Source organism: Periplaneta americana, chromosome 11 (genome assembly GCF_040183065.1).
Source record: "Periplaneta americana isolate PAMFEO1 chromosome 11, P.americana_PAMFEO1_priV1, whole genome shotgun sequence".
NCBI classification, from domain to species: Eukaryota; Metazoa; Arthropoda; class Insecta; order Blattodea; family Blattidae; genus Periplaneta; species Periplaneta americana.
In genome coordinates, this window is record NC_091127.1 from 146,445,919 (window position 1) to 146,505,626 (window position 59,708).

At 36.4% G+C, this 59,708-nt stretch overlaps 1 protein-coding gene and 1 long non-coding RNA gene across 3 annotated transcripts; one reads left to right on the forward strand and one right to left on the reverse strand.

The window, feature by feature from the left end:
* Positions 1–2,476: 2,476 nt before the first annotated feature.
* LOC138709430 (uncharacterized) lies at positions 2,477–23,587 on the reverse strand. 2 transcript variants are annotated; one of them, XM_069840189.1, is made up of 6 exons: positions 22,345–23,587; positions 15,963–16,075; positions 12,069–12,126; positions 10,011–10,129; positions 5,563–5,713; positions 2,477–3,171 (listed from the first exon to the last, which is right to left on the reverse strand). In XM_069840189.1, the coding sequence occupies exons 2-6, from the start codon at positions 16,059–16,061 to the stop codon at positions 3,047–3,049; spliced, it is 552 nt and encodes a 183-aa protein (XP_069696290.1). In that variant the 5' UTR covers positions 16,062–16,075; positions 22,345–23,587; the 3' UTR covers positions 2,477–3,046. The 2 variants fall into 2 exon arrangements, with proteins under 2 accessions (XP_069696290.1, XP_069696289.1); XM_069840188.1 differs by having other exon boundaries at positions 22,218–22,349.
* A 16,049-nt stretch (positions 23,588–39,636) lies between these two features.
* On the forward strand, positions 39,637–40,968 carry LOC138709431 (uncharacterized). Its single transcript, XR_011334931.1, has 2 exons — positions 39,637–39,925; positions 40,416–40,968. It is a non-coding gene; the product is annotated as an uncharacterized lncRNA (long non-coding RNA).
* Positions 40,969–59,708: the final 18,740 nt, after the last annotated feature.

The window sequence follows — 59,708 nt, forward strand, 5'->3', positions numbered from 1 at the left end:
GGTATACCTGGAAACGAGAAAGTCCATAATATTGCAAAACAGGCAACATATTTGCAACCGAGACCTCTTCAAGTGATATCTCTATCCAACGCTTTTGTTTCAGTAAAGTCTCATTTTACAAACCTATGGATCAACAATTGGCTCTCTTTTGACAAAGGAAACATTTTACAGTCTGTACAAAAGAAACCAAATGACCTGGAAATGTACAAAAACTTACCCAGACATGTTCAAACATTTTTAACAAGAGCCAGAACAGATCACATTGTCACACAATTGTACCTACACCGATTTCACATTTCTGATAATCCTACTTGTCTGTGGTGTAATAATCATGATGAAGATCTGGAACACATTCTTCTATACTGTCCATCCACAAACCACAAAAGAAGTAAATTAAAATCATCAGTACCAGTTGCAGAAGACACAGCCCTGCAGTATATATTGACTACACCCCCCCCCCCCCAAAAAAAAAAAAAAACCTATCACATAACAAGAAAATGGGCATCACTGCCTCTTCTATAAATCAGCTGCATCTGAGCATTAAAAAGTTATCGGGGCGGCTAGAAGGAAATTGCAAAGGGTTAGGGCCAAGGAGAAAGGAACTGGGAGCACTACGCAACCGGGTCCCTCTTCTCAACCTAGCGGTAGTGGAAGCTAAGCTGGGCCAGGGACTTCTAAAAGAACTAGGACTAATATAGACACATCACCTTTGACTAAGGCTAAACCTGTTAAGAGACACAGGGGCACTGAACCTGAAGTCTCCTATAGGGAAGCCTTGGCTTCATACAAGATGGCCATCATTGGAGTATCCCATCCTGATGACAAGCTTGTAGTCGATGACATTAAGCATCTTGCTGTTGATTGAAATATTCCAGAACAACTACATGTTGCATTTAATGCCTATGCACCAGCTCCAGAACACATATTGCCTCAATATGATGATCTATAAGACTGTCAAAAAAATATGATTAACAAAGAATTAGGGCGTAAGCCATCAAACACAACAAAAAAAACTGATGTGCACGTTATATAATAAAACTGAATACATTGTATACTCTTATTGCAGATTGCTTAAAGAAAATATTAAGCTAGTGTGAAATTTACAAGAATACACAGAGATGTAAATTACATTCAGAATGATTGACCTAACCTGCATATTGAAAAGAATATCAAACTTAAAAAGGAAGCAAAATCTGACACTGAAAAAGAATTTTTCATATTGATGTATAATAGTGTGTATGGAAACCGTACAAATGTTGAAGTAACAAATGCTTAAAGCTTATTAATTCTAATCTCCATCAGCACAGGACCATTATCAATGAAAACGTTCTTATTCATAGCAAAAACAAAGACATTTATCTAAACAAACAAATATTTGAAGGATTTTGTATACTGGAAATATCAAAATTACTAATGTACAGATTTTACTATGATGATCTAAAAAATAAATATGGTGACAAAGTTAACTTCTAAAAACAGATATAGATTCATTCATTATATATGTAGAAACTGAGGACTTTTACGAGGATATGATGCAAGATATAAAACACTTTGACACATGTGACCTTTCAGATAATTTTCCAATAGAGGTAGGCCTACCTAAAGTTAATAACAAAAAATCAAATGTTGACTGTTATTGATTGTTGGCGGTGACAAGCCGAATGTTAACCTAATGAATGGGATGAAAAATATTGGGTAAATTACGAAATGATGACAATTAGCAGTGTTGCCAATACAAGTTCAGGGAAGACTGCCAGGGAATAATTAAATTTCCCTGAATTCTTATGCTATTAATGTAACAAAATGTTTCATTCCATTTTAAGAAGTTAAATAATCGCTAAATTCTGCATGTCAACTATTTTTCTCCGTTAAATAATATGTATCTAAAATCCATGTGCAGCTTTAACGGTGTATTCTACGTTGAAAATTCAAGCACATTAGATCGAAAATCACCTATTTCCAATAACTTTCCCCTTTTTTTCATTTTTCGCTATCTGCACTAATAACGGAATTTGTCTATGTCGCCGGACTTTTAAAACACCCTGTGTGGAATTTGAAATCAATTTTGACTCCCCAAAAGTTGTTGCAAAGCAAAATTCATTCTCCACTGCTGTATAGTGAATGAACAGACCCGGATCCTAAATAAACAGTCAGGGTGGGATTAGTGTAATAAATTGGGAGAGTATTTCATATTTCTTGGAAAGAGCTACTCGTATGTTAAGCAATGTCTCCGACTATATTCGCAGTGAATAAAGCAAAGCTTTGATGTTTTCTGGAAACCATTCACTTTGTTACCAATCTGTGAAGCGCAAAAGGAATTTTCTTTTTGTCGTATACATCCTTAACGTACTGACCATAGATCTTTGTATCCTGCAGCATGCGTGTCCAACTTCAGGCTGTAAAAAAAAACTGCAGAAGAAATCTCGACAGATTTAGGAAAGCAAATCTTGACATACAAATAAATTAAACTTGTAAGCAGATTTTGTATATTATTTTATTTATACATATAGTCCTAGTTTATCACAGTAAATAGATATGATCTAAAATTGGTACAAAATTTCGCTAAAATTTCCTTACATCACAAAATAAATCAGATGGTTTGTAAGTAGATTTTACACACAGTATATCTGACTACGAACGTCACTTTTAAATACACGTTACACTTATCACATACCGGTACTGACATAACTAAGTTATAACTTCATGAGCTTGTAGTCAGTACTTTCCACCTAAACCCTTTTCAAGCAACTTAGTTCATGAAGTGCATGTAGCCACTCAGAACAACACGAGCCATTCACGCTTAAGCAATGTTGCCTAGTTGCGTTGTTTAGACTCAGTCGCTGTTAGTGTTGGTAATTCAAATATTACATGAGCCCAGACAAAATATCGTAGCCAAGCAGAAGATGAGACGTAAGTCGCGTGTAAATCCTTGTAGTGACAAACTGTCTTTCACTTTGTAACGTAATTATAGGTCCGTGGATGGCTCAATCACAGATTGCCACTGTCATATTTGGCGCGTATTTATGATGCCCTCCATGTCACCAATTCACGCCTGTGCGTAATAATGCTGTGGTTGGTTCACATGTTTATGGTACTTTATGTCTTTACTTTGAACTTCTTCCAGCTTGCGGTAAAAACTGTACAGCACATTCCAAAAGTAGCCTTGGCTCACTGAAAAATAACACAATAAAACTGTTCATTATTCACTTTTATAACAGAAGTAGGGCATATTTAGAAATAACGCAAGGCCCATTGTATACAAACTATTGTATTTCCTTTTTGACGACCATCAAGTACCCGCCATATAGGTCTAAACGAGTATACAGGGTGATTCAAGAGTTACTGCAACTCACGGAGCTTAGTTCGAAGGCATTATGAGCAAAAAATGTCATATAAACATGGGTCCTATTCTCAATATTTTAGAGTTACACTAATTTGAAGTTGTTTGTAAAATACCTCCTTTTTTTCAGTTTTAAGGCTAAAGGATATTACAAATAGAGAATGAACTACAGTAGAGCATCAATTATCCGAATATCGATCAACCGAAACATTGGTTAACCAAAAGTGTTCCAGTCGAAAAATTCAAATTTGCGCGTGCGCGCCATGTAGAAGTTTCGCTAGTGCTGGTTGCGAGATTTAACGGCAAAAAAAAAAAAAAAAAAAAAGAGTCTCAACTCTGAAGCAAAAAAAAAAAAAAAAAAAAAAAAAAAAAGGACGTCTTTTTCTAAACTGTAGACCTACTTAAATGACCATTTTAACTTGTCACACTAGGCTAGTCAGTTCTCTGTGTTATTTGTAAGACGTGTAATACAAAATATATACAGTACTGTATGTACAGTCTTGTATGTTAATATCAGTATTTCTTTGTTTCATACTGCTCCTATGACACCAGTATAATTTGTTTCTGTAAATGATCTGTTATCCAAAAAATCAGTTATCCGAACACCTCCCATCCCCAATTGTTTCGGATAATCGATGCTCTACTATATTCAGAAGTATCATTTATTTAATTAGTTGGTGTTATGTATCAGTATTTCTTTGTTTCATACTGCTCCTATGACACCGGTATAATTTGTTTTCGTAAATGATCGGTTATCCGAAAAATCAGTTATCCGAACACCCCCAATCCCAATTGTTTTGGATAATTGATGCTCTACTGTATTCAGAACTATCATTTATTTAATTAGTTGGTGTTCTGTATCAGTATTTCTTTGTTTCATACTGCGCCTATGACACCGGTATAATTTGTTTTCGTAAATGATCGGTTATCCGAAAAATCAGTTATCCGAACACCTCCCATCCCCAATTGTTTCGGATAATCGATGCTCTACTGTATTCAGAGGTATCATTTATTTAATTAGTTGGTGTTCTGAAGATGTTGAATGTTCCTTAATTGCTTCGTATAGATTTTTTTTTAACTATAAAATTACATAAAGGTCAAAATGAAATCTAAGCTTTGCTGGAACAATAGAAATTTGAACTGCTTTGGGTGTGTGTAGTCTCGGCCATTCTGAAAATTAGCACCCATCAAAATGACAGGCAATGGTGTCTCTAGTAGTAACTGCTTGTATTATTCTTCAGGAAGCAGGGACGTCGCTAGAGGGGGTGCGAAAGGGTGCGCAAGCACCCCATAAAAATCTGAGCATCCCTTTCCGCACCCCAAAGGGCAATTTATTAACAAAATACTAGGCATAAATTATTTTGAAGAACAAAAACAAACAAACAATTTCTTGGATGTGGAAAAACAACTACGTCCCATAGTATATCGTAATGAATGTGATGAGCAATAATAATAATAATAATAATAATAATAATAATAATAATAATAATAATAATAATAATATTAATAAACAGATGTATAGTATGTGCGCAAGTGCTTGAAAGCACATTTTGGATTTTTTATGTACCACATTTTTACAGCTCGCACCCCATTTTTAAATCTCGCACCCCATCCGCACCCCCCTTGCTCTGATCCTGGCGACGTCACTGTCAGGAAGATCGTAAAAGTCCAATATTTTCAGGAATCATACATTACAAAGATAAAATAAAAGTCGTAAATCGTGGGAATCATAGCATGAAAAGCTTTCGACTAATAATTATTTAAACCCGTGGTACCCAGCAGAATAATGGGTCCGGTTCTCTTAGTGTTACTTACTTACTGGCTTTTAAGGAACTCGGAGGTTCATTGCCGCCCTCACATAAGCCCGGCATCAGTCCCTATCCTGAGCAAGATTAATCCAGTCTTTATCATCATACCCACCTCCCTCAAATCCATTTTTATATTATCCTCCCATCTACGTCTCGGCCTCCCGAAAGGTCTTTTTACCTCCGGTCTCCCAACTAACACTCTATATGCATTTCTGGATTCGCCCATACGTGCTACATGCCCCTGGATTTAATGTTCCTAATTATATCAGGTGAAGAATACAATGTGTGCAGTTCTGTGTTGTGCTGTCTTTGCACATAATATGTGCTTTAGATGTCAAAACACCGACAATCTTCAGCAAGTCTTTTATTAGCATACGACCGGCATCGGTTTGACTGTTTTCTGTCTCCACTCACCAAAAATCAGCAGGCCAACAAGAATGAAGAGAGCTCCTGAGCCGATGTCCTGGGTCATCAACCACACACCATTATTCACAGAGTTGAAAAGTGTAAACACAATGAAGAAAAGGCTAGCTATCAAGTAAGGCAGCATAAGTTTGGCCCTTTCCTGTAACATATCATAATCAGGAAAACTGTACTTAATTTAACTGTAAAGAAGAAAGAGTATATTCCAAAATGTCTGTGTTATAGTGATACACTATCACCTATTTGCCCAAAAATTAGTTGTTATAATGATCATTTAAATGTAACTTATTTGTGAATTTCAGTTTAAGTGACTTATCTTCTGTTAATTAAAGACAAATTTCACAACATAACAGTAATTTAGGAATGCAATAATGATTACTTTCTCGTGTTAACAGAACTAAGTTTAAGAATCATAAGAAGAGAAAGTAATCATTATTGTATTCCTAAGTGATATAGTTCTAAAACTTGTGTAATCAAGATGTACAATAATTTGTTTTTAATATTAAATTAAGTTACAAATGTTTTCAACGAGTAGGCATCTTCAGGCAATGTGTACAATAATATCTAAAAACATCTATACATATCAAATAATATTCTCAAATTGGTACAGTTGGGATTAGAATATGACATGTCGCAAAACTGCTCCGTTGATTAATATATGTAAATTAAATTTCCTATTAATGAAATTAAGCTTCCTGGAAAATGAGTTGAAATACATAGTCCAGGTTATATTTTGTCACGACTTTCTGAAATTCATTTTTTACCAACGATTTCTAGAATATCTATCAAGAAGTAACGAAAGCGTCAAATTCATTTTAATATTCCCTATCCCTGTTTAGAGAAAATCAAGACTTGAGTGAGATTTAATTAACTATTACACAATTTAAAAAAGTATATGAAGATAGAAGAAATGAAGAACTCTAATACAATAAAATATTAATTGACTTAGTAAAATACTCAACTGTCTTGAAAATGTATTATTGTACTATTTCATCATTACAAGTATTCTGCTAGATGGCAGCAGTGTGTTGTGATCAGCTGTTCTCTTGTTACCAGCTGTGTCAACTATACAATCTTCATTGAACTATGGATGATTACTAGTCAAGAAGACTTTGTTAATTCAGTTTCATTTTTATTAAAACAGTTGCATTCCACTTCATTTATCAATACATACTAAACAATCTCTGATACGTGACTATAATCTCATATAGCAGAAGCTATACCATAACCTAAATAATATAAAGAAGAGAAATGGAAAAGTTTTAATTAATGATGATGAAATAAACATGAATCATTTTAAAAGGTACAATTATTGAAAGTACAATGTTGGGAAACAAAGAAACAAATGCTAGGGAGGTGATAAAAAACAAATGCTAGGGAGGTGATCAAAATTGTAGTATAAGCACAATGATGAGTTGAAACATGTCGTTCTATATCGTTTTATTGGTTAAAAGTAGTATGACGTAGTAAAAGTGCAGTAGCCTTTGCAATTCAATGACAAACGAAAAATTTAGTTCTCTCAGTATAATGATCATGGAAATATTAAATAACTTTTGAATGATTAGAACTTCAAACAAAAAGTTAGTGACAATTTCGCAACCATTCCATTCGCATGAAATTACTGTAAAAAAAACCGTGGTAAGAAGACACTTTTCAGCTCATTCAAACTCATTAGCTATATAACTGCTCGATTCAACTGAATGATACCACAGTCTAGTATATACAGTCACGAAGCTCAATACGTAGTAAATATGCATCCATTGATAGTTGCTGGCCACTAGGATCGCTAATATCGCCTCATTACAGACAATGCGAAATAGTACCGGCACAGTCTATTGTTCCTAGCACCCTCACAACTCAAGCTTCGTGACTGTATATACTAGATTGTGACGATACGGTGAACTAACATTTCGAACAAAGCAATCCTGGTTTAAACCAGAGTCAATGTATATTGGAGAGTACCGCATTCTTTTGATCTGACAAATGCCGACGTGGTGGCCATATTTACTCCAGAGGAGACTCAGTATAATGCAAGACTTGAACAGAAACACAGGTTTCTAGTGTGATATTCCATTGTTATCTTGAAGAATGCTGCGTTATTGGGCAGTTAACTGCTCTCGAAGGTCAGGGAGACAGAAATAAACAAAGACGAAAGAAATGAATAAACAACATCAAAAGAAAACATACCTCAATGATTAATTTTCTCAATGACATAATATTTATAATGAAAAATATCAAAGTGGGCAAAAGCGGACATTGGAAACCATTCCAAACTGGTTTATAATACTGGCAATAAAAACAGTTCTTGATATTCAAGAAAGTTGACTAAGTAATAAAGCGCACTTCAGGTATCTTATGCTGGGTAAATACATACAGGATGCGTTAGAAAATTTATTTTCTACTTCTGTTCCAGAAATCCGATCCCTGATGCAAAAGAATTCAAAACTGCATTACCGGTACGATTAATATCAATTTCTCAATTCTTCTCACAAACAAACGTGGAATCCATTTTGAATCTTGCGTACACTACATTTAACACTTGAATATAATTAATTAATTAACTAGTTGTCTTGATAATCCATTTTGAATCTTGCGTACACTATGTAATTTTACACTTGAATATAATTAATTAATTAACTAGATTAACTAATTAATTAACTAACTAATACATAGTGTGTGAAGCACTGAAACAGCTGTAAGCAGCACAAACTTACATAATTAACACGAGTAAGTCCACTAGTTAATTAATGAATTAATTACAAACTTGGAAGTTACGCAGTTTGCGATTCTGAGCAATTAGTTGAGTTTCTAGGTACAGATGTAAATAAAACCCAAACAGAAAGGCCTAGTGAAGATGAATGTGAGCTAAAGGAACTTGATATAAATTGTAATTTAACTGAAAATAGAAATACAGTAGAACCCCTATTATCCGTGGTAATGAGGGGGATAGACTGAGCGGTTAATCGAAAAAATCGGAGAATCCATACCATAAAAGATTTTCGTAAATTTAGTGAATAATGCTTACACTTCCGAGTTTCCTCTTTGGTCTTGTATTGAACACGCTATCTGTGGAAAGATAGGAATAGTGAAGGTCTCATATTGTAGATTTAGATGCTTTATATACGCCATCCTTGATTTTTATTAAATTGCACAAGGTTGTGACTCCAATCTCGTATCCTGAGATGAGCCACAGTTTCTCGTTTCCCGAAACCACTCAGTTATTTGCGCTTTTTATAGCCTACTTTGCACAACACGATTTCTTTTGATACTCGAAGACAATTTATGTAAAAGTTACTACAGTACGACAACTTGAACAGTAGACCATACTGTGTAAGGGTAGTCTCGTAATAGCCCTCTCAAGATAAATAAGTTGCTAATATAATGAACAGTAGCATACTCCATATACTGTATGTCTCTAGGGGAAAAAAAGCTAGAGAAAGACAGTCGGATAATCCACCAATCGGTTAATAGGGTGACGGATAATTGGGATTCTACTGTAATGACTTGAGTGAACAACAAGCTCTTTACTAATTTGTTGAGATCCATTTGTTTTTTTTTTTTTTTTTCAAAATAAAACAAAATAAGTCACATAATATTTGCGAAAACTGTCTTTCATCTCTAATATTTGATAACAGGGATGCATCTATAAATTTTTATTAGCATATTAGTGACTCTCAAGTCGTACAAGGAAATGTCACTTACATACCTTTGTAAATCTGTGTTTGATATAATCCTAACGCAGAAAAATTTTTCAGAAACAAAAGTGAAACATTGGTAGAAAATGAGTTGACACTAATATTAATATAAATTGTAATTGTAACTGTATTCTTAATATTGTAGTTGTAATCCCCTGGTAGACTGGAAGAGAAGGCCTGATGGCCTTATCTCTACCAGATTAAATAAGTATATACCTTATACTACTGCAGACTTTGACATCTTTATTCGTTAACACTTCAACTCATACACTCCCAACTTGTCATAATGTATTTTTGAAAAAGTCTTATCACTGTATTTTAGGACTAGAATGTATTTATTGTTAAGAAAATTCTCTGTTACAGCAAATGCACTACAACAATCTGCTAAATGTGGCAGTCAAAGTGTTGGTATGAGAACTGCAGTAGAAATTGATTTTATTCCTATTGAAATGGACATAACACAAATAATAAAGTGTTATCTCTAATAAGTCATTTCACTATGACAATACTATTTATTAATCCATGTCTTCTGTATTCAATAAACCACAACAACAAGTATGATATCACCTTTAATGACCTTCGTTCTACTTGTAGCATTACTGCATATGCTTCTGTGCTGAGCAAGGAATAAATATGGCCACCGCTGCCGAGAATGCGGTACTCTCCAATATACACTTACTCTGGTTTAAACTACCTATTGACAGAAGGTTTACAATGTAGTTTCGTCCACTCCAGTGCACTTACCCCGTGGATTCCGCACAATAGCGTCACATTCAACACAATCCACAAAATGCTCAAGACAAGTAGTGTCCAGTAGTGTCGTTCATGAAAATTCTCCATCCATTCCGAATCTGGTATCTGTCCTGTAACAAATATACACTAATGAGCAGCATGTTTGTGTGCCTCTGAACTACAAAAGCAAATTTAATTTTACTACTAGGCCTGTAGCAGTGGCGTCACGGTCTAAGACCTAGAACTCGCGTTACGGAATGCGTGCTGGTTCGAGTCCTAATGGGGGAAGAAATTTTCTCATGAAATTTCGGCCAGTGTATGGGGCCAGTGCCCACCCAGCATCATGATCCACTTGGGGAGCTACGATAGGTAGCGAAATCCGGTTCCGAATACCAGCTATAATGGCTGGGGCGATCATCGTGCCAACCACATGATACCTCCATTCTGGTTGGATGATCGTCCACCTCTGCTTCGGCATGTGGGCGTGAGGCCAGCAGCTGCCTGGTCGGTCTAGGCCCTTCAAGGGATGTAGCGCCATGGATTATTATTATTATTATTATTATTATTATTATTATTATTATTATTATTATTATTATTATTATTTTTATTACTAAGCCTGTATCTTCACCAAAGATTAAGTTATATCCTAGATCATATATGTAACAGATAGGTCATCACTATGTTAAAATCGTTTGCACTTTGAAGAGAACAACCGCCAGGATCGCCACCCGTCTGCCGTAAACAAACACGAGATGGCAGTACAGTCGTTAATGCAATTCAAATGGGAATTATGACGTGACTCCTTATGTAACAACTTGATGGCAGCATAGTAAACCTGACTAAAGTTGTTAACGTCAAAGCCAATAAGGCCGATCTATCTGGGGTATATATGATCTAGGGTTATATCAGGTCACGATACTGTATATTAGCCTATATTGTATTGTATTGTATTGTATTATTCGTAAAGTCATCTTTTTGACCCTCGTACCAAAAAAATAACCTTTGCAAACTTCTCATAAATAACTATTATGTTTTTACAAGAAAGAATTATTTATTTATTGAAAGTTTTAACACAACTCTATATAAAAACAGTTTCATTCATGCTGGTCTTCTTATGTATAATAGCCTACCAGATTATCTTAAAGAAATATCTCCACATCAAAAATTTAAGAAAGCTCTTTACAAAATTTTAATCAAAAACTGCTTTTACAGTATGAACGAATTTATTGAAAATTGTCACAACTGAATAGAAAAAGAATGCCTTACTTAAAAAAATATTACTTCCTCTTTTCCAGATCCTGACCTCGAGAAGGATGTTTTCTCATGAAGGACACGTTGGTTGAAATTGACTCCATGCTACTAAATGAAATTTCCTGACTTCAAGACATACTTCAAACAGAACTTATAGCTGAAATTGACCAACCTGTAGTTTTCTTCAATCACGTCCCAAGTTTTGTATATTTGTATTTGTGCTGATTTTTAATTATAGTTATTACTTTTATGTATATTATGTAATTAATTATTAGTTTGTAAATATGACATTTCCCATATCATGTATATGATCAGTGGATGCAATAAATGATTATGATTATGATTATGATTAGTTATGAGAAAGGTGGAAGTGAAGTTGAATGAGAAAATTAGTACCATGAATAGTAAACTGACTGTAACTGAGAATAAGAGACCTGGAGTAGGACAATAAGGGTGATAAATTAAGAGAGATAAGTAAAATTAAAGGGACATACAAGACATAGTTAAGAGCAGGTATTAAGATCACGATAGTCCGTGTTTTAAGCTGTAAATAGTGTAGGTCTATGTAAGAGACTGCTGGCCCGAATACAGAAATGTGAAAGGTCAGCAAACGTTGAAAAATATAATATCATAATTATAATCTTGAAACACTCTGTATAGGTACATACAAAGGGAAAAAAGTTCGGATTGTATTTGACTGACCTAGATACAAATGTACCAGTACATGTAATATACCAGTAATAATAAATATTAACCTAACCTTAAACTAAGTGTACATTATATAACTTAAGGTGACCTCCTTATTCAATTTCATATTACCTGTGTATAAGGCGTAGAGCAAGAATGCGATGCACGAGCAGGCGAATGTGGATGCTATCTGTGGAGTAAAAGACCAACCATATTACAACAAATGAATAATGTTCAATAATATAATACTATTTTATTTCTCATCATACAAAAAGCGTCAGGATATAATTAAGTCCATATCTGGACTACTTCCTCGGTAGAGCAAAAAATGGGAGGGACTGGACAGTTTTATTTAATGGCGAATTTAAGAACTGTTATTCCTGATTTACTTCAGTTATATTTATCAGAAAGTTCCACCTGTTATTTTGATGTGCTTAGGCTATATTTCAAATTGGTTTAGATTAACTGTTTAAAGGCGCAAAATAAATAAAATTATGTTTGTTTATATGATAGATTCCTCTTCATATTTTCATTTTTCATTTCATTTATTATATTCCATAGATCTTACATTAGCAATGCAGCTTTAAGATGTGGAACAAGTCAATATTACAATTACAATTTTTACAAATGTTTATAATTTTTACAATATTTTACAATTTTTACAGTTTTACAATTTTGTAATTTTCTACAATTTTTTACAATATTTTGGCGAGATGTAGTGAGATGTGGTGAGGCCCGAGGATTCGCCAAAAGATTACCCGGCATTTGCCTTATGGTTGGGGAAACCCCGGAAAAAACCCACCCAGGTAATCAGGCCAAAGGGGGTGAAATGAAGTGAGGCCGAGGACTCGCCATAGACCATCAAATTAAACTTTACATCCACTTAACATAGTGTCAATTAACAATAAATTTAAATTTTTAATTTCCCAATTAAAAATAAAATAAAAGATAGTAAATATCACAAAAAATGTTTCAGTTCTCACGTTATACAGAATGAGGCAAACAAGAATTGACCCTGGTAATGTGCTTGCTCGCCACTCGCTGCCAGTCACTCTGTTCTCTGACAAATGACATACTGACACTTCATACCGGTATGAATAAAATTGAATCATTCCGAGTCCTCATAATATAGATTGTTGCGACATAATTCCTGGCCTGTCTTGAAGATCTGACTTCACACTTCTCATCTATCTTGTTTGCGTATCGTCAATATTTTCTGTCAGGGATCTCTTTGAATATTGTCTTTTTTTTACTGTTCAAAACGGAACCGGTTTCACGCCACTCCTTAACAAGTTACGGACGTATTGCTTAGACTTACATAGTCGAGGAGCCTGGGAAAAATTTTCCATCTGCTCAAAAAAATACTTATCCCCCTTTACCAGAACACCATAGATTTATGGATTAAACTTTATAATGACATGATTTCGAAGCATCTATATTAAAAAAAAACTGTTACATTTAAGTTCAAATTAAAAAGAAAATAATTATGTATAATACGCTATTTAAATTACTATCATATTTTTGACTGACATATTTTAATTATCGTATGATTTAATTATATTTGATTTTGATTAATTCTATTCTCAGTTTACTCTTTTATTATCAAGTTAACCTACAAAACTTTCATTCTGACTTCTTACTAATATTAAATGCTTACTAAATATAATACTGGAGTTATTTTCATTTCAAGTAGGCTATAATATTACCTTCCTTTCTTGGAAATAATGTATTAAGCAACTCTATGCTCAATTTTCACCCCGAACACGAGTTCTACTCATACGGGAGTTAGAACATATTGTTATCTAAAAGTTGTTTCTTTAATATTAATCTTATTAAGATAAGTCTTCCCCTCAACCCATTAAGAGCAAATGCTGAATAAATTTGGTACTGTACTCTGGGCTCATTTCGCTGGCATTATCACCTTCATATCATTCAAACGCTAGATAACCATTACAGTTGATAAAACATCGTAAAATAACTCAATTAAAAAAGGACAAGTTTATTTTCGTGACATATATTTCATAATATTTCGCTTCTTTTCTTATACTGGGATTCAGATACATTTACAAATGCTTGTCCTGATATAATAAATTATTATTATTATTATTATTATTATTATTATTATTATTATTATTATTAAGTAGGTTTGTAAATATATTGCTGTAAATAACTGTACATAGACCTAAGAAAAATGTTGTTTTTTATACACTCGAGAAACTATGACACATTATATTCTATCCAACTAATATTTACGTTTGCCCTTAATGCGGAGGTTTATTTTTTTTTCCCTTGCTGGGTCTGTATTCCGTATTACAACAGCTCCATTCGACTGACATACTGTAGTACGGTATGTGCATGAAAGCAGAGGACTACCTTCCCAGTTGCTTTGTAAACATTGTTCTATCCTTGTGCACATAACTTAGGAGATAATGTGCCTCAACTTCGAAGTCTAGTCATTACATCGGATAGACACGACAATGGATACAGGAATTTCGCACTAACGTACATAAAGAGCGCCCGGGCCCACATGCACGCACATACACACTCACGCACATTAGATTACATTCAGACACACAAACATACATACATGCATGCTAAGACTATCATGCCCAGAAATCACTTTTCTGCGGTGAGGGAAGCGAGACGGTATGTGACGGTATGGAATACCGTCACTGGTTTCTATGGTCAGAAAACATACCGTTAGTGAAAAATGACATACAGTCACTGAAAAAATGTGATCGTAAAAATTTGTTTATACATTTCTTCACAACAAAGAATACTATCTGTTTGCTTCGTAAATCTATACCACAGCCTTCTGGAACTGTATTCAGCGTGTATTTAGACATGCTTATTTGATAAGCTCAACCCCTGGAATGCTTACAACGGTAGTATTTCAAGTATAGAAGGCTGTGGTCTGTAGCTTATGGTGGCCATTGTTGCCAATTTAGTGACTGCCATTTTTTGTTACACTTTTTATTAATAATTAAGTAAGGCACTTTGAAGCTTTAACATTATTTTAAATTATAAGTCTCAATGGACATTGTAAAAATATGATCCATTAAATAACCGAAGTAACTTGAAATTATTTTATTAAGAAATGTAATGTGTTGCGTAAGCTTCAAAGATTCGCGTTACTGACGGCAAGAACAATTTATTGTATACATAATATTTTATGTCTATGTTGTAAGGGAGGAGGTATGCCTTTTTTAAATCGAGGTATGCCAGAGGAAAATCTTGGGATAGCATACCGCCTCTGGTTTTTTCCCACTTCCCTCAATGCTTTTCTGTGTGAAGAATGATGGAAGTCGTACAATCACCAGGAACATTACTACGACTACTTATTACTAACATCAAAATAAGCCATTTTTTATCTCATGAAACGTACCTGCGCATCAGGAGAAGAAGAAAGTGAACTGAGATGATTCCCTCCCGCGCTACCTTCTACTCATAGCTAGCGAGCTCACTTACCCCCACCATAAGGTTCTTACTATGTGCTACGGCGCATGCAAGTATTTGGTTTCACGAGATAACGAATGACCTACACAACAATTTTATTATGATCATTAGCACCTATGGTGCAACTACAGTATACAAACACCACCATCAACACTATAGCTATAATCACCATCACCATCACTACAGCTACAACTACAATCATCACCAACAACTCTTTATGCTACTTAGTCCGTTATAATTGTTATAAATCATGATTTAATAGGGATTGTTGAGGGGTTCGAAGTTTAATTATTATCTTAAGCAGCTGACGTGCACAATAATGACCACATTAGTAGTCAAGATGCTTCTGAAAGTCTAACGTTGCTGCGTTGATTCATAGTCTTCACAAGATTGGGCATAGAACGGGCCAAATGGTGAAGATTTTAGTGGAGTTAAGTTGAGAACGTTAAAACTAAACGTGAAGGCGAATATGGGGAGAAGGTGAAGGCATTATAAAGTAATTTCCCTGTATCAAACTGTGTCAGTGTTCAGAGAAGAATTGCGGTTATCATTTCGGAGTGTTACACTTACCATTCCTAGCCATCCTAAGACAATGGATCCCCTCTTCAGAGAGCAGCAGCAACCGCAGGCTCGATCCAGCACTGGGACGCCGGGTATTTGCAGCGGCATTATTCTTGTCTTGTCTGTAACAGCCGATGTAACTCTCACCTCATCTGACAAGGAATGGTCGCTATATGGAACCACAGTCTACTATATACAGTCACGAAGCTAAATATGTAATAAATATGCATCCATAGATAGTTGTTAACCACTAGGATCGCTATCGCCTCATTACACATAATACGAAATAGTACCTGCACAGTCTATTGTTCCTAGCAACCTCAACAACTCAAGCTTCGTGACTGTGATGGAACCTCGTTTCAATTATATCTATGATAAAGACCTAATTTACATGGCCCACTTGATTTACACTTAGATGTTGCAAAAATTAAAACATTGTTGATAATAAGTTTGTATGATTTTATAATAACAGAACACTGTGTTGATATAATTATTATATCCTACTATATTATCATCTTTTTATTTTTTATTTCGTATAAATAATTAAATTCTTTAGTGATTTTTTCCACTGTATATTTTTGAAAGAATGAAATAAAATATTTCATTATTTATTTATGTATTTATGTGCCTACTTAAGGTACGATCACACGTCGCTACTTTTGCAGCGCTGCAGTACAACTCTTGTACTGCGACGTGTGAACAACGGTGCAACCCGAAAAGTAGCGACTGCAGAACTTGCTGCCCACTACTTTTCCATGCTGCGCGCAACTTAAAAGTAGCGACGTGTGAACAGGGTTCTCAGGGTTGCAGCCGCAGCATTTTTGATATCGGTTTTGTTGAAACTTTTGCTGCGGTTGTAACCAGTGTTACCACCCAAATGTGCCAATGATACTTTTATCGTTTGGATATATTTTAATGTTAAATGTGATAAAAATAAATTATTTGTAACAGTTATTAAATACACAACACAGTCTGAGCATAATTCATTTTTTAAATTTTCCGTAGCGTAGTTCCAAATAGGAGGGTTGCCAACATTGATTACGTGAATATACTGCTGATTATCATTTAAGTATATAGGCGTTTTTAAAAGCTTTATAGTAAAAATAATGTCAATTTCTGAATACTAGATACGACAGAAAAGCAAATAATAAATAAGGAAGCTTTCGCATGAGTTTCTTAATAATGCGAACATAACCACAAAATGTATATTGAGAAGTCAACACTGAGATGGGAATCTGCAGCATGACTGCGGCTGCAAAAGTAGCGCCTTGTGTGTGAACAGACTCGCAACCTCCAGTTGCAACTTTTGCAGCACTCGGGTTGCGCAGCACGAAAAGTAGCGTGCAGCGCACTACTTTTGGCTTACGTGTGAACACGACACGCAACTTTTGCAGCTGCAGTATAAAAGTAGCGCTGCAAAAGTAGCGTCGTGTGACCGTACCATTACTTCCCTACTTATTTACGCATTTTCTTATTTATTTATTTCCTTACCTATTTATTTATTTATTCATTTATTTATTTAATACGTATGTAATCTCACGTGCCTTCCTTCGTCAGAGCTGCATTCACAAAAGGATCTTAATAGGTTCATTTTCAAGACTTCAGGCTATTGCTTGAAATGCCAACTAAGTATGTCGTAAGAGATTATGACGTCACTCGGAAGTTGTAAACGTTGGTCAGTGCTAGCCCAGCCCATAAGTCCTATCATTCATAATTATAAGCATTTTCCTTGACGTTCTCTATCAAGGCGGATCTACACGATTCAGCTTTTCTTTCAACTTTACACATTCAAGCAATGCATGCAAGATTGATATATATATATATATATATATATATATATATATATATATATATATATATATATATAGGGGAGATTGTTGTACCTTTAAACACTTTTCACATTTTATTTTTTTTTTTAATTTTGGGAAATGATATTTTTTTAATTAAAAATACTTTAAATAATTATTGAAGATTCCTTTACAACTTCGTGTATATATTTTACTGTTCTACACATCTATTAAGGATGGAAAAAATAAAATGTAATATGTTCAAAGATACAACAGGTTCATGTACCTTAGAACATACCCTCTTGTAAGTTGGAGCACATGTAATATAGGTGGGAATATAGTTCTAAGAACTGACAATCATATTTAAAATGTATTTGCAATCATAAACCAGAGAAGGCTTCTCTGATTGAGATTTTATTTTCTGGAAAAGCAATAACTGCTTCAACAGCTTTCTTCAAGGCATCCGGATCAATTGGAGACCTCCTAATTCCAGATTTAGTTCGTGGCATGATCTTAAAATAAAATAAAAACAAAAACCAATAGTATTATGTACCTTGGAACATGTTCCGTGGTACAAGATGTTCTGTGTTCAAAGGTACAAGAGGGTGCACGTTTAAACAAATGTGGCTACCAAAACTATAGATTCGAATAAATCATGGAATGTAAAATATGTTATTATTCACCAGATAAAACAGAACACGTTGTACTTAATGGATGGTAACAAATGAAATCTGGTTTTATGTTAGATAACATATACCAATGAACGAAATATTTACTTTTGGTACTAAAAATATTCTTTCGTTCACAGAACTCACACTTTGCAATAAATCAAACTGAAACTACGACCAGAGCTACTTAGGGGCTTTCTCTACAATCTACTTCAGTTTGAGTCCTCTAGGTAGCAGCAAAAATTAAAAAAACAAAAAATGTTCAAAGGTACACTATGCTAAAGGTACAACAGTCTCCCCTATATATTATATTATATATATATATATATATATATATACACACACACACACGTAATGAAGATGATGTTCAAAACAGCGCACCATGTAGACACAAAATATTCATGCATCTTAATTGAACGCGCATTTTAAACTTCATTCTTCCAATAGTTTTTCCAGATTGCACGCGTACGTGCGTGGAAAATTGAACCGCGCAGATGTAGCTTTACGTCTGCACATCCGTACTAAATAAGCGCCGGGCATGACAGCGGCTCCGTGCAAACGGCCAGAGCTTCTCTCGCTCTGCAAGGCACTTCAATTCCAAGCCAGAGCAGAACGCTCACGCAGTGGCGAATTCACATTACAGCTACTTTCCCTGCATTAATATAACAAGAGCCACGGTTGTTCTATTCATTCAGTCTGTCAGTGCATATTAGTTTATAAAGGATATTATATCAATCCATTGTACAGTGCAGACTTTTTAACACTCTTATTAATTTAATGAAATAAACTTCGCTCTACACACATATACACACAAATCATTAGGCTATATGCACAATGCTTTAACAATTACATAATAGTATTAATAATATATACATAATATGTTTATATGGCTCTTACGGTAGTGGCTAGAAACACTTTTGTTTTATAAATTTAATTTGTACTCTCTAGCTAGTTAGCTAGTTAAATAAATAAAATAAACATAATAACAAAATTAATAATAAACATTCTCTTACAACTTTTTTTGTATTAAAAAACTATTGTAACAAAATCGTATTTCTATCAATCTGAAATCAATAAATATTTGCTATTGAAACAAAACTTTTTCAAACTCAATAACCAAAATAACTATATGGTTGTTTTCCGAGATTTATGAGATCGTTTCATTTGCAGAAGTCGTTTAATGTTTGGAACAAATGAATTAGCCATGTTCAAAATATAATTTAGGTTTTCGTTTGACATACAGCTTCTCAGGAGGGTGCATCTTCAAAGTTCGCCATCCTACTGCAGAGTGAACCACTGCAATGACAGCGAGTGACGTACAGTATGCAAACGTCACACCGCTCGGGAGAAATACTCTTTAAAGTAAACAGCGCTCATTTCTCAGAATCACGTAATGTGCCCAACCCTGTCCTAAATGAAGAAACCGTTACATAGGTGGAATGTTTTTTTTTTTTAGTTATTTAACGACGCTGTATCAACTACTAGGTTATTTAGAGTCGATGAGATTGGTGATAGCGAGATGAGGCTGAGGATTCGCCATAGATTACCTGGCATTCACCTTACGGTTGGTAAAAACCTCGGGAAAAACCCAACCAGGGCCCCGAAGCGTGGATCGAACACGCGCCCGAACGCAACTTCAGACCGGCAGGCAAGCGCCTTAACCGACTGAGCCACGCCGGTGGCTCGGAATGTTTTAGAAAGTTGAATATTTAGCTGTATTTATATAACCAAAATCAAATGGGTAAGTACATTGAAAGTTGATACAGAATGTGAAGTTGTACATGGTATGCATCATTCAACCATATACATATGCTATGAATCATTATCTGCTACACGAATTTCGAAATAGCGAATTGAACATTTTGGAAATGGATGTCATATAAATACTGTCAATGTCGAATTATGACAGTTTGCATGTCAATACGGTAACGAAATAATAACTTTTGAGAATTGTTTGAGAACATAAAAATGGTAAAATAACGTATTTCCGAGCTTTTATTTTAAAAGTAATGTATCTAAGTACTACTTATACAGAGACATCACTTTATTTTTACCAACATTTTTAACATTAACCTGGCTATACTCGGAAACACTGTTGCCCCCTTCCATTACAGGAGTTTGATGTTACTAGTGCAATATGTAAACAAATCATTTTACAAGGTATAGGAGGAGAGAAAAGTAGTGTATCCATTTATGTTGTAGGGAAATACGATATTACGATTTTCAGTTTGATCATCACTTTTACGGAATTTATCAAAATACAGTAGAGTAGTAACATTTTTTTTCAAAAACTCAACTTTTCAGGCGGCTATGTTCGTTATGTAATGTCTACTTTATCAAGCATATCAATTATTGATGCCAACATACAATATAGAGAGTATATTTAAATTGAGGGGCTCATAAGTAAAGGGCTGTAAGTGCACTTAAGTTACTTTTGAGGAAATGGGGTTTAAATATTTAAGCTTTCGTAAAATCGGTGAAATTTTTATTTAAATTTTAATGTGTGATGCGATTAAAATATCCCTTTGCCACTAAAATTTTAGATACTTTTGCTTACACTGGATGCACTTAACTCATGTTATTACAAATGTCACTAGCATTCCTTTTCTTCTAGCACCTCAATTCAAAAAAAGCTAATCTGAATTTTTAAATAAGTTGCTGAAAATGGTTGCCGTTCATTACAATGCAGGTTTAATTCAGTACGCATATTATTAAAAACATTTTGAAGGATATTCTCTGAAGTTGAATTTATCGTTTCTTGAATATAATTTTTAGTACGATATTATTAATATAGGTTCTTTCTTCTATAGAAAACGCAATCATATTTATGAAACACACTATACACTGCAGTGTTTACTTCACTGCTTGAAGACTTCGAATGCAACAGCGGCCATAAGTTTGTGTGTCTGACGGGAGCAAGGACATTAGTGAAGGGGTAAGAGTGAAGTACATTCAGAAATGCAGGTACAATAAAAATGCAAGTAAAAATAAAATGATGTCCCTGTACTTATATACTTACTGGCTTTTAAGGAACCCGCAGGTTCATTGCCGCCCTCACATAAGCCCGCCATTGGTCCCTATCCTGAGCAAGATTAATCCACTCTCTACCATCATATCCCACCTCCCTCGAATCCATTTTAATATTATCTTCCCACCTACGTCTCGGCCTCCCCAAAGGTCTTTTTCCCTCCGGCCTCCCAACTAACACTCTATATGCATTTCTGGAATCGCCCATACGTGGTACATGCACTGCCCATCTCAAACGTCTGCATTTTATGTTCCTAATTATGTCAGGTGAAGGATACAATGCGTGCAGTTCTGTGTTGTGTAACTTTCTCCATTCTCCTGTAACTTCATCCTTCTTAGCCCCAAATATTCTCCTAAGAACTCTTTGTTTTAGATACCGGTACTTAAAGTATCTAAGTATCTAAAAAAAATTGTGTAACTAAATCTACGACTTTTCAATCTGAAAAGGAATTTTACAATTGTTACATTTGTTCGGATCAAATTTCTGTACATTTAACGGTCAAAAACTAATAAATTGAAGATTTTTTCTACATATGGAATGTAAATGGATGGCATCACATCGGATAGTAATCCAAATACAATACATATGGTAGGTAATTTACACAAGAAGTTCATTAACTTTGTCATTGCCAGATTTTTATTTACAAATTAAAGTTCGCATATTCAAAGTTCTGTATCTTTCCCTCTTCATGCAGTTCTGGCAATATTTAAATCAGTGATATACTGTATTTTCCAATTTCTGTATGAATTCGAAACTACAAACATTGTGTAAGACGATTTACCTCTCTAGACGAGTAGCAACAGCTTCCTAAACGCACACACTACACTGACAATCCTTAGTTACTTAGTAAGTAAGTAGGAAGATAAACTCTTTTTGTACAAACTTGTGACGTCAGAGGACACACTCACCTTCACAGAAGGAAATACAGCGCTATTGCGTTGGAGAAAGACGTTCCTGGAAATGCCCAGCAGCTGGTGGTTCTGCGAACGATTGCGTCACTCCTGTCGTGCATGGTGCTGCCTTCCGGCGGCCCCGCTTCAACTTGATACAGTGAATCCCAGACTGTAACTGCAGGAAGAATGTGCCCTGACCGCCCGTGGATTGCGAAGGCTTGCAGGCGTGCAGCGCTTCAGACTTGAAACTCAAGGACTGAGCTATGAATTAAATGCAGCTATTTGCAAAGGCGGTTTTCCACCAAATGGACAAAACAGAAACTCATGTCGATCGCAATACAACTGCGACTATTTACAAGACAAATTGGAAACTCGAAACTTTTGTGTTTGTTTTCAGAGTCCCGATCGAAGGCGGTAAATGTCGAAGGGTTTTGCATTTGTTTAAAAACTGTCTGTGTAGTGGAAATAGACTGCTGTGAAGAGAGAACGTAGCCTAACCGAAATAACAGAAAAAAGAAAATGTTGAACAACAATTTAATTGAAATATGCTAATTTATGGAATGCAAAATATATCAACTGAGGACCTAACATTCTAAATGTGCTAAGTGCCGAAACAATTTTCTAAGATATTGATGAAAAACACATTGCGAAGTATATGTTGAGATACCTACAACACCATCTTTTGGCGCACGAATGATGTTCATATTTTCGGTGTTGTTAAATATGGTTTTAATTTATTTTAAAATAAAAGGAATAGCTTCATTATAACGTGACTATGTAAGTATTCGAATATGACGCAAGAGGTCACTTTCAAACTTCAACTAGACTTACGTAGACCTACTGTAGGTGTATGTAGTACTGTAAATGTTTCTAATACAAAAATTTCCACAAGTAAAACATTTGCTATGCGTTCCCAGTTTAGGAAATGGCACTGGGTATGGTATATAGGCGTCTTCTTAGCGGATATCATCCTCCTTTGTAATATAATTAAAATAAGTTACGTATTTATGTATTTTCTGGTATAAAATAACAAGTAAATCTAAATACTGTAACTAAGCATTGAATTACATAAAAACGTTTTATATTGTTTATACAAGAATGCCCTTTATCACTTATCCTGTTCAACATCTACATAGAGGATTTTGTGAAGAACTATTTTCAGAACATGGGAGGAATGATAGGAAGAAGAATAAAGTGTATAAGATTTGCTGATGATATGGCGTTGTTAGCAGTAGAGCAGTGGCGACTCGTGATATTTTTTGTTTGTAGGACGTGAGATTGACGACTGATGACCAAGACAGAAACTAATATTAATAATAATATAATATTAGTAATAATAATAATAATAATAATAATAATAATAATAATAAAAGAGCATGCAAAATCAATACAAGTAGGCCTATGTTAGTCTTTGACTCACCATTCTGGAACTGACAATTTATTAGTAGTAAAGTTCGATTCTCCTTCCCTTTTTAGTTGCGAAGATGGCTACTAAGCCATTGTACTGCCCGATATTTACCGATGCTCCGTCGTACGTTTGCGCAATTAAATTCTTGCTACAGTTAAATTCTTCTAAATGATCGAATACAACTTCAGATATTCTTTCGGCTGTCCTGTCATCTGAAAGTCCTGTTAATTCTTGTATTTATTACAGCTTCTTTTATTTATTTTTATGCTATTTTGTTTTTATTCATTTTATTTTGTATATTATATCATTTTAAATTATTTATTATTTCGTTTATTCTGTTCTTTTATGATGACCAGTGAACTGCATTTAAGGAGGCTGCAAGGGTACTTGAAAATTCTTATTGTAGTCTCTGACAGGGTCTCCATCACCAAGAAAGAAGGGTCGTAGTATTAGGATACGCGGTCATATCCTCAAACGCGGCTAAACTCAAGCAATACCCTACCCTCTGCACCCTCTCCTGTCCACTAACTTCACTGCTAGAAATACCGTTTGCTGTAAGATATTTGGATGGTTCCTCGGAAATTATTTCTGAGCTGTGCAGTGGCGACAACTCACGACAGAAAGTGGAAGCTTAAAGGAAATTAATACGTCGGGACGCATTGAAAATCAAAAGTTGTAATTAAAATGTTTTCTATCCTCAGAGGCACGAAATTAAACTGTAGGATCATCCTCATATCTTTCATGGAGGAATCGCCACTGTAGAAGAGGAGACAATGCTAAGGGATATGCTACTGGAGCTAAATGACAGCTTCGAGCAGTATGAGATTAAAATAAATACAAACAAGACGAACACCATGGTTATCGGAAGAAAAGTAAAGAAGGTAAACGTGCGAATTTTAAATGAGGCATTAAAGCAAGTGAACAGTTTTAAACACTTGAGTTGTACTATAAACAGTAACATGACTTGCTGCTAGGAAGTCAAAAGGAGGATAGCAATGGCAAAGGAAGCGCTTAATAAAAAAGAACATATTCTGCGGACCTCTGGAAAAAAAAACTAAGGAAGAGACTAGTACAGTGCTTTGTGTGGAGTATAGCATTATATGGCGCAGAAACATGGACATTATGACAAAGAGAAATGATGAAAGGATTTGAAATGTGGATCTGGAGAAGAATGAAGCGTGTGAAGTGGACAGACAGAATAAGAAATGGAGCTGTGCTAGATAGAGTGGAGGAAGAAAAATGCTCAAACTAATCAGGAATAGAAAAAGGAAATGGCTGGGTCAGAAACTACCTATTGAAGAGTGCACTAGAAGGAATGGTGAACAAGAGAAGTTCGTGGCAGAAGAAGATATCAGATGACAGACAACATTAAGATACATGGATCGTATGCGGAGACTAAGTGGAAGGAGGAAAATAGGAAAGATTTGAGAATGCTGGATTTGATGTGAAAGACCTGCCTTTGAGCAGAAAACTATGAATAAATGAGTGAATATTGCTTATAAATAGAGTTATATATTAGTTTATTATAGCTATAATAACCGAATAAATGAAATGGAATTATTTGTGTTATTTTATATATTAGAAAATACAAAAATGACTTATTTTAGTTACAATACAATCAGGGAGGTTGTCCGCTAAGGCACTTACATACCCAACGCTATAGGACGCGATCAGAATGCACAAGTTAAACTAGGAAGTATATACACGATAATACAGGGACATCATTTTATTTTTACTAACATTTTAAATATTAACTTGCCTATACCTCTGGATCAACGCCGTTTGCTATCCCCTTCCACGACTGGAGTTCTATTATACTGGCATAATATACAAACAAATCACTTTACTACGTATAGGAGGGAAGAAAAGTAGTTCATCCATTTACGTAAACTAGGAAATATTGCGCTTTTGAGTTTGATCATGTTCATTAGGTTTTTGTTTAATCAAAATATAGTACAGTATTAACAATCAGTGTTTTTACTCACGAACTGAGCTGTCCATGTGGACATATTCATTATGCAGTGTATATTATACTGTCTACAGCACATTAGCGTGCAATATAGAGAATGAAGTTAAATTGAAAAAAATAGTCATAATATGGATATTTAAACACATTTTTGAAAATGGTGGCCGTTCATTTCGATACAGGCTTCAGTTCTAATGTGCATATTATCACACTATAGATTATTGTATCTAATCCCAATTACCAGTTTCGTTCTTCGTACTAGTAACTCATGTTGAAATAATTCTGTACCTACTCTATAAAAGAGTACCTTACGTACTGTAAGTTCAATCTTCACTTCTGCCCGATCCGAAAAGATAAAATTACCCAGACATACTATCTACTATCCGTCCAAGTCGTTATGCCATAGGGTCATAGAAAGGGAGGAAATCACGTGACAGTTAATTACTTAACGAGGCCCTTTTATTTAAGTTATTCTAAACAGTTATATAATTTTACGTAGATGTCCAATTCCTAACAGAAATTAATGCTTTCAGAAAAGAGCTAAGAGAGCCCAGCCACTAGCTGGCGAATAAAAGCTGGTGGGGGAAACTGGGATACGACGTAGGCAAATGGATGACAGTACCTGTGCGAAAATGATTCAATATTGAAAGCTCTTTCGTCACTGGAAAACGCGAACATATTTTTGGAACGTACTGTTTACTATAACCGTAAGGCTTATATGACTGTATATGCTGTCTTGGATCTGTGTGGAAGACGGTTGAACTTCATTAGTAGAAGGAGTGGGAGTGAAGTACATTAAAAAAAACTCGGCTACAATAAAAATTGAAGTAAAAATAAAATGATGTCCCTGTAGAAAGCGGAGATTTTTCGTGTAGCCCCCAAAGTGTATTCCTTATATGTGTATATTACACTAGTATATACGATTTTCCTACTGATTCAGAGTTACACTCGGGCATAGGTTCGATTCCCGCTTGGGCTGATTACCTGGTTGGGTTTCTTCCGAGGTTTTCCCCAACCGTAAGGCGAATGTCAAGTAATTTATGGCGAATCCTCGGCTGCATCTCGTCAAATATCATCTCACTATCACTAACTACATTGACTCTAAACTAGCAAGTAGTTGATACAGCGTCGTTAAATAACCAAGTTGAAAACAGTAGGCTATATACAGAATTTAATTTTAATATCTCAAAGACAATATCTGTCTGATGAAATTATGTTTTCTATGGGGTAAAATAGTTGTACAGTACATCTCTGAACATTGCATAACATTGCAGTCCAATAGCGTAACTCGCCCGCCTGACATTCAGCGGACTTTCCTCGTTCTCTCTCGTTGAATGGTTGGTTCATGGTCAGCCGAGCATCAGCAAAAAACATGTAGCGTGAGAATATTAACAACGTTTCTTTCCATCATGAAAAACTGCATGATAACTGTTATTTCAGCCAACGCTGTTGAATCTTTCGCCTAAGTTCGATGTAGGCATAGAGGAAGCTCAAATCCGCAGACTTCTTCAAGCAGTGTTGCCAATTTAACTTTTTTTTTTGTTAAATCCACATTATTTGAAGGGGCATTTACTAGCTAGGAAAATACTAGAAATACTTATGACCTAAAAAAATAGCATATTTCATGACTTCGTCTAGCCAAAGATATTTACACATAACAAAAATTATTTCTACACTTTGGAATTTCTCGTTTGAGATCTTTTTTTCTCCACTATGTCCTAGGGTAGTGATCGACAGATTTTTGTCATCACTCTTTCCCTAGGTGAACAGGCGAACTGAAGCCGAAACAGAGAAAACGCAAAATTAGAATAGAGTTTACACTCTTTAAAATATACAAGTTTGTGTTTATCGTTGAATCTTTGCCAAGGTTTAATCCTTGTCTGCATTTGATATTACTATCTTTGCAGTCTTTGGATTTTCCAATGATGCACAAAATGGGACTATAACTTTTACCCTAGGACAGAGCGGAGAAGGAAAGATCTCTAAAGGCTCATTCACAATGAAAATTAAACATAACGTAAGTGTTAACTTAAGAATGTAAACGTTACGATAAAATCAAGAAGTCATACCATCATTCACGATGGGAACATAAACATAACAGCAAATCTATTTGGTAACCATGGAAACATAACAACGACGCCATTTCCTCATATTCTGTCGTATACTTCAGCGCTCCACGATTGTATTCTGTTTGCAAATCACGCAAGCATAAGCATAAAAGTTTGGAGTTTGCAAACTTTCATGTTAACGTCTTACGGTAATGTCAATGTCAGTGTTTATGTGAATCATTGTGAATGATCCCATTTGGTAATCTGGCCGCAAACTTCTATGTTTATGTTACGGTTATTTTTAATTTTCATTGTGAATGGGCCTTAACGAGAAATTCCAAATTGTAGAATTTGATACACCTTCACAAATGCGGCTTCGTCTTTTGACTTTGCTTTGCAAACAATTACAGTAGGCCTATTTATTTACGATGTAATGCAAGTTATTTTGGATTGAAAACAGGGAATACAGATCTCAACCGACGCATGCTGTAGTTAACATAGCCTTTGAGATCATTTACTTTTGCTACATTTTTTTGTTATTTATTATCTGTTAGTCTGTTGCCCAGTGGTTAGTCTCTCTGCTTTCGAAGAAATAAAGCGGGCACGAGAGTTTTTCTCGGGATTCTTCCCTTTTCCCTCACCATTATCATCATTCCATCGTATATAGTTAGATTCGATATTAACCCTTGAGTACCACAATGTTTTTTTTATGTAACTGGAGCAGCAGGATCCTCAGAACTCACATTCCTAATGCGATCTTATTATTAAGGCCACAAAAACATTACAGCAGGTTAGTGATGACGTGGTTATACGCTACCTGTATCTCGTAAACATGAGGGAGGGGGTTGACTCGCTTTCCGACGCTCACGTAATACGTAGGTACAACCAAGGTCAAGGGTAGCCTAGCTAACCGAGTGAAATGACGTACACAGCGTCATAAAATAAATTGCATATTTAATCGTAAATTATACAAATCAAATATCTTTTCCAGTAATATGAACATTAGGGTTCCCAGACATATTGGAAAAAATTACGGGACATTTATCATGTTATCAGTTATCAGCAGGCTTCGAGACTTTGGACCCGATACAATAAGTTTATTGTGCATGCACTATAGGTTGTTGACTCGCTGCAGGTAGACAGAGATGTGTTGAGGTAACAACGTTGCTATTTAGAGTAGAGTACGGTAGTATGGGGAAACACACATATGTACATTCTGAAAGTAAATATACATTACACAATGATAATGTCAAAAGAATGTGAAAAACATTTATTCTCCTGTCTTTTATAAGCATTTGTGTTTAATTATACACAATGTTAATTGTGGAAATAAGAATGTAGCAATTTTAATTTTTTCATTTATCCTATTGGTCGTCTTTAGGAAGTGCAGTTACAGTACCGAAATGCAATGTACTACAAGATACATTCTCAGTGTCTCAAACGAAAATCTTTTTCGGTCATCTGCCAAAGTTTGTACTGTAGAAAGCTGCGCTCTACGTCGCATGACGTGATAGGAGCAAAACGACAAAAACCTAAAATCATTGCAGTCTCTAAGAGAGAGTCCTTTATTCTCGGGTGACTCTATGTCCACTAATTTGCTGTTATCAGTTACTTTTTACATAAAATTGATTTCTACTTCTGTTTTACACGTTCAGTAACCGGTGTACTTGATGTCTCATTAATTCTCTGCATCATTTTCTAAATTAATTTGAGGGCTTCCGGCATCTCTTGCTCTGACTTTTCTAACCGTGTAATAGTTTCAGACACAGTTTGTATGAAAACCAAATTATTCGTCAGAACCTTCAAATCCAGAGCGTTTTCCTTTGCGTATTTGTTGGCATCCATTCTACAGTACCCCCACCCACTGTACGCTTTACCACTTACTCAGTACGCCGTTATGCGGATTTCCCACTGAACTGCTCTATCGGGTCCGAAGTCTCGAAGCCTGGTTATCACTGAGTAAGTTTAGTATGCGCACCCATCAAATATGCCAATCTTTCAAGTTTACTACACTACTAACTAACTAAGGCTAAGTAAACAAAGAGTAAACAGAATTATTAGGGAGCAAATTTGCATTAAGTTTAAGCTTCTTTATGTAAGTTGGTTTCAAATTATTTTTACTAAGTTATTACGGAAATAGTTATAAAATACACTAAGATACTCGCAGTGACAATATTCTTATTAATCAATCCGCTTCATCTTGCAATATTTCTCTAAAGAATGAATTTCACTTAACAATTGTTTATTTTGAAGAATCATGTGAAAAGCAACACAATCCTCACTGAAGAATGATTTTACAACAAGCATTGATTTTACTATTTTTACAGACAATTTATTTTTCTCATCAGTCCATAGAGCGTTCATGCTAGAAAATAATCTTTCGACACATGCATTTGTTCCAGGGATACACATAATGAACTCCAGCACCCTCTTCAAATTTGAGAGTTCTCCTTCAGTACTTTTAAAAAGATCCACCCAGACTTCATCTAAACGTTTGGTGTTACCATCACTAGCCTTGAGAAATTAATAACTCACAATAATATTGTTTCATAACAGTCCATTTACAGTCACCTGCAATGATGAAGTGCGAAGTTTGTAATTTGTAATATGGAATATACATTGTAACTTTTCCGTTTTTTTTTTTTTTCTCAATTTAGAACTCTAAAATACGGGACGGAAAGCTGTCCCTAAGACTTTTCTCGGAACAACGGGACGCATTAGCGAAAAACGGGACGATCCCGTATTTTACGGGACGTCTGGGCACACTAATGAACATAAATATACATAACATATGCATTAATATTAACAGTAAATGAAAAGGTAATAAATTGATTGTGACCATATTATACATTATGTGCATATGTTTTATTACAATTAATTACAATACACATTTTGAAGTTTTCAAATGAAAAAGATCTTCTATTTTCCTTCAAGCATGATCTGTATTGAGAAAAAATTTCTCTCTACGTTACATGATGCGAAGGGGGCAAATTTAAGCTAAGAGGAGGTATTAGTGTTTCCTTTATGTGGGTTAATTTTTTAGTCTCCTCTAGAATCGTCTTGTTCATCTCGAATGATACAAAAAATAGAAAATCCTACATTTTTCTGGATAAAAAGTATTGTGTCTGTCTGAACTGAAGTTAGATGTTGAAGGCATATTTTCCTCCCTCTCTCTGTTTACGTAATGCAACATGTTTTTTATGCATCTTAGTTGCGATATGTTGTTCTACATAACATTTATGGTAGCCACCGCTTATTTTTGTTCCATAAAAGTTACAAACAATATTCCGCCCATCAGAGGAAAAATACTCACTGTCATAATCTGCCACAATTGTATCTGTTGTAAGTGTTTTCGGATGTCCTCGCTTATGCATGATTTGATTTCCGTCACAGCGTATTTCCTGCCTGCTGACCGTGTACCCACTGACGCATGACCTACAGCCGGCAGCGCAAGTTGTGTACTAACTCAGCGTTCTATTAACTTGACGAATTTTTGGCTAAACCTCCGGGTCTTACTGATAAACCTCGCGGTCCGTAACCCCAAGCCCTTCCCATATCTCCCGCCATAGGACATCTGTTTTACTCTCAGGACTTCACTCTAACCTATATTTAATTATTTCAAATGACAGATGGAAGGTGGAGAGTGATGGAAGAATGAAAGAGGGAGGCGGAAATACTTCGGGAGGGGGGGGGGGACCCCTCTATAACAGCGTTTCTCAAACTATGGTCCGCGGACCACCTGTGGTCCTCGAGATCTGCCTTTGTGGTCCTTCAAAAAAGACAGAAGAAAAAATAAAATACAAACGAATTGCGTATCATACCATAGGTGAAAATCTCAGAGTATGGAAATGACAAATGGCAATCGCCTTTCACTTTTCTTCCAGTACTGACAGTCATAATGAAATTTATTACCCTACCTGTCTACCGACTTCCCACTTTACTCTCAACAACAAAAGAGGTATTTAAAGCACTATCAACGTGGTGTTTCTCGCCATCTTTTCCCTGCACATCTGGCGCCTGTAACCCAGCCAGAGACCACCCGAATTCACAACAGAGGACCTTTTCATGTATTTATGAATGTCTTAATAATTTGGCGACACCCAGTCTGCACATTGAAACGGTCACGTACTGTACGTCGTACACCAATAATACAACTCTGAGGTCACAATTTGAAAATTATTTTCCAAGTAAACATGACGAATTTTTATGGGTTCGTGATCCCTTTCATTGCGATATTGAAAATAACTTTCATTGAGTGAAAGAGAACTCTCGAATGACACCGGACTTAAAATGAAATTCGAAGCGGAAGGTATGGTTAATTTCTGGATCTCAACATAAGTGAAAAGAGAATATAGTGAACTGTACAATGGTGCTTTAGAGATTATAATTCAGTTTGCTTCTACGTAGACTATCTGTGTGAGAAAGGGTTTTCATCACTAACTCTAATAAAAACAAAGTACCGAAATTGACTCGATGTATGTGACGATCTCCGACTTATCCTTACCAGCATACATCCAAGTATAGAACAACTGTGTAAGAATCGGCAGGCTCATCCATCTCATTAATGTGAGTACCAACATTTATTTATTTTTTTAGTTATTAGTTAAAGATTATCTAAACTCTAATATCTTGAATTATTGAAAAAACGAAAATGAATTTTCTTCTATTAACATTAACTTAATTAATTAATACTAATATGAAATGAATTGAATTAAATTTATCTTAATTAATTAATTCTATTTTAAAATATAAGTATAATGGTATTAAAATATGCTACAAAAATGATAAATTTGCTTTCGAAGGGAACAAGAATAAGGTGGTCCGCGGAACTGTTCTGACTTTAAAAAGTGGTTCCCACTTCAGAAAAGTTTGAGAAACGCTGCTCTATAACACCTGATTTGTCTGTTTGTTCAAAACTAATTCCATCACGGTCTGACCGGGGACCGAACCCGGACCACCTAGATGAAAACCAGCTTGAGCCAGACACGTGCTACTCATTTCTTATCCTAAGTTCTAATTTAAATTCAAGATACATTACAAGATCTCGAAAGATTATTATTTTGTAATGGAAATTACTCTATTGACTCAAGTGTTCCAGTACTGAAGTTGCTTTACTATTGATGGACGTTTATCGATTCGAAACCTGTAGATTTCAAGTCGAACAAAAGTCACATTAAGAATATCCACCTACTGAATTTCTGTTTCTCGTTTCCGACTTTGGTGGTTCTTTTGATTGCCGTTCAACTCAATTTTCACTTTTTTTTTTGTGAGTGACTCATTCTCCAAATGATGTGTCTGTACACACACAGTTTAGAGCTAGTTATTGACGAGTGTTTCGAGAAAGCACGGCCCACTCTTATAATTTCATCGTGGTCAATATTTCATTTTCTTTTGTTTCTTCATTTACGGCCAGAATGTTCCGCAAATGGTCTGATTCTTGCGGAATTTTCATCGGACAAATAAAATTCATCTCCCCAATGTATCTACTGATGATTGTGATTATTATTATTATTATTATTATTATTATTATTATTATTATTATTATTATTATTATCATCATCATCATCAACATGCTAATTTACTAAATATCTGAACAATTGAAGGACTGTTCCTATCCGAACTATGAAATTGTTTCGGAGCACAACTGGCAACACCGCGGTACTGCACGAACAGCGAGCAACTGGTTTGCACAGGTTGTTATTAAAATTACAGCGGTCATTCAGTCCCTACCGCTTCGCCATACTGAATAATAACATTTGATGCAGCTTTGTGAGCGTAACGTCAATCCACTGAACAACGCACAACTCGATTCTTTTTTTTTTTTCAACCTCGTATTTTTCACATATTCCGCGGTTATCCACAACTACCTTTCTTGCCTTCTGACAGAAGTCTTGTAAAGAAAATGTGTTCCTGTAAAGAAATAATCTTTATTCTCATGGCGTTACTTTAAATTTGGCGAAAAAGAAAGTAGAACTACCTTTATAAATTGGAACTTCGGACAACAACAGATGGCATACGTTACAGAGAATAACAAAAAAAATAAAGAATACTCGAATACAGCTTGTACTGTTTTGTATATTGACAGCATTGCTGATTTTTTACGCTGTAGTGAGACGAGTCAATTTTTATGCCTTCCAGGCAGGACAGTGCCAGTATTTTATTATTGTGCTGTGGTTTCGAGCGCCATAGATTTTATGCTTTCCGTTTTTTTCATTGTTTTTGTTCGGACAATAGGTTAGGTTCACAGCGACTTTTTGCTGCCTCTGTATTTCTGTATGGAATGATTTGAGAACTTCTATGAAGGTGGATATATTTGAGTGAGGACTATTGAAACTAAGGTTACCATGTGAAGAAATTCTATAGGAGGACATGGAATCTAAAATAAGAGGATATTGCTGAAGAACGGAGGTCTTTTCAAAAATTGGTATGAACAAAATTTATGAGCAAATTCTGGGTAACTGGACCCCGGACTCATTTCACCGGCATTATCACCTTCATCTCACTCAGACGCTAAGTAACTTACGATGCTGATAAAGCATCGTAAAATAACCTACTAAAATAAAAAATAAATTAACAAAATTAAAGACAAAAACAATGGCTCACCTTAGTCAGTTTTCTCACTAGTTGCTGGATCAATATTACATCTGTCCCTACTTATCTCTGAAGCCCACTTTGTGCACAAGAGCCTGAAGAGACAAACATATCTTGTAACAAATAACTATGGAACTGTTCACAGGACATGTCCTTGAAATTATATTTCACCATGATGATACCTCTGTCTGTCTCCGTTAGCATGCGATTTCGTTCTTTTGTCCATTGAGCAGATATTACGGAAAATCTCTCAACACTTCCATTGTGACTTGAGCTAAATAAATGGAATTGGCTTATTTTTAAGAGTTCTGAGAAAGTTTCAGTGCTCGCAGAACTATTGGAATTGAAGAATTTGCACCATTGTTTATCTAAACTTAAATATTTGTCCAAATTAACTTGATTAGCATTTCTTTGTACATTGCAGAATAAAATTGATTAAAAAAATAGCTTAGAATCATGAATAGTGACTTTTTAGAGTGTAAGAATTCAATGCATGTCAATAGGTGCATCATATTTTATGTTTTTTTATGTGCTCCAGCTTCAACCATTGAAAGCAGTTAAATTCTTTCATAGGTTTTCATCATTTGTTTAGATATTCTATGCACAATATCGCGCATTATTCAATATTCATATTAATTCTAGTTGAATTGCGAAATGCCGGACATTTCAATTTTTTAATGCTTGCCGGACAGGATAAAATTATTAAAAAAAGAGGACATGCCCTCCTTTTGCCGGACGGATGGTAACCCTAATTGAAACTAAGATTGAATTATTCAGAATGGAATGCTTCACAAGCTTCAGGAACTAAGGGTGTTATTCATAGACATTTCGCTATCCCGCGCTATGAGCGTGCTAAACTAGCCCCGGCTATCGACTGGTTACTTGTACAGGATTCATATCATATCATCGTATCATATCGCTAACACTGGTTTATGAATACGAAAAACGTTAGTTCGCTGATCATCCACCGGAAACACGCGCTAAGAATGTCTAGGAATACGACTCTAAGAGATTCTGAAACCTATACAGTAACTGTAGTGAGAAAAATGCTTTACCTCCAATGTACACGTCTACTAAATAGTCTGAAACTGTGATACTTGGAATGGTTGCCATACATAAAATCGTCCACAAAATCGTCATTTCAAAATCAAATCGAAACCACTGTCCACTTGAATCTTTGTAGAGGGATGACAGTCTTAAATGCTATTATTTTTTCATTTTTTTTTCTATATCAGTATTGTTTTAGATACAATCTACACCTTGTTATCTGCAGTGGCGTAGCTCTTAAGAGGTCTTTGAGGCTTAACTTACCGAAAAAATCTGAGTTATTATTCCTACTAACAGTAGGCCTATAAGTTTGTAATAACGATATATCGTAACACTTCGTTGCACCACAGTCTAGTATATACAGTCACGAAGCTTGAGTTTATGAGGGTACTAGGAACAATAGACTGTGCAGGTACTATTTCGCATTGTCTGTAATGAGGCGATACTAGCGATCCTAGTGCTGAGCAACTATCTATGGATGCATATTTACTACGTATTGAGCTTCGTGACTGCACTCCGATCCTTCCATATATTAAGTTCACAGTCATTCCACTATGGAGAGAGCAGTGCGAGCAGCGAGGCTTAAGGCAAAAAGCCTCTAAAGACATGGATACCACCTTGACTTGCAAGCTTGAGGGGGGCACCGGGGAGGGAGTATCGATTCGCTATACTGTGCTTCAACCACGAGAAAGTCTCTGCCGGATGAGACGAAGGGGAGTAATGCTGTGAATGAATGTTGATGTCATAAGATGTCATAAGGTCACACACGTGGGTACTCGTATCTCTATTGGCTCGCTGTCACAGCACAAACAATAACTTTGATACACACATTAAGGGTACACGGGAAGAAAGTTTCGAGAAAAATGAATTTTAAAGTTTAAGCACTTAATACTTAGTTATGTGTGTATTTAATATGAATTGACGTAGTGGAATGTCAAGAATGATGATTTCTTATTACTAGCTAGACCACATGATAGTACTTTCTTTCCTCTATAAGATAGCATTATTAACTCAATTTCGATTTTTGATGGACCTTGATCGTTTTTCCCGTGTACCCTTCACATGTTTATACTACTCTAGTTACAAAATTAGATCCCTGTTAATCTCCTGGTCTTTTAATCTCTCCATACAGAAAATAACAAATGAAGGAGAGCGAATGGTTTTTAAACTGACATTATAACGATAATATTATCTATCTACTTCGCTCCAATAGATGACGCAATAGTAAGCACATTCCTTTCACGGTTGATCTCCTGGTTGGAGAACAGTAACTCCATACGCAAAGAGGCTGGTCTTCCGTCGCACTATATTGGTGTACTCTGAAAGCGCTGCGTTGTTGAGTTTAGTTTAATCAAAAGTGCATGCGTGTGTGTTTCAAACATTCACTTTAAATAAAAATGGCTCATACTGACAACACATTGAGGTCATTTTTTTTTTGTAGAATTAAAAGAAAACCCGTTTTCAAGTTGGACGTATGAAACAAAATGTGCTTACAAAGCTAGATCGACACCACATTTACATATTACAATAGCGGGCGGAAGAAGACAAAATAAAATTTTCAGTTTTCATGGTATAAGAAATATCCTTGACTAATAGACTGCTCTGAGACAAAAAAGTTGTATTGTTTTATCTGTATTCTGTTTGGGGGTAAAAATTAGTGGTCATCATCTTCTTTTGGGGTCTGTGCCACAGAATATTTGATAGAAAATCCGATAGCTTAAATATCTGCTATACTGGGTGTTAAGAATTATCCAATATTTTAGGAGGTGATAGTATGCATCAAAACAAGAAAAAAAAAAGTCTAATAAACATGGGTCCAACAACACATACTTTCTGAGATCTGAACACTCGTTTATAGGAGGTGCTCAATGTGACGTCCATTTATGGCAATGCTTTTTTCTGCCCTACAATACAGCAGGCTACCAGATAATCATACCGTAGTTGACACCCCTGGAATGAGTACTGATACGTCGCAAGGAATACTGAAAAGAAAAGTCTGGTTGCAGATATGAGTGGGGTTCAGCAGAGATGGTGTTGTGAATTTTCGTAATCAGCATGTATGGACTGATGAAAATTCCCATGCAGTTGAAGAAACAAGGCATCAGCACCGATTCTCAATCAATGTATGGGCAGGCGTTCTTGGTGATAGATTAAGGGCCATACGCGCTACCACAGAGATTAACTGGGGCTCGTTATCAGGATTTTCTAATTAATGTATTGCCTATCTTGCTGGAGTATGTGCCATGTCAGCAAAGGCTACAGATGTGGTTCATGCATGATGGCACACCAGCACATTTTTTCCGCAATGAGCGTGAACACCTGACGCTGACATTTCAGGACCGCTGGGTTGATTGGGGAGGCCCCACACCTTGGCCTGCTCGTTCCTCAAATCTAAATCCCCTAGACTTTTGGTTATGAAGAACAACCAGATCAATTTCAAAGAGTGCATGATTCCTTACGCCGAAGGGCAGAGGAATGCATTACCATGAATGGACGTCACATTGAGCACCTCCTATGAACAAGTGTTCAGATCTCAGAAAGTATGTGTTATAGGACTCATGTTTATTACATATTTTTTTCTTGTTTTGATGCATACTAGCACCTCCTAAAATATTGGATACTTTTTTCTTAACACCCTGTATAAAAAGATACAAAGCAAGCAGATTTTTTCAGCCTACCCAGTATTTACATCTTAGTTTTGGCACTGGTTATCTGTGATCCTGGCCAGTGATAACGTTATAGAGCACTATCGGGATTTAGGGTTAGTCCAATGTTGGAGCACAATTTGACATGTTGAAATAAAGTAACGTATTTCGCTGTTGTTTTGTTTGGCGAAAGCGTAAACACTACGGGAATAAATTTGCTATTATCTGCAGCACGGACAGTAAACATTTGGTGAAACTAACTAGATGTACAAGAATAAACCCTATCCATTAATGCTGTTTTGGATTTTGGAAAATGACTTAAATAATTTGTACAGGAACATCATTTTATTTTTGCTTCAATTTTTATTGTACCTGAGTTTTTTAATGTACTTCACTCCCACCCCTCTACTAGTAAACTCCAAGCGTCCTCCACACAGAACCGAGGCCGCGTATGCAGTACTGAGTTAGTGAGTATAGTGCGTTCCAGAAAAAATGTTCACGTTTTCCAGTGACAAAAGAGCTTTCAATATTGAATCATATTTCTTCACAGGTACTGTCGTCCTTTTGCTTACGTCGCATCCCGATTTCCCCCACCTTCTTCTGTTCGCCCCTCTGTAAAGTCTAGTGGCTGGGCTGTCTTAGCTCTTTTCTGAAAACATTAATTTCTGTTAGGAATTGGACTCTACGTAATATTATACAACTATTTAAAATAACTTAAATAAAAGGACCTCGTTAAGTAATTAACTGTCACGTGATTCCCCCCTTGCTACGACCCTGCGACAAAACCACTTGAACGGACAGTAGATAGCATTTCTGAGTAAATTTATCTTTTCGGATCGGGCAGAAGTGAAAATTGAATTTACAGTACGCAAGGTACTCTTTTATAGAGTAGGTATAGAATTATTTCAACATGAGTTACTCGTACGAATGACGAAATTGGTAATTGGAATTAGTCTATAGTGCGATAATATGCACAAAAGAACTGAACCTGTATCGAAATGAATGGCCACCATTTTCAAAAATTTGTTTAAATATCCATATTATGATTATTTTTCAATTTAACTTCATTCTCTATATTGTACACTTAATGTTCTGCAACAGTACAATATACACTGCATAATTAATACGTCCGAATGGATAGCTCAATTCGTGAGTGAAAACACTAAGTGTTAATACAGTACTGTATTTTGATTAAACAAAAACCTAATGAAAATGATCAAACTCAAAATTGCGATATTTCCTAGTTTACATAAATGGATGAACTACTTTTCTTCCCTCCTATACCTAGTAAAGTGATTTGTATTTTACGCCAGTATCATCGAACTCCAGTCTTGGAAGGGGGAGCAAGCGGTGTTTCCGGTTCTAGACTTTTAATCCAAAGATACAGCCAGGTTGATATTAAAAATGTTAGTAAAAAATAAAATTATGTCCCTGTAGAAAAAAAATCGCTGTATTATTAGCAGAGTCATTTACGAGAAGTATTTCTTCGTTTTTCCTGCTTTTAATTTGAACACAAACCAAATCTTCGTATAGTCTACATCTTGGAGAACGTTTCGTAATGGAGGTAACTTCTTTCCCTTCCAATATACTTAAGTTTGGCGAACACGTTTTAAATCAGTGGTTGCTAATCGATCGTAAACACATATAAGTAGACGCTAATGTTCTTCGAATAAACTAGCTTGTTTAAGTAAGATGTTATTGCATATTTATATTAAAAAAACACACAAACACATGAATATGCAAATAACCTGCTCAATATGATAATTGTTTCGATAATCGAGCTAACATGAACATGACATTGAAATCTGTGAACTGGTTCTTCTTTTCAAACTGCAGCAGAGATCAGCGTGTTATTTCAGTAGGCTACAAGTGCTCACGAATCCTTGGATTGGTATGTGGTAGATCTGCATTTCAAGTCGGAAATTTATCCAAATATAATAATAATAATAATAATAATTTATTTTAGCTGGCAGAGTTAAGGCCGTAAGGCCTTCTCTTCCACTTAACCAGCAAAAAGTATACATACATATGCATGAACTTACAAAGCTACAAAGAATACAACAATTTGATTTAGATAGGAGTTTCACGCATACAAGAGTTACTTATGAATTAAACAGTAAAATACTATGAACTATTAATTAAACAGTGAAATATAAACTCCGCAGCAGAATTAAACTAAAACACATAGATAATATATTTCAAATAATGTTAGATAATAGGAAGAGATTATTATGAGGCTATTTTGAAAATATAGTGTTATCATGATGATGTCTAAAGGAAGAAGTTACCATGTCAGTGATAGTTTAAGTCGGTATAATTAAAGTGAATTGCTAAGAGGGTTATCCTTTAAGCTATTTTTAAAAATTGCTATTGTCTTCCAGCCCCTAATACTTTGCGACAAGGAATTCCATTGTCGCGAGGTGGATACTGTAAAAGATGATGAATAACAAGATTTTCTATGAAGAGGTATACTTAGCGTGCCACAGATATGTGATCTGGTATTTACGTCGTGGTTAGAGTATAGGTAAGAGGAACGAGACGAAAGGTAATTTGGTGTTGAGGTGTGCAGAATTCGAAAGAGTAAAGACAAAGAGTGTAAAGTTCTACGTTACGTCGGAGCCACGAAAGACTTGCGAAGGACGGTGATTTGCAGGCTTCGAGACTATGGACCCGATACAATAAGTTTACTGTGCATGCACTATAGGTTGTTGACTCGCTGCAGGTAGATAGAGATGTGTTGGGGTAACAACGTTGCTATTTAGAGTAGAGTACGGTAGTATGGGGAAACACACATATGTACATTCTGAAAGTAAAATATACATTACACAATGATAATGTCAAAAGAATGTGAAAAGCATTTATTCGCCTGTCTTTTATAAGCATTTGTGTTTAATTATACACAGTGTTAATGGTGGAAATAAACATGTAGCAATTTTAATTTTTTCATTTATCCTATTGGTCGTTTTTAGGAACTGCAGTTACAGTACCGAATTGCTATGTACTACAAGATACATTCTCAGTGTCTCAAACGTAAATCGTTTTCGATTATCTGCCAAAGTTTGTGCTGTAGAAAGCTGCGCTCTACGTCGCATGACATGATAGGAGCAAAGCGAAAAGCCTAACATCATTGCAGTTTGTAAGAAACAGTCCTTTATTCTCGGGTGACTCTAAGTCCGCTAATTTTCTGTTTATGTTACACAATGTTCCATATCCGTTATTTTTACATAAAATTGATTTCCACTTCAGTTTTACACGTTCAGTAACCGGTGTACTTGATGTCTCATTAATTCTCTGCATCATTTTCTAAATTAATTTGAGGGCTTCCGGCATCTCTTGCTCTGACTTCTCTAACCGTGTAATAGTTTCAGACACAGTTTGTATGAAAACCAAATTATTCGTCAGAACCTTCAAATCCAGAGCGTTGTCCTTTGCATATTTGTTGGCATCCATTTTACAGTATTCCCATCCACTGTACGCTTTACCACTATACTCAGTACGCCGTTATGCGGATTTCCCACTCAACTACTCTATTGGGTCCGAAGTCTCGAAGCTTGGTGATATGTGATCATATCGTCAGATGTTGCACACGTATCTGACGCACGTATTCTGAACTCGCACGTCACAATAATCGAAGTGCGGCATTACTAGGGTTTGTACTAAGGTAAGTTTTAGTTGCTGGGGCAAGAAGGTTCTTAAGCAACTCAAACAGTGAATGGAGGAACAGATTTTTTTTGTTTCTTTAATATGAAAATTCCAATTTAGATTATTATCGAAAAAGAAACCAAGATTTTTTTACGACAGATGAATAGGGGATTAGTGTGTCGTTATGGGTCCGAACAAAAGTTTACTCTTATTCTGCAACTATAAAATGTTTCGTTTACTAAAATAAGAACGCGTGTACTAGAATTATTTGACGAACCAATAACTAGCCTATATACATAAATGCCAATGATTTCTAAACTACATGACATACCGTATTCCAATGAAACAAACGACGATCGACAGATGGATAAATGTATCCAACATGACCTTGAATTCGAGCTGATGACGTCATCTGGCGATACGCAAGAGGGTAGAAATTGATGCATGAATTGACAGATCGGGGCAGCCGAAGTAGTGTAACTCGAGGTATCCCTTCTCAAAGTTCAATTTATTCAGGTACAGTACAGAAGACGGTGATATTATGTTAGTCATACATAGAATGAAATTCATGACCGTAAAAAATGCTGCTTGAAAGCAACATCATGTAAGTAGCAAAATTTGATTTGCTATATTGAATGATTTCAATGTTAGCCTACAATTGCTTGTTTGTTAAAATGTGTATATGATAACGTTATGTAATTTGTGTTTTTTTTATTTTGTGTGTTTTTGGAAAATATTTCAATTAATGCTCCGCCATAAATGTTGCAACTAAAACCTTGTGCATCCCTCGTGTTTATCGTACGGGTCGCCCTCCTCCCCCCCCCACACGTTATCTGCACTTTGTTTACGTTTTCACTCTGCCTAAACGAGACGCTCTATTGCAGGAGTCTCAAGGCCAACGCATGAAAGTTGTTACAGAGAGCAAATGTAGATAGCGTAGTCAGCTGAAGAGATAAGCGCAGTACCCGAAGATAGCCGATCACTGATTAATTTTACAAGCATGAACGAGCTAAGTTGTTACTGTCGCGGGACAAATGCCACAAAGCTGCACTTTTGAGTTGTACTGTCACAATAGACGGTTATTTTCGGAAGGATTAAAATATCTTAAGTAGTTTGCAATAATAATAATAATAATAATAATAATAATAATAATAATAATAATAATTTATTTTCTAATGATATATCAATGAGTAAAAATAAGACATCTGAAACATGGAGAACCATACATGTTACGTAATTATTTAAGCACAAGGAACTGGCCATCTTACCCCATTATCTCCTGGCCTAGTTGTCTTTAAGTAGTGCCTTGTTGGTACCACTTGTGAGGTTCAGACCTGTCTTCGGACAACTGACTAAACAACAACACTTCATTTCCAGTAAATAGTTTTTGGTAGGCCTATCTCTTTTTTTTAAGTTTACACTACATTTAATGAAATAAAATTCAATTAAATAATAACAAAACTGCAATTAAACTTGTTGGTTGTTAAAGCACATATGTTTATGATACGTCAATATTAATATATTAATTACAATAATAGTTAAATAATATAGTTCGTGATGTTTTCAATAATTAAAAATAACCAAAACATGTTAGAAATTCAAAACAGTCTTAAATCTGGTCTCAAATTCTTTTCTAAAGTCCTTCAATACTTAATATACTCGTATTTGTCACGCTGATCTAGATTCAAATTAGGTAACAATTTTAGATTAATAAAGTAGTAACAGTTACCCACTGAAACTTGCGACTCCCACAATGTCACTTTCCCTATGAAAGCTTTCTATTTCTTCATACATTTGCGGTAATAAGGACATCCTTTCCTCGGAGATGGACACAACATCGTAGCGGTTGCAGATGTTTATTCAAACGTCGCGGTCAATGACGTCATCCGGAGATATACGAACTGCTCCCGCATCTTGTTCCACTTTTACATAAAAAAAAAAGAGAGAGAGGAGGAAGTGCTCCGAGGAGGCCCTATTGAGACGTCTGTAACCTTTTGCTATCTCTCTTCTCTCTCACCGCAAAATGTGACAGAAGCAGAGATATAATAAAAGATTTTTATACCTCGAATGGTAACACTGGTGGTGGTAGAGAATAAACTGAAAGAAAGAACCAACATCGAAATATTCAAAATGACATATCATCTGTGCGTCCAAATTGACCTAAAACGTTGAAATAGTGCCACAACGCCATTAAGAACGTGAACTTAAAGACGACTGATGAGAAATTTTTAACTTTAAACGTTTGCGGTTGAGCAATTCCTCTGTGGACACTTCTTCTTATCATCGTAATGAGAGAGAATTACTTCAACTGGCGCCTTCATTATCACCCTTTTGAAGGACATGTACATGGGTGGGCAACTCGTGCTCTCGAAGTGTGAACACAACCTCAGTGCAGGTAGAACAGACTCTGTACTGTAGGGTCTGTATACAAGTTTGCTCGTGTCTGCAGTAAGTGGCGGCTCGTTTTAAGTGAAAAACAATATAAACCCCAGATCATTTCCCTTTAGTGATGAGTAGAAAGAGAAAGTTTTTTTTTTTAAGAAAGGAGGTAAAGCTTGTATTATGTTCTATTAACTTTCTTACGCATGACATTTTATGTTACAAATAAACACAGTGAAGGTTTTAGTAAAGAAATACTGTCTAGATCCGGTTTAGAATAGCTAAAGGTAAAAATGAGATATCAACAAGGTGAGACTGATATCAAATATCGTTAGCACGTTGTGCGTGCGAGTTACAGAATTGGACGACATTTGATCAACTAGCTAAGAGTATTTATGAATAAATTTCAAATGTGGCAGTATCATGTAGAACATAGACAACTTCACTTTCTTTGACTATAAACTATGTTGAAGAGTGATGGGAAAAGCTTCTTATCAAATTATAAGACCCTACTTCAAGACCTACAGCAGAATTCACTGGTAAATTTGGAGAAACAGTGACAATTGACAAGGAATCGAGATTTTTCTGAAATCCTTCTAGCTTACAGCCGATAGAAGATCCTGAAAGTTTATAGCTTGAATTGATAAATCTACAGAACAGCGCGCCACTCAGATTCCAGAGAAATCAGAAATCGAACTGTTCGTAATGCTGCCTAAGTCAGAATTTCCAAATATACTCTTTGCTTCCATATATACTGTATGTATTTGAGTCAGAATTTAATACAAAAAAGAAGTGTAAAAGCTCTCGATGTACAGAAAGAGTTTAGAAGTAAGTTTATTTCATCTGCCGTAACATGTGAAAAATATTTTCTTGAATTTTTGTTTGTTTGCGAATATAGATTATTAAATTTCTGAGAACAGAGGAATACTCTTTAATGTATAAAGACTTGTAAATTCTCGCGTTCTAAGTTTCAAATAAGACATATAATAAATATTAACAAATAGTATAATAATAAATAAGTGTAGCAACTATGTTTGTTGTCTCTTGAAAAAAAAGGTGTATTCAGGTTTGTTTCCAGTACTAAACTAATTTACAAAGCTAGGAAATAATATAATTTTGTTATGTGTGTTTAGGTTCAGTCTATCTAAAATTACTATAATTATTGTACCAGCGTCATTCTGAAATTTCAAATCATGGAGTAGATATCACGACCACCTGCATGAGCCGCCAGAGCGCACCGTGGCAGTGAACTGCCTTTGCAGCGAAACTACAAACAACTTGTAACTGCTGCGGCTGGCTCTGTCTGTTTTTATCTCTTTCAAGTTTTTTTTAGCACTTCGTGAGCACGAGTTGCCCATCCATGGGCATGTACATAATCTTGGAATGAAATGGAATTTCGAGATTTAGCACTGCGACTTTCCAAGATCTATTGCGCAAATCTTCAAGCTGGGCGCATTCCTAAGCCCACACCGGTTGACTACATACAGTACGGTTCACTGCGTACCCAGTTTTGAGCAGGCAATTCCACTCGTTCCTAGGTCAGCTCCCTGAAATTGTTAAAAACAAACTTGTGTATAACTTCAAATCTAGTGATATTCAAAGCACATTTTACGAACATAGTTTTTAGGAATTTATGGTTCATTTAGGCCAGCGGTGACCAAAACTAGAACTGCAGTGATTACATGCGACAGACAGCCTATGAAGTAAGGAGACGGCGGAAAGGTACTCTGCTCCAGCCACGAGAAAGTCTCTGCCGGATGAGACGAAGCGGGGTAATGCCACAGTCTACTATATACAGCCACGAAGCTTGAGTTTTGAGGGTGCTAGAAACAATAGACTGTGGCGGTTCTATTTTGCATTGCCTGTAATGAGGCGATATTAGCGATCCTAGTGGTGAGCAACTATCTAATGTTTGCATATTTACTACGTATTGAGCTTCGCGACTGTATATACTAGACTGTGGTAATGCTGTGAACGAATGTTGATGTCATAAAGTCACACACGTGGGTACTCGTATCTCTATTGGCTCGCTTGGTTCGCTCTCACAGCACAAACAACATTGATATACACATGTTTATACTACCCTAGTTACAAAATCACTGTTAATCTCCTGGTCTTTTAATCTCTCCATACAGGAAATAACAAATGCAGGAGAGCACATGGTTTTTAAACAGACGTTATAACGATAACATTATCTATCTACTTCGCTCCAATAGATGATGCAATAGTAAGCACATTCCTTTCACGGTTGATCTCCTGGTCAGTGTTGCCAACTGGACGGAAATTCCGTCAAAGTTGACGGAATTTCAATGTAGCAGACGGGAAAAGAATGTCTTTGGTGGGTGACGGATTTTCTGGCGGAAATTACCATTTACATCGTCCTTTGACTTTCTTAACTGCTGTCATTTGTATTGTTTAATTTTGGCGGGAGCGTAGATCAACAAAGCACATCAACTGCAGAACTATATAGAGGCAGATGATCTGGATGAATTATTATTATCTTAATCAAGATTGTCAAAGAAGTTGCGTTAATATTTGCTTTTATTTGTATATAAATTATTGAGTGGGTCTTACTTTTTTTTTAATTTTGACGGATTCTGACGGATTTCCAGGTGATAGACTGACGGGGAAACAATTTATGTGTTGGCAACACTGCTCCTGGTTGGAGAACAGTTGGCATGAAAACTACAACCAGTGGTGGTTCCTGTACTAACATCTTGATCAAGCCCGTGAATAAAAATCTCAAGTTTTGCTGCATGGGTAATGTCACTGCTGTCATCAAGAGCCGGTGAATAATATACGATTTTTCTTGTTTCTTTTTTTAACCTTCCTCTTGAATATAATCAGGAATTTTCTAAATTCTTCTCTCGATACTTGGTCGAGAAATTCGTAGTTTATCAAAATTAAAAACTTCTTATGGACAAGTTATTTAAGCTACTTTAATCATTACTCTTTCGAGAAATTATATTCTATTAAAATACTTTAGAGCACGAGATATTTCAAACCCCATTAGGTAGCTAGACCTCCTTACATTTATTTATGTCATCTTTCTCGTCCTGGCTATGATTTAAGACATGTCAATTCCTAGCGTTTAACAGTTCGTTGGCACATAATATTGAATCACTTTTTCTACAATATTATTATTAAATGAATAACTAATAAAGAGTTACCCTCATCTGAAGATTAAGAAGATTAAAATTGAGATAAAACCTAATAAGTTTATCTTTCTAGGGAGAAGATCTAAAAATATCAATATTAATGCACGTACAGAAGAATTATAGAAACACATACTGCTTAGTATAATAATAATAATAATAATAATAATAATAATAATAATAATACATTATTCAGCATGGCAATTAATGTTTCTATATACTCCTAATTGAACCGTTGAGAAAAGTCCGACAGAACAACAAAAAATTTCTACTTCTCATTATTTACGAAACCACCTCCTACTGCTTCTAGAGATAAGAGTTTGTAGAGCGGCGTGATACCGCCACTGCTTGTCTTCGGTGCGTGAATGAAACACACAGCAATGTACAGGAAACTCCTCGTACCCGTTTGAATGTCTGTGATTACACGATGTAATCACGACACCCGCTTTGGTCACCGCTGATTTAGGCATTTTAATTTCTATAGAATTTTAATAGGAGATTCCTATGTACTGTACATGATATATTAACGTACGTCTATGACATAGCAAACAAAATAGGTACGGAACTTCAAATCAGTTCTCTAACAACATGTCAGACAAATATACCATAATTATTACTAGTTTAAATTAGTTTTATATTATAAAAGACTACTTCAAACATCAGGGAAAGATAAATATCATGAGGGTTAATGAATCACTTATAAGATTACTTCCATATTTTGAAGAAAGAGAACTTAATCTGCAAAATCCCAAGCAAGCGGGTAAAAATATGTAAAGTCATAGGGGAAAAACAAATACAACACTTCACAGTTGAACTTGCAACAGTTGTTATGACACGATTTACAGAAGGCCGAGTTAGCGAAGATGATGTCAGCAAAACTAGCTAGACTTGCTTCACTGCCGACGCCACAATTATACGTCCACCATATATAGCCAAGCCATTCTCCACGGTCCAGTATAAATTCTTGTCACTCGATTCGAAGATTAGAGGGATCAAACCCAGCCGAGGACAATAAAAAAAAAAGTGCGTAGCTTTACTATCCTGCACCTTTACTTAGAACTGCGTGTGGTTGTTACGAGTAATGAAACAGGAAAAAACGACAACGGAGAATACAAGGACAACAATCGAGAATACGGGGCCAACAATGGGGAATACAGGGACAACGATGGGAAGACAAAGAGAACGATGGGAGGAAAGACAAGGATAACAAGGGTAAGACAAGGAGGACAACGGGAAGATAGAGGAGAACAACGGGAAGATAGAGGAGAACAACGGGAAGACAAGAACAACGGGAAGATAGAGGAGAACGGGAAGACAAGGAGAACAACGGGAAGATAGAGAACAACGGGAAAACAAGAACGGGAAGACAAGAAGAACAGCGGGGAGATAGAGGAGAACGGGAAGACAAGAAGAACAACGGGAAGATAGAGGAGAACGGGAAGACAAGGAGAACAACGGGAAGATAGAGGAGAACAACGGGAAGACAAGGAGAACAACGGGAAGATAGAGAAGAACAACGGGAAGACAAGAAGAACGGGAAGATAGAGGAGAACGGGAAGACAAGGAGAACAACGGGAAGATAGAGGAGAACAACGGGAAGACAAGAAGAACAACGGGAAGATAGAGGAGAACGGGAAGACAAGGAGAACAACGGGAAGATAGAGGAGAACAACGGGAAGACAAGGAGAACAACGGGAAGATAGAGGAGAACGGGAAGACAAGGAGAACAACGGGAAGATAGAGGAGAACGGGAAGACAAGGAGAACAACGGGAAGACAAGGAGAACAACGGGAAGACAAGGAGAACAACGGGAAGATAGAGGAGAACGGGAAGACAAGGAGAACAACGGGAAGATAGAGGAGAACGGGAAGACAAGGAGAACAAGGGGAAGATAGAGGAGAACAACGGGGAGACAAGAAGAACAACGGGAAGATAGAGGAGAACAACGGGAAGACAAGGAGAACAACGGGAAGATAGAGGAGAACAACGGGAAGATAGAGGAGAACAACGGGAAGACAAGGAGAACAACGGGAAGATAGAGGAGAACGGTAAGACAAGGAGAACAACGGGAAGATAGAGGAGAACAACGGGAAGACAAGGAGAACAACGGGAAGACAAGGAGAACAACGGGAAGATAGAGGAGAACAACGGGAAGACAAGGAGAACAACGGGAAGACAAGGAGAACAACGGGAAGATAGAGGAGAACGGGAAGACAAGGAGAACAAGGGGAAGATAGAGGAGAACAACGGGAAGACAAGAAGAACAACGGGAAGATAGAGGAGAACAACGGGAAGACAAGAAGAACAACGGGAAGATAGAGGAGAACGGGAAGACAAGGAGAACAACGGGAAGATAGAGGAGAACAACGGGAAGACAAGGAGAACAACGGGAAGACAAGGAGAACAACGGGAAGATAGAGGAGAACAACGGGAAGACAAGGAGAACAACGGGAAGATAGAGGAGAACGGGAAGACAAGGAGAACAACGGGAAAATAGAGGAGAACAACGGGAAGACAAGTAGAACAACGGGAAGATAGAGGAGAACAACGGGAAGACAAGGAGAACAACGGGAAGATAGAGGAGAACGGGAAGACAAGAAGAACAACGGGAAGATAGAGGAGAACAACGGGAAGACAAGGAGAACAACGGGAAGATAGAGGAGAACGGGAAGACAAGGAGAACAACGGGAAGATAGAGGAAAACGGGAAGATAGAGGAGAACGGGAAGACAAGGGAACAAGGGGAAGATAGAGGAGAACAACGGGAAGACAAGAAGAACAACGGGAAGACAAGAAGAACAACGGGAAGATAGAGGAGAACGGGAAGACAAGGAGAACAACGGGAAGATAGAGGAGAACAACGGGAAGACAAGGAGAACAACGGGAAGATAGAGGAGAACAACGGGAAGACAAGGAGAACAACGGGAAGATAGAGGAGAACAACGGGAAGACAAGGAGAACAACGGGAAGATAGAGGAGAACAACGGGAAGATAGAGGAGAACAACGGGAAGATAGAGGAGAACGGGAAGACAAGGAGAACGGGAAGATAGAGGAGAACGGGAAGACAAGGAGAACAACGGGAAGATAGAGGAGAACGGGAAGACAAGGAGAACAACGGGTAGAGGAGAACAACGGGAAGACAAGAAGAACAACGGGAAGATAGAGGAGAACGGGAAGACAAGGAGAACAACGGGAAGATAGAGGAGAACAACGGGAAGACAAGGAGAACAACGGGAAGATAGAGGAGAACGGGAAGACAAGGAGAACAACGGGAAGATAGAGGAGAACAACGGGAAGACAAGAAGAACAACGGGAAGACAAGAAGAACAACGGGAAGACAAGAAGAACAACGGGAAGATTGAGGAGAACGGGAAGACAAGAACAACGGGAAGATAGAGGAGAACAACGGTAAGACAAGGAGAACAACGGGAAGATAGAGGAGAACGGGAAGACAAGGAGAACAACGGGATGATAGAGGAGAACAACGGGAAGACAAGAAGAACAACGGGAAGATAGAGAACGGGAAGACAAGGAGAACAAGGGGAAGACCAGGAGAATAAGGGAAAGACAAGGAGAACAAGTGGAAGACAAAGTGAACAAGGGGAAGACAAAGAGAATGAGGGGAAGACAAGGAGAATAAGGGGAAGATAAGGAGAATAAGGGGAAGACAGGGAGAACAGGGGGAAGATAAGGAGAACAAGAGGAAGACCAGGAGTATAAGGGAAAGACAAGGAGAACAAGTGGAAGACAAAGTGAATAAGGGGAAGACAGAGAATGAGGGGAAGACAAGGAGAATAAGGGGAAGATAAGGAGAACAAGGGGAAGATAACGAGAATAAGGGGAAGACAAGGAGAATAAGGGGAAGACAAGGAGAATAAGGGAAGACAAGGAGAACAAGGGGAAGACAAAGAGAACAATGGGAAGACAAAGAGAACAATGGGAAGATAACGAGAATAAGGGGAAGACAAGGAGAATAAGGGGAAGACAAGGAGAACAAGGGGAAGACAGGGAGAACAGGGGGAAGATAAGGAGAACAAGGGGAAGAGAAGGCGAACAAGGAGAAGACAAGGAGAACAAGGGGAAGACAAAGAGAACAATGGGAAGATAACGAGAATAAGGGGAAGATAACGAGAATAAGGGGAAGACAAGGAGAATAAGGGGAAGACAAGGAGAACAAGGGGAATACAGGGAGAACGGGGGAAGATAAGGAGAACAAGGGGAAGACAAGGAGAAGACAAGGAGAACAAGGGGAAGACAAAGAGAACAATGGGAAGATAACGAGAATAAGGGGAAGATAACGAGAATAAGGGGAAGACAGGGAGAATAAGGGGAAGACAAGGAGAACAAGGGGAAGACAAGGAGAACAAGGGGAAGACAAGGAGAACAAGGGGAAGACAAGGAGAACAAGGGGAAGACAAGGAGAACAAGGGAAAGACAAGGATAACAAGGGGAAGACAAGGAGAACAAGGGGAAGACAAGGAGAACAAGGGAAAGACAAGAAGAACAAGGTGAAGACAAGGAGAACAAAGGAAAGACAAGAAGAACAAGGGGAAGGCATGGAGAACGAGAATAAGCCATTGAAAATGATGGGACTGCAAAAAAGAAAGGCTTATGCATAGATAACACTGGAAATGCAAGGGTAACAATAGTAATGGAAGGATAACAATGGGAATGCAAGGAGAACATGGGAAATGTAAGGACAAGAATAACTAGAAAGAGATTAGAACAAGATAAGACAAATATAACAACAATAAAACATGAAGAATGCGTAGAGAAAAAGGGCAATGGCCAATGGGAGGAGCAAGTGAGTTTGCATTTCCACACGACGATTAATTCCCAAATTACACCTCATACCTTTTACCCAGTGAGGAGAAAGACTTAGTTCTGCGTCAAAAAAAATCTAAAAAAATCCTAATTTTACTTCTTTCAGATCCTAAAAGTCAGGGCTGAATCATAATACTTTTGTAGCTTACTTCTTTCAACGGAATAATTTTAACTGCCATTTTGCTAGATGCGGATTCCAAATATTACAATGGCATCGAAACAAGAATGGCTGTAACAGTTCATAATGTTGACAACATCATGCGACTGTCTGAAACTTTATTCACCCATCAAGTCTACGCCTAAGGTTTTAAGACGTATTGAGCCCTAAAAGAAATAGGCAAACTGAGCATTATCCATTACTACACATTTCAAATTTACAAATTCTGCATCAACTTGCTGTATCTTCGGCTGGCAATGAAGTCCTGGTACTGGTGGCACCTCTCTCCTCCCTCGCCTCACAAGGGTTGTGGTGGGATGCGGCGGTAGTCGCTGTCTATGCTGTTGCAGGTGATAGTGCACAGCTGGCTTAATTACGAAGTCATTTAACATTCTTGCTAGCTTACGGATTTTTTTTTCGGCATTTCTCTCTGCACAATTTACTCAAACCCCTTACTTACGTGGAACGGTGTGAATGAAATGAGACAAGGGGTTCACATAAATGTTAGGCGAGTCCCAAGAGCCTTCCAAGGACGCGCGCTCGTGTATGTTTCAGCTTATCTTCCCTCCGCTTATGGTTAACAATATGATATACAATGCGTTCGTAGCTCGGCCGGACCGTTCCGCGGTGGCCTTGGACTGAGTGAACACTGGCGCGCCTGCCACCACAGCAGCGCTGTAGCTACCGCTGACGCGCCAGCAGTGTTGCCAAGTCAGCGGTTTTGTAGCTAAATCTGGTGTTTTCAGGATTGTGGTCAGCTACAGAATTTTACCGTCAGCGGCTAGCTATTTATTTGGCGTTTTTTTAATGATTACGGCAAAGGGAGACGATATTTTTAAGTTTTTTTTTTCTGTAAAGATGTTATATTGTTTTTATATGTACTTGCGGAAAACAACATTAGTTAATCATAAAATATATAATATGGTATTAACACAATTTTTCATTGTGCGAGTATAAAATATCAATGTTTTATGTTAACTCGATTTCGTACAACCATGTCCATTTCCTGCCTCATCCATTATTGTACAAATAAGATATGCCACATTCATTTTCACTGCAAACCCAGTATTCTCCAGCCTTTCCTACTTCTGGCTTCCTCTTTGTCTCCCCATATGATTCATAGACTATACCTTAATGTCGTCTTATATTATATATTTAATTTATCATTCCGCATTGTAGTTTATGTAACACAGACATACTTAAAACTTAAAACCAGACTCATTATTGGCAGGCACGTCTCCAGCTCAGTGTGAAATCAGATTTCGAACGGACTGGTGTGATTGTGAGTGTGATTGTTTCCGAAGTGTCCAGTATATTATTCTTGATCTACTTAATTCAATTTTGAAGAAATATGCCGCGTAAAACTCCATATGTACAAAAGTTTAGAGATGTGTGAAAAAACATACCGTATTGAAAGTTTGGGTGGAAGAAGTTTCCGGTGATAGTTGGAAAGCTCGATGTAAACGGTATAAGGTGATATTGAATGCAAAATATTCAGATTTAACTGTTCATACGATTTTACATAGAACATAGAGCCTACGAAGTGATACACACTTTCCATAATTTAGTCTACATTTTTATAAAATTCTCCAGTTCCTAAAACTGTATACTTTGTATTTCAAATTTGGAAGTGATGTGTTAAGAAAAATCTGGAGTTTTTCAACTACAGTTTAGCGGTTTTTTTAAGCTTGTGCAGCGGTAAATGGAATTCTGAGTTGGCAACACTGCCGTTGACGCGGGGTTGCCATACGTACGACTATACGACTATAGTCGTACGCATACGATTATTTTGACAAACTGTACGAGGTACGACCGCACTCTATGTCGTACGTAATTTTGTACGACTATTTCACTGAAGGGAAAAAATTATTTTGGAACTTTAATGTTGGTTTATAGTTAAATGAAATTGACGGATAATTCGTCCCTTTTAGACAGGTTTTCTTCTTTAAGTATATCCTTGACTAATATGAAAGAAACGTGCTTTAAAGGAGGGAAAATGCTTTGAAAATCGATCTGGTTACTATGCTTATCATGAAGTCATAATTTATCATCTTCAGCTCTAGTTTTCACGTACACGGCGCGGTTATATCAAAGTATTAATTCATTCATAGTGTTCTGCCCAGGGGCAAGTCTTTCACTGCAAACCCAACATTCTCCAGTCTTTTCTATTTTCTGCCTTTCTCTTTGTCTCGTCATAATGATTCATAAATCTTCAATCATCTGGTATCTTCTGCTGCATCAAAGTAATACAGGTTTAATTTTATTAACTTCTTTGTTCGTTCGACAAAGGAAGTCTTTTATCACTGAAATAGTACCGTAGTAGCATTAAGAACGCGCCGACATTATAGAGGTGTCGGATTTGAGTCAATTGCAGATGAATTAGTTTGATATAATTTTGAGCGTCGCATTGATACTAAAATATCTGTCGCCAAAGATCAAATTTCTGCTGACTTTAAGGCCCAATTGTATAAAACTCCCTGACTAAAGATCAACTTTGATCGAAGATCGAAAAGTGAACAGAGTTCAGACATTTCTTCTATTGTATAAAACTTTTCTGCGATCAAATTACCTTGGTTCAAATGCAATCTAAGTTCACGTGAAAAGGATTTGGCAACATCGCATAAACAGGTGAAATACGTGATGCGCGGACCATGTTATACAGGTTTGTTCAGGGTTGCCAATCTAGCGACTTTAACTCTTTTTCAACAACAATTTCTTTTAACTTTTATATGGCTTGAATAGGGATTTAGAGACCTTTTTAGCACCCCATAGTGACAAAATTTAATCTTTCTTTGTTGATAATGAGAAATCTAGCGACTTTACAACTACTTTTTGGCGACTTTCCGTATTACACTCTGTTGGAGACACTGGTTTTTTTGTGCAATATAAATAATGGCGGACAATAAGAAGAAGGTTGACTGTTCTCAAAGTTGTTATGTTATGGTGTTTGATACTGCTAAACATAATAAAGCTTTATAAAACTACAATTTTCGTTTAGTAATACAGATAATTGAACATTTATGAATGTACCTATCATATCTATTAATAATTAATGGTTGTTATAAACATAATATAATTATAGGTTATGTTATTTGATACTGCTGAACACGATAAAGCCTTATAAAATATAAGAATCTGTATTAAGGCAAGAAATTGAAAGAAATATATATAAATGTACCTAACATATCTATTAATATTAATAATAATGGATATTTTATTTGCACAATCTGTCACTCGTATATTTCAAACAGAAAAAGAAATAACTGAACTTGGATCATCTAACTTAATCCGAGAAATTTCTTCAGTCAAAGTTGAGACAAATTAATCTCAGATTAGACTTATACAACACAAAATTCCAAGTTCAGCTGAAACAAGGATCAATTTTTGACCTCTGATCTAAGATTAAATGGTTTATACAATCGGGCCTAAATATAACACAAATGTTTCTAACCAAGCGTCATCGTGCACGTTTTACGGCGATGACAGTATTGATGATGAAGAAATGGGTGGTGATTTGTTTCAATGCTGAATGTCATTGTGGATGGAACAATAATTAATAGTATTCTTAATTAGAACTAAAATTTACTGGTAGACATAACTGATGATCAGACATCGGATTCTAGGGCAAATGCCTATTTTGTTTCTTTAGGAGAAAAGTAAAAATAATTATTAATATTTGTGTTTCATGGAAATTGAAAGGTATTCAAAGAGTTTTATAGTGCCCTAAAATGCCCTAAAACGGTTATTAGAGCCTAATTTGTTAATATTCGCCTAAAAATGCCTAACTCACTGTAAAGTTTCGCATTTTACTCTTACTTTTTATAATTTATACATGCATTCACTGCGAAATTTAAGGCATTTAAAAAGTGGAAAGTTTGCTTCACACCGGCCATGAAACCATTGATAAAGGAAACAAAATGTTTTGAATCTCACGACACTCGCAATAGATTTCACCGAATTTAACATGTTTGGAGGCATAAATGCCGACAAAGAACCAACCTTAGTTTTGAAGCAGGCAACAATCACAACATGTGCTGCTACCGATTCAGAGATATACTATACTATAAAAATGACTGTTTTCGGTCTGAAACCGATTAGCTGTACTGCCCTTCAGAGCGTCATAAAATCACAATTTTTGGAGAAAGAGTGTTTTTGAAATATTTATGAAAAGTCATAAAACTGCGAATTAGTAGGGTAAACCGTTACAAAATATTTAAAAGAATGGCCCTCCTAGTGTTAACACTACCAGGAAATGCAACAATAAGTGGAACTTTGTATTTTTGCGCCTGCTTTCAAAATGTTTCTCAGTGACAAAAGGCAAAGGTTAACTGTGAAGAATTTAGAAAAAAATTCTGGTGGTGTACTGTGCAGATAATTATAATAAAGTCTGAGCATGGAACTGAATTTCAATAACTTAAAATGAGTAATCTTGATATCAATAATCATTATTTCATTAGTTTCAATATATTAAATTTGTGCAGCTCTGTTTATAAATATAATATAGTATTCTTTTTTAATGTTTAAACATACTTTTTTGTGCGTATTTTAGTGTGTAACTAAACATTTCAGTGAAAGAAATAAGTATGATACCTTGATGTGCCTAAAATGCCTATTTTCATTAAAATAGAGCCTAATTTTACAAATTTTGAGCTTATTTTAGGCGCCTAAAACTGCAATTTTTAGTGCCTAAAAATCCGATGTCTACGATGATAGAGACTGGATTAATCTTGCACAGGATAGGAACCGATGGCGGGCTTATGTGAGGGCGGCAATTAACCAGCGGGTTCCTTAAAAGCCATTTGTAAGTAAGTAAGTTACACATAACCTATATAAATATAGGTTTATTTTACGATTCTTTATGAACTGCGATGCTTATCTGACGTCAAGGACATGAAGGTGATAAAGCCAGCGAAATTACTCCAGTGCCGAAAGTTACCCAGGATTTGCTGTTAATGGGTTGAGAGAAAACACCGAAAACAACATCAACAACCAAGTAACTTGTCTTAAACGGGATTTGAACCCCGGCCTGCTTGTTTCACGGCCAGATATACTAACCATTACTATACAGCGGTGGACTAGAATTATATATATTATAAAGCTGAGAAATGTACGACAATTTTATGCTGAAGTACGACAATTTTCATATGTTGGTACGACGGTTCCAATTCCTGTATCTGGCAACCCTGCGCTGACGCGTCAGTCAGGTCCGGCCGAGCTACGGATGCACTGCACTTCGGGCAATGTGTGGTATGCGGGTTAACGAGTTGACTCGTGCTCCGGTGGACAGTTGGAATCCAGCTTGGACTGATTATTATCTAGTTTTGAGTTTTTCCTAGGTTTCTTCCTACTGTACGGTGAAGTCCGGTAATAGTATGGCGAATATTTGGATACATCTTTCACAAGTTTTCCGTCGCTAAATGAATCGCTGCCTAGAATAACAAGTCCGTTTTTGATCAAACCGAGTTTTCGGCTGAAAAATATTGTATCGCACATCTTGCATCATGTGCTGTCATCGTCTTGCTAATATTCACACTACTTCGAGAGCTGTAGTATTTTGTGTTGCTGAGTTGAATAACGATGTAACCAGTGGCGGCTCCTGCATATTTCTTAATAGGAGGAAAGAAGTTAACAGCACTAAATGACACTTCTTGAATGAAACATGCTACAAATTAGCCTACATGCATACATATAAGACCAGGTAGTGTAGGGGTTGGCCTTCACTTCTGTATAGCAATAATCTGTTCTTGTAAACTGAGTTTCCTAAATTGTCCAAAATATATTATGTTTTCACTTCCATTCATTGTTGAATAACTGCACAAATTAACAATTACAAGGAAATTCACAACCTCGTAGCATTTTTCGAGCACACTTCAGCATCACACGTGTTGGAAGAGACTAGCTACTAACTCGTAACCGGAACCGTTTTACCGAAATGGAAATGGGAATGGGAAATAATCTGAGGAAATCGAGAACACTGCACCCACCCACGTGGTCTGTGGTTGCCACATGTACATTTTGAAAGTTCAGTATCACATGCATTTGAAGAATGTCAGTTCTTGTAAAGTCATACTATCAGTATTGTTCAAAGCTGCTGGTGGCCGATTAATTTTTTATGTTAAAATGATGTAGTTTGGAGTACCTACTTTCAGTTTCAAATATATTTGTACAAAACTGACAACTTCGCTGTTGCCCTGTCTAGTAAACAATGAATAGAAGTGAATTTCAGGGGCCAACTACATAAAACTACATTCTCTTTGTTTTACATAAACCCGACTTTAACTTTCAAATAACCACGAAAGTTTCAAACCATATAAAGTTCCAACCTATATAAAGTGCAATGAATATTATTTTTGATTTATAATTTAAAAAAAGTTTACATGGTATCTTTCATAGCGTTGCATTAAAACTGTTTTTGTTGTGTCTCCTTCTAGATGTGTTATAGTCCGGTTGAATGCAACATCGTTAGGTGGCAGCGGTAGCGAGCTTGCTGCACGACCAGTCGGTTTCTATTTCCCGCCCATGACCGATTCAGAGGAGGATCTCCTCCCTCTCCGTTCATTTACTTGCTTTAAAACTCTGCTTCTTTCTCTGGCCGCTAGTGCGCTGTTGTATATGTGTGTTAACTGCAGTAGAGGAGGAATGGAGTGCCTTTCCTCTACACAGACAATCTCGCATCTTTCTCACAGTTTTCTACGGCATATGAGCGCGCGTCGTTTAAAACTCGTTCAACCGAGTTTTTCTTATAGCTGTGAACTTAAAAATTATCGAATCTTCCTCGAATTTCAAGGCACATATTTTATTTGGTATTTACTTTCAAAAGAAGAAAATGTGAGGAGGACGTTCCTCCCTTTCCTCCCCCGAGGAACCGCCATTGGTTGTAACGCAAATAAAATGGCGTACAATCATACTTGTAGCGCGTGACATAGGTAGAGGTTATTGCCAATGCAAGGCCAAGCAAACCATTTGAGGTTGTTATATGCAACAGGAATACTTTAGGGATATAGGACTAGCAGAGAAAACATTAAAGAAGGATCCAGACCTCAAGATGACAACAGCTGTCCGGTTTCAGTTCAGTTCTGACGATCCTGTCTCTGAAAATGAGGAAATTCCATGATAGGCCTATATTTTTACCATGGACACTGTATTCTCTAATAAAAAAAAGTATGCGTGCAAAAAATAAGACAGTAAGTCATATTTCGCAAGATAACTGACCTTGTCTTTATCATGGCCCTATTCAAATCACCAAAGAGAGAAAAAAAAGATCTCATTGCAATGTCAAGTTTTCTTTCTCTTGGTCAAGGTTACTCTGCATTCTACCAGGGCCTAATAACAGAATAAAGGAAAAAAAAAAAAGGATTCTTGTGGGTGTAATATTGATATTGTATGCCTAAACATATAATCTATGTTGTGTAATTTGTTTAAAGTTCTTATGATATAAATTATTATTATTATTATTATTATTATTATTATTATTATTAAATGTACTCAAATGTAACAACCATAATTTATCACGAAAT

What these genes read in the sequence shown, in the direction of transcription:
- LOC138709430 (XM_069840189.1), bottom strand. Translation starts at nt 16,061, where the DNA reads ATGCCGCTGCAAATACCCGGCGTCCCAGTGCTGGATCGAGCCTGCGGT. An exon ending in TCTTAGGATGGCTAGGAATG is followed by an intron (nt 12,127 to 15,962) that starts GTAAGTGTAACA and finishes TTTACTCCACAG; the next exon opens with ATAGCATCCACATTCGCCTG. An exon ending in GCTCTACGCCTTATACACAG is followed by an intron (nt 10,130 to 12,068) that starts GTAATATGAAAT and finishes TATTTGTTACAG; the next exon opens with GACAGATACCAGATTCGGAA.